We start from the raw sequence: 70,047 nt of genomic DNA, 5'->3' as shown, positions 1-70,047 counted from the left end.
CAATACAAGATTTGGACATTGGCAAACAGTTTCTCGTGCAAATGTCCTGATGAGTCTAAGTAAGTAAAGGTCTACATACATACGCTCAATCTGTAGAGGAGAGTTTGGTCCTCAGTAGCCTCCCGTATCCGTTAATAAGATTTATACTTAATGCTAATGTTTCCATGGAACAAACTCGGCCATTACCGTCCCTGCCTGCCTTCTACAGACTTGCAGAACCGTCATACCATTAACGCTTTTAGGGCCCCCAAGTCCCTCCCACGAGATTCTTCTGTACCACATGGCTCCACTGGACACACACAATGGTATCAAGGTGGCCTCTGGGCTGCTTTTGGAGAGGCTGCTTTTGGATGGCTGCACTTGTGCCTTAGAAAGGCTGTCACCAGAGCACCTGCCCCTGGCCCCTCCAGCGTGCTGGTCTCAGGGTGGTGAGACTTCTTACCTGGGGCTCGGAGGTGGTGAAGAGAGGGCTCCAAGGGACAGGCTGGGAAAGGTGCTGGTGTCCACAGTCCTGGGCCAGCACTGAGCACAGTGAATCTTTCCTGCTTTTCCACTGCCCATGGTTTCCAGGGGAGGGACATGACTCCACCTCTCTGCGGGAGATTGGACACTAAGGCAAGGCCTCAATTCATCCTGGGTCACACTGAGTCAGCCAAGGCCCCCACTGGCCCAGCCAGGGCTCTGATGTACCTCAGGCTGCTCCCTGTCCATGGTGGCCCTAACTGGCCTTGAACTTAATCACTGTGGTCAGTCATTTGTGTCCCCAGCGCAGGACCAGGCAGAGTGGCTCAAACACCCACTGTGGTTCCCGCAGCTACCAAGTGCCCAGGTTGGGACCGCTGGTCCTGGAGGCGGATCTCGTCTGGTGGGAGCCTCACGGCTTCTCCCTGCCCTCGCCAGGCCTGGGTGCGGGCCGGCGGAGTCAGGGCCCACTAGGCCCCGTCCCTCTCTCTCCTGCCGTATCTGGGTTGTAAATATTCAAAGATACTGTAAGGACCATTTCTCTCTCTCTCTCTCTTTTTTTTGGTCACTTTTAATAGCTTTTTAAATATTAGCTAGATTAACCTTCTATCTATGTGCTGCAAATATCGTCTCTGAATTTTTTACTTCTATTTTGACTTGGCTTATGCTGCTTTTGGCCATGTAAAAGGTTTTATTTAATATTTATGTATTAATTTGTCAGTTTGTTCTTTAGAGTACATCAGAATTTTTGAAGCATAATTATAAAAGCCTTCTCAGCCGGGCGCAGGAGCTCACGCCTGTAATCCTAGCACTCTGGGAGGCTGAGGCGGGAGGATTGTTTGAGGTCCAGAGTTCGAAACCAGCCTGAGCAAGAGCAAGACCCTGTCTCTACAAAGAATAGAAAAATTAGCCTAGCATCGGGGCCTGGGTCTGTAGTCCCAGCTACTCAGGAGGCTGAGGCAGGAGGATTGCTGGAGCCCAGGAGTTTGAGGTTGCTGTGAGCTAGGCTGACGCCATGGCACTCACTCTAACCTGGGCAACAGAGTGAGACTCTGTCTCAAAAAAAAAGCCTTCTCTACACCCAGATTTTCACAGAAATACCCATGTGTGCATTTAGTCCTTATATGGTTTCAGTTTCTGCGTTTAAAATCTCTGGTGGATTCAGAGTTTATTCTTGTGTGATGTGTGAAATATGTACTCGATTTCATTGTTTTATTCAAAACAGTCATCTCGTTTTCCCAGCACCATTTATTTTTAAGTCCTTCTTTTTCCCCAGTGATCTGAGATGACATCTTTATCATAGGCTGAATTTCCATACATAGCTGGGATTATTGCCAGACTTTTTATTCTTCCCATAGGTCTATTGGATGATTGCTGTGCTGTGTAACCTGGCTTCAGCAGAGACACTTTCTAGTATATTTTATATCTTGTAAAAATATATATAGATATAGGTTTAGCTGTCCTCACCCCAAATTGCTCTTGTTTTTCAGGATTTTCCTAGCTCCAGCAGGTGGGAGCAACTTAATTTTTTTCAAATGTACTAATTCACTTTAGGGACCCTCCTATCCCTGTAGCTTTATGAGAGCTTCATGTCTTGCAGTAGAAAGGCTTTATTTGCACCTTCTGGAACCTTAGTAAAGATGCTTTGGATTTCTGATCTTTGGATATTTGGCGAAAGAATCATTCCAATGACTTTTATTTGTAGTCAGTGTGAGATTTAAAAGGTTTATGTGCTATAGATCCAGGAAACCCTGAAACAAGGCCTTTTGTAGACTGCACTTAATTTGCACCCAAATCTCTTCTGGCTTCATTTCTTTTCTATGTGAGAAAGGGCTAAAGTGGGGCTGTGATAGGGAAGCCTGGGAGTGGGCCACCGAGCACAGCCGCAATGCACGGGGAGGACTGCGCCTAGAGAAGGCGTCTCGCCAGCCAGACAACGTGACAGGGGCCGCGGGAAGCACCTGCAAGGCAGAGCTCCCTCTCCCGCAGCGGTCTCGGCCTGAAGACCTGGAGGCGGAAACTAATGGCAGGGGTGGGGCTGGGCCTGGGCTGCTCAGCCACCCCATCATGACAGTAGGAATCTCTCAAACCCACTCTTCATTATGCCCTCCCTCGCTCCCACACCTTCAGTGGCTCCCTGCTGCCTGCAGAGGCATGTTACCCAGGACCTCACCAAGAGCCGACTTGGAACCCCCCGGGGTCCTGCTGAACCAGGCCGTTTACACCACACACTCTGAACCTTCCTGGCTCCACCCTCTGCTCCTGTCTCTGTTCCACAGTTCCACCTGCCCAGAGCCTCTCCCTGGTCCGTGGGGATCAGGTTACTCCTGATCTTCCTTTGAATTCTCTCAGAATGACTTTGTGCAGACAAGGCCCCATTTGGTTCTTAACCAAATCCTATCTCCAGCTCCCTGGCATCAGCTTCCTCTCTCGGGTCACAGGCTGGGTGACATTCCTTTGGCTCCATCCTGCTGGTGTCCCCGTAGCAGTCTCAGCCGACTGGTCAGGCCTCTGGGCTGGGGGCTGCAGGATCCTAGACACCCGTTGCATGCTCAGGCGCGGGGCTGGGTGTGCGGGCTGTCGGGTGGGAGGAAGCATCCGACGTGGCCGGGGAGGGGAGGAGCCCTCGAAGGCAAAGGCAGGACAGCCGCTGGTTCTCCTGGAGAGCAGAATCTTAGGGATTCAGGAACTGAGCCCCATGAGTGAGGAGGAGGAAGGCGGACTTCAGCAAGGACAAGCAGAGGAGTGAGGAAGGCGCTGGCCTAACCCTGCAAAGCCTGTCCCTCCTCCTCCACTTCCGAAGTCTCACTCCTCCTTCCACGTCAGCACACACGCCATCTCTAGCAGGTTCCCCAGTAGCATGGTTGACACTGCATCCCACATGGCATGTGTCCCTCATCCTTGCTGTAGCTGCTCTGCTGTCAGGCAGCAGCTTGTAGTGTGTCTCGTGCAATAAATGCCAACTCCATTAGGACAAGTACAGCGTCTTCAAATGTGGGGTGCTCCTCCCTCTCATGCGTGCAGAAAGTCATTCTGCGGCCCTGCAGGACTGTCTGAGTCTGAGGGGAGCCCAGGAGCCTGGGAACTGCTGGGCTGGCGGGGGAGGCCGGGCAAGCAACCATGGTCCAGGCAAGCTGCGGGAGAGCTTTGAGGCTTCTTTGTACATTCTGGATACTAGTCCTTGGCTGGATAGTGGTTGGCAAATATTTTCTCTCAGTCTGTATTTTGTTGTTTCATCCTCTTAAAAGGGTCTTCCGCAGAGCATAAGTTTTCATTGTGATGACTTCCAACTTACCCATTTCTCTTTATGGATCATGTTTTAGGGGTTGCGTCTTCAAATCTCTTTACCTAGCCCTGGATCCCAAACTTTTCTTTTAGTATCCCTAAAGTTACGTTTTGTGTTGAAGGGTGTGAGCCATCCGAGCGGGTGTCTGTCTATGGCGTGAGGCCCGGTGTTCTCTGAGCACTTGCCGGGCGCCTGGCCCTGCGGGATGGGGGGGCCGCCTCTGCCCCCAGGTGTCGCTTCTGCACGTTTGCCGGGGATCAGGTGGCACGTTTGTTTGGCTGTCTCCCCGCCCTGCTGATCAGTGTCTGCCCCTCCTGCCACAGCGCGTGGTCTCGGCCAGCCCTACAGTAAGGATTCAAACACAGGCCACTTGTTCTTGTTTTCCAAAACGCTTTAGCTGCCCTCGTTCCTTTTAGTTCCTTTGTCTGTCCGTGTAAGTTTTGTGGAAGGTAAGTATATCTGCTAGGGTGGAAAGCCCAGCAGATGCTCACAGCACGGGTGGAGAAAAGTTCCTCATGCAGAGATTAGGATATATAAAAGTAAAAATGTTAATTTTATCCTTTTAGAAGGAGAGAGAGAGAGGAAATGCTACCGAAAGCTCGACACTTGTCCTCGAGGCTGCATCAGAAGAATGAGAACAAGTGGTTGAGGAGAAGGAAGGAGAAGTTTATTACTTTGCCAGCAAAGGAGGAAAATGATGGACTCTACCGTCTCAAAACCCGAATTCCTGTCCATAAGCAGAAATACAGATCTCCTAAAGGGAGGGCCTCGGTTCCAGGCTCTCGTCCTTAACTGTTCTAGTCGTCCCGTCTCTGCCCATCCCTGCCATAGACCAGCCCGTGACACCCACCCAGCTGGAGGCTGGCAGGGGCCTGGGATGGCTGGGCCGCCTCCTGCAACACAAAGAAAAAACGACATTCCCCTGCCCCTCCCAACCACCTGCCTGAGGCAAGGATGCAGCCAGGCCACAGCTCCCCAAACAGTGGGGAAGTTCCAAAGAGATAAAAATATTTTTGCTGTTTTTGTTTTCAGGCCACTCCCTCTGTTGCATGTTCCCCACTCTCAATTTCCCGTTCCCGTACCTACGGGCAGAGGGGCAGCCACTCTGTTACAGAAAGAGAGGGGAGCAGGGAGACCGCGTGGTCCCGACGAAAGAGAAGGGGTGCCGGCACTGAGGCCAAGCTGATTTTAAGCAGCGTGAAGAGAAAAAGAATAGCGATGGCTGTCACCAGTGAAACAGTGAAAAACTGTCCCCCGTTTTCAGGTCCCTGAATGCAGGCCCTTGACCAAATTCAAACTTCACAGAACAAATCCCTTTATTAAAAGGACTTGTTCTGTAAAATTTGGATTCAGTCAAAAGGCCACGTGTGGGCCCAAGGCCGCAGGTTCCCCACCCCTGCTGATGGCGGCCTCAGGACTCCCAAACTCTAGTTCCATATTTGGGATATGTAAATTTCCTTGAATAAAATGAAAATCAGAATCTCAGGGCACCCCCCCCCACCCCGAGAAAAACTCATAGTCAAATAAAGCTAAATATGTTTTTTCTTTGCCTGAGAGAGAAAAATCTCCATTCCACTACTCCTAAGCTCAGCTGCCTTTGGAAGGCAGGGCGCATAGTGAAACGCGTGAATTCCACAAGGATTAACCCACTGTCATGCTTCCTTTAGTGCCAGGTGACTTCCCTGATCAGAGTAGCTCTGAGCCGAAGACCATGATGGTGAAGACGTGGCCTGTGTCCCACAGCCGGCACTTCCAGGGACACTCCACGGGCAGGGAAGATAAACCCTTATCCAGAGCAAAGGCCTGTCTGGCAAGACTACTGCGCCGCCCCTTTCCTCCTGGAAGTGAGCTAATGTCAGCAATCTGCCACCAGGGGCCTGGCTGGGCCTCTGGAGAACGGTGCCACACCAGACATTCCCTTGCTTGTGGATGGCCATCCTCTCCCTGGGCTACCTGTGTCTTCACACGGTAGCCCCTCTGTGCATGTCTGTGTCCTGATCTCCTCTTCTTATAAGGACACCAGTCATATCAGGGTCCACCCATACGATGTCACTTCACTTTAGTCACTTCATTAAAGTCCTATCTCCAAATGCAGTCCCATTCTGAGATACTGGGGGCTAGGGCCTCAACGTATGCATTTGGTTGGGGGGACACAATTCAGCCTATGCATTTGGTGGGCTGGCCTGGAAGGAGCTAGGGATGGGAAAGCCCTTTGTTATGTGGGGGATGATTTGGATACAAGGGACAGAAAGCGCAGCCACTCTGTGTTCTGAGGTCATGTAGCCTGGCATGTGACACTGAGGCCTCAGACTCCCATCACTCAGGTCCTCCACGTGACAAGCACTCGAGGCCTGCTGTCCACTGTCCCTCGCTCTTTCTCCTGCCTGTCAGCACCTGTGACCCTGGGTCCTCCACCCCATGGCAAATTCCACTAGCACCCTCCCCCAGCCCCCTGCTCTCAGCTCTTCCTGAGAGAGCCCCACTCCCGGTCTCTTCTAAGCTGGCTTCCTAGTAAGTGGCTTCAACTTATGGGATAAGCTCCCATGAGATTGTAGATCCTGCTACCATGGACGTGGTCTGGCCACGAGTCACCCCCAAGGCTTTGTGGAAACCATCTCTCCATCCATCCATTATAGACAAATTCCATGAGCGCCTGCCTTGTGGTTTAGAATGCATCAGTGCACAAAACAAAGTTGCCTGCTTCTTGGAGCTTACATCAGAGGGTCTCCAAATTCTTTCCATAAATCGTGAGATGTTAAATATTTTAGACTTTGCAGGCTCTATGGTCTCTGTTGCAACTACTCATCTTCTCCATAGTTTCACAAAAGCGGCCGCCGACAATCTGAGAACGAATAAGTATGGTTCTGTTCCAAAGGACATTTAGATTTCATTCCATTTTCATACATCATGAATATTATGCTTCATTAAAAGAGCACAGAGGAGGCTTCCTTTGACCCTAAAGAGCCATGTTATGTGCACATTACAACAGCGGTGACTCCTGTTTGTGTCTTCATTCTCTACCTTCTTTGGTACCCAGCACACTATCAAATAAAGCTTCACTGCCTCTTAGCTCACTGGAACAGGAATACTGCTGTTTTGTAAGTTCCCTCATTTAAAAAGAACCATGCTTGATTTTTTTCATGTATATCAGTCTAGTCCTACTTAATCTGAAGTCTTAAATATTAAGGATATAAGCCAGGCTTGGTGGCTCATGCCTATAATTGCAGCACTTTTGGAGGCTGAGGTGAGAGGATCACTTGAGCCCAGGAGTTCAAGACCAGCCTAGGTAACATGGCAATCCTGTCTCTACAAAAGACAGGAAAAATTAGGCGGTGGTGTGCACCTGCAGTCCCAGCTACTCAGGAGGCTGAAATGGAAGGATGGCTTGAACCCAGGAGTTTGAGGCTGCAGTGAGCTATGATTGTGCCACTGCGCTCCAGCCTGGGGGACAGCGTGAGACTCTGTCTCAAGAAAAAAAAAAATTAAAGATACATTTTAAAAACATATACCTTATTATTTTTGAGATGCAAGTTTTATTTTTGCATGCCAGATACTGAGGAATAGATGTTTAATTGCTGCCAGAGTTGAATGCAGAGGCCGTGTTACAGGCAGTGTTATCAGCTGTGACCAAACACAGTTTGATCATTTATCTTCCAAACGCCATTCTCTTTCATTAGCAAACGTATTTCTGTGAATGCAGAATTAGTGAAAAACGAAACACAAAGAAAAAAAGACACACTTAAAAATTGGCGATCTCAGTAAAATATTCATTCTGGGTTGTTATGCAACTATCTAATTTGACCCATCGGACCTTCTATAAAATAATTTTAAGTAGATTTTTGTTACTTTTCCATCCTGATTTGAATAACTTTGCTGTGTTCTCTGATATCTCATTGCTGAAAAGATACTTGGATGTCTGCATGCCGGTGAAAACAAACTACTTGGCTGCGTTCCTTGCGGATGTACAGACCTGCTACAGACCCCGGAGGAACATTAACCAAACGCACGAGAACCAGAGACGCCAGCGCGGCGTTGGTTCCCTCTCTGTCTGGGACGAGCACAGGTTCCAGCGACTAGTGCTTTTCTGCCCCTACTGACTCCAGTGGGAATCCCTTGTTTGGGTTCCTCCCAGAAAAATGGCTTCAGGTACAATTTCATGAAAGTTTCCCCTTAAATAAAAAACAAGTAAAAATAAAGTAAATAAAAATATGAAAATCTCGATGTGTATATTAGTCAAAGAGCAGAAAGGACTCTGATCCCTCTAAGACTAACATCGCTGGGCCTGTGATGTCATGCGAACGTCGAACCTCCGCGACATTTCCCCCGGAATCTAGGATTCACAATTCAGAGCCGAGCTCAGCGACGACTCCTTTAGGGACACGACCTCCTCTGGGCCACTTTCTGAACTGAGGGTCTCCTATGCTCACAAACCCTTTCCAAAGGCAGGAAAGATGCAACGTGGGCCACAACCAGCATAACTCAAGCTGACAGTGTCTTAATATTCCAAGTGCTTTTTATTTCATTCTGTGTAGGCACCAGGACTTCCACTGCCGAAACCGGGGAATTTTCACCAGTTCAGACAGACACATGCACAAGGGAACACGCACACACAGAGGAACACAGAGAGAGGAAAACACACACAGGGCAGCACATACACACAGGGGGACACACACAAGGACACACACAGAGGAAAACACAGACACACACACACACACACACACACAGAATGGCTTTGGGACCAGCTAACACAAGCTCTCTCAGGACTCAGAGTTACTGAAAGTGGCCTGGGTTCCCCTTTCTCCAGCCGCCTCTTTGACGTATTCTCCCACCTGAGCGTGTTCCTCCCCGGTGGGGGTGGCTAGCGACAGGCGTGCTCACCGCACATCCCTGAGCTTCATTTTCCAGCAATGACCGAGGGGAAGACTCGGGCTGTGAGCCTTTCCTTTTCACAGGCACGTCGCTGCCTCTTGCCTGTGAGAGCTCGCCCAACTGCCCCTGCCTGGGAGCAGAGAGGCTCAGGAAGCGGCTGCCCAGGGGCCTGGAGGGCAGCACTGCTGCGGGCTTGTCTGTTTTATCCAGATACTTGGAAACCAAAATACTCTCTAAGGTAGGAGTTATTGTCAGTTAAAAAAGTTGTCAATAACTCACGCTGTGCATTTTAATGAAAATGCAGTGAGCAGGAGCCCTCACTCCTCGTCCATGCAGATCGAGCTTCCTCGCAGAGGGCTGGAAGTTTCCTGCTTCCCCGCCACCCCCACTGCACTCCCTGCACACACCTGCTCCAGACAGTAACTGAGGCAGGACATCAAAAGCAGTCCTGCTGTGCCTTTGTGAGAGCCCATGCCACCTGGAAAGTTCAGGAAAGGGCCCCCGGGAGGCCACCAGCCCCACTGCCTCCCTGAGTCCATTCCAGGATAGATTTCTGCTGCCACTTCAGCAGCTGTCACCGCCACCCTGAAGGAAGCGTGGGTGGCCACTGGGGATGGGTCCCCTCTGCTGCAAACTCTGACGTTACAGGGCACACAGGTCAATGCCAAAAACAGAGACCCAAGAGCTAGGCGAGCGCTGGAGAAACAATCAGGACCTGCCGCTTGCTCACTCATCAGCTAAGAAGACGCTTGTCTGTCTGTCCTCTGTGTGTCTGTGTGACAAGCTGCCTTGTGCTCCACCTACCCTTCTGTCTTTGTGTCTGTCTGTCCTCCCGCGGCTCAGGGCACCGTCTGTCTGCCACCCTCTTGTGTCTCTGCAGGTCTTTCCGCTGATCTGCGGTCTCATTGTGTCTGTCCCTGCCAATCTTTCTGTCAATTTGTCTCTGTGCTCCCAAGGCCTCCCCCTCCCTCCGGCTCCCTCCCACCCTGTCCCTGGGTCTTTAATGTCTCCTGGCCTTCCGGCTCCACCCACCCTGGGGACTTACACTCCTCCCCTCAACTTCCAGAGCTTCTCTCTCCTGAAATCCGGACACACTGATGGTTCCACACGCCAGCTTTGTTAGCAAATTCTTTTGTTCCCCATTTTTTTAAAATAATTAAGGTATGATTCACCTGTATTCATCCTTCGTTGTGGACAGTCCTGTGAGTATTGACAAAACGCACTTATCCGTGTAACCATCATCGCAATCGAGATAGAGAACATTCCGACAACCCCCAGAACTCCCTCCTGCCCCTTTGTGGTGAGCACCCTCCACGCCCAGCCCCTGGCAACTGCCCCCGCGTCCCCAACACTGTGGTTTTGCTTTTTCCAGAATACCAGGCCCAGCCTTTGGGTCTGGCTTTCACTCGGCCTAATGCCTCCAGGATGCAGCATGCTGTACCGGGCGCTCCGTCCCTGTTCCTTCTCCGTGCTCCGTCGTGTTTGGGGACGGGCCACGGCTCAGTCACCCACTCACCGGGAGAGGGACATCTAGACTGCTTCCTGGTTGGGCAATTATTAATAAAGCTGCTATAAGCATCCACTTATAAGTTGTATGAACATGAGTCTTCGTTTCCCTTGAGTAGCACCTAGTTGTGCAATGGCTGAATCATCTGGCAAAGGTATGTTTAACTTTATTAAATAGAAACTGACAAATCAACCTCCAAACTGGCTGTGCCTTTGTTTGCATTTTAAAATATCCAGAGATGCTGTCACTCCAGCCCAAGCCTCTCCTACCCTGGTCCTCCCCACCCCACGCTGACCCTCCTGTGCCGCTTCCTACAAAGCAGCCAGAGTGATCCTGAGAAGCTGGACATGGCACGGGCCCTTCCTGCTCCCAGCACGCCCAGAGTCAGTGGATCCCAGCCCCAGCCAGGACTATCACTCCTCCCGTTCTGGACCCCGTTCCTGGCTCTCACTGGTCCAGTCCCACAGGCCCTCCTCCTCTCGAGCCCAGGGGGCACTGGCCCAAGTTTGTCCCCCCAGGATTCTTGTCCCCTGGGTAAGGGCCACGAGACAGAGACAGAGGGGCTTGTGCTCAGGCAGCCCCTCTGCACACCAGGCACTGTTCCTCGCACTGTTCCAGGCAGTGGCTCGCCCCTCACTCAATCCTCACCCACTGCTTTGTGATCAGCTCCATTTTATGAGGAGGAAATTGAGGTGGAGAGAAGTTAGCTCGCTGGGGGGTTGCAGGGGCACAGAATCGGGGTGGGGGGGAGCCAGGGTCCTGCCCAGGGAGTGGGTCTCAAGAGTTCTGGGACACACCCTCTGGGTGGCTACAGGGCTGACATGGCTGGCACAAGGATCACCCCCACCAAGAGCCCCTCCGACGGCCTTTGTTCTCTGCCACCCACTTCTCACTTGGGGCCACACGTGGAGGAAGAGCCCTATAAATGGCCACTGGACACAAGCCACGCCTCACTGTCCCTGCCTCCACACAAGCTCAGGGGAGAAGTCATGGCCCCTGGACCCTTCTGGTGCTCTGTGGGGGCCAGCTGGCCGGGCGGACCGAGCGGGAAGCTGTGCCTCTGAGGTTTGGCACAGGCTTCAGGAAATGGCCCCAGCCCAGCCCCTGTGGTCTGAACTCGCTTGGGGTCCAGGGGAAACCCAGGGGCATGTGCACTTGGATGAGAAGCATTCCCACCGCCACGGTGCCTAAGCTCCCCGAGAAATTTGCGTTTTCCTGTTACAGATGGAGGCCACAGGGCAGCCCCGGGCCTGCAGTCCTGTTGCCGCAGAGCGGTGCGTGGCTGGCGCTCCCCAGGACAGCGGGTGCTCACCACCCAGGGGCGCGGTTAGGCCTTGCCTGTCAGCAGGTTAGTGCAGCACGAATGTATTCATTCCTTCACGTTTTGATAACTGCATTCAATAAAATGGGTTTCCTTCGAAACCCTACATATTTTCTTTTACTTTATGCCTTGCAAAATGTTGTGAAAAGAAACCTCACGCAGTGCGGTGAATCCTGGTGGTGGATCCCTGACCCCACGGCCAGGGTCTGCCCATGTGGCTGCCCGGCCAGCACCTCCTGCCCCTCCCATCCCCCACCCAGTCCTGCGCAGGGCCCAGGACACCCCCACCGCCCAGGACGAGCCAGCTGTGCGCTGACCTCTGACTCCCGAGGCCCTTTCCATCTTCTTGGAGCAGCCAGGCATTTACTGAGCACCTACTGGCGCTGGCACCTGCCCTGCTGGATGCCGGGACACAGCCGTGAACAGGGAAGAGCAAAAGCTCTGCCCTTGAGGGGCTGACGTTTGGGGAGGCCGTGGTGCAGGCCTGGGGGGCCAAGCCCGGCGTGGAGTGAGACCCACCTGCACGGGCCCTGCCCCCGCCCGGCCCCGCAGCCTCCTTTTGCTCCCCCACTGAGGGCCCTTCGCTCGAGCCGGCCCCTCTGCCTGGGAGGCTCTTCCCCATGCACCTGGCAAACCCCACGCATCCCTCAGATCTGAGAGGAAGCGCCGCTTCCTTGGGGAGGCGCACCCTGGTCCCCCTGCCACCACCCCCAGCACCCTGCGTGTGTCCCTATAACCGGGTGCTGGTTGCAGTGGTTGTGGCTGGTGCCGCCCCACCCCCTTCCTGGGTGGAGCATCCTGGGTGGACAGGAGCCGCCTAGCCCAGGGGGGTCGCAGGCAGGGACCAACACCGCACTGCTCCCCAGCTCTGCGGAGGGTCAGGCTGGGCAGGGCTTCAGCTGGACCCACATCCCCCTTCAGCCCCTCGCTGCCCACGCTGCTCCCCTCCCCCGTCCATCCTGGGCACCAGAATCCCCACTTCCAGACCCCTGATCAGCATCTGCCCAGGCCCCATGGACAGTGGCAGCTGGGTCTGGCTGGACTCCCACCGGGCCGCACATGCCAGCAGAGGGCGCACAGTAGCGGTTCATAAATACTTGAAGGAATCCATGGAGCTCTCATTTTATATAGGGAAACTGAGGCCCAGCGTTGGCCAGTCATAAACACTTACGGGGCAGAGTCCACATTTCAGGCCTTCCAGGTCCCAGGCCAGCCTTGGTGAGGAGGGCCCTCTTCTGTGTTTTCTTGGCACCAAGGAGGAAAGTGGGTGGGGGACCCAGAACCTTCCTTGGGCTCAAGTGCCCTCCAGTACAAAGGCCTCCCCACTGTGATCCTGGTTCCCAGTCTCAGGTCCCCCCAGGCTGGGCTGCTGTCCCCCCAGTGTGGCTGGTGGCCAGGCTCTGTCCAGGCTGGGTAAGTGGAAAGGGGCTGCAGGTCGGCGACCCGGCATCTGGCCTTCCAAGTACACTTGGAGCACATGCCCTGCTGTCAGCACTGGGCACCTGCAGTGAATGAGAGATGACAGTCCCTGCCCTTGTGGCGCTCACAGCGTGGTGAGGACAGTGGACAGTACACAAGCACAGGGAACCTGCTAGCTGAGGCAGAGGGTCCCACTGTCTCTCTCACACTGGGCCAGGCAAGGCCTAGGCCTGAAGGATGAAGAGCCAGGTTTGCTAAGACCCGAGGGGAAAGTGTGGGGCAGAGGGAACAGCATGTGCAAAGGTCCTGGGGTGGGGGCATATGGGGTGTCCAAGGAACTGAAGGCGTGTGTGCATGCTGGCTGCAGAGGAGCAGAAGGAAGGAGGGAGGGCCGGGCTGGGTGGTGCAGGACTTCCGCTGTGGGGGAAGCAGTTGGGATTTTATTTTCAGTGTTGCAGGAAGCCAGGGAAGATTTCAGGCAGGGGGGTTACAAGGCCTGATTCCGGTTTTGAGAAGACCCCTCCGGTGCTGGGTGAAGATGGGGTGTGTCCTTGGGGGCCCCACCGCTGCCGGGTAGCACATGGGCAGGTCTGACCTTGGCTTGTGAGTCCTCCCGAGTCCTCCCCTCTGCTGCAAGCTGATTTTCAGAGGAACAAACTGGGATGAGCCCAGGGCAGGCTCCCTGGCTGGGCTGTCCCTCCACTGGCCGAGACTCTAGCCCTAGCCCTGGCCACTGGCAGGCAGAGAGGCCCCAAGGGGCCCAGGCCCAGCAGGGTCCGTGGGTGTCTAGGTCAGCTGACCGAACACGGAGGCTGTGGGATGGTGCCGAGGCCTGGCTCCGATCCAGCTGGGGTGACTACCTTACAGCCCTCAGCCAACCTCGTCTGGAACAGGTTAGCAATGCCTCCCGGGCCGCCTGGCAGGGGCTCCCCCAGGATGAAGGGAGGCGTCTCACAGGCCTCAAATTCAAGTTAACAGGTGTCACTGAACACTCATCACCAAACCTCCCCCACCCCCAGTTCTACCTGTTTTAAAGCAGATTCTGAGCTGGGCTCATTTCATCCCTGGGGAGGCAGGAAAGCACACGGGAAGCTGGCCAGCTCAGCGCTCACAGGCCTGGTGTGGGGCCTGGGCTGTGGGTCCCTCATGGTGACCTTGCGTGGGCCACGCTCCCTCTGTGTCCACCAGGGACAGTGGGGAGCAGCAGCACAAAGCACTTGGGCACAGAGCAGGGCACCAAGGAGTGCTCTTGCTAAGCGAAGCCTCTTCTTCCCTCTCCTCAACAACTCTGTGAGCTGGCCAGCACATGAACACCCCTTTCTAGAGATGGGGAAACTGAGGCTGGAGGGGGCAAGCCATTCACTCAAGTGAGCAGCCCGGGGTCTGACCCAGGGCCCTTTGGGGTATTAGCACAGCCAGGATTGGGGGCCCAGAGACTCTGCAGGCAGTATTTATTGGGCACCAACTGGGGCCAGCTCCTCATGCCCTGAGGCCAGTGCCCCTCAGTCAGTGCTGCTCCGGGAACGGCCTGGAGGGGTTGGGGGTTCCGCAGCACTCTGGCTCTGGTTGGCTTAGGTTCTGGTGGCCTCAGGGTCAGGGAGGCCCCCACCAGACCCCCGGCAGGCTTTAGGGTCCTCCCCGCATGGGGGAGTATTGGGAGCAGGGCACCACTTCCGAGAACGCCTGGAAGGCTCCTTATCCAGGGCCGTCTGGAATCCTCACCTAAATCCAGGAGAATGAGGGACACCTCCATCCTTCGCTGACACGGAGTTGTGGAGAACTCCCCACTCGTGGAAATCGTTTGGGCAAAGGGAGGGATTCTGTCCCTGAGGGCCTCTGGCAGAAGACCACGGAGATCCCAGAGTCTGGGCCCCCAGTATAGATGCAAGTCTAGTTCCCAAAAATAGGCTGTGTGCATCCCCCCAGCCCACCCCCGGCTTGTCTTGTCATCTGTCATCTCGGCAGAGACAACACTGACATGCTCTGAAATTCCTCCTTAGCCCTGACCCTGGTTGAAGCAGGGCTTCCGACCCTGGCGAAGGCCTCCTGCATCCGACCGGCATCCGGGAGGGTGCAGTGTGGTGGCAGGATCAGCCAACAGGGGTGCGACGCTGCAGGAATAGGCGCCTGTGTGCCACAGGGAGACCACCTGCAAACCGGCCCTGCTCCCCCAGCTGCCACCGCGCCCCACCTCCAGCCCGGGGAGCCCCACACTGCCCCACCTTCACCGGGGGAGCCCCACCCCCCCACCTTCACCGGGGGAGCCCCACCCCACCCCACCTTCACCTGGGGAGCCCCACCGCCCAGTGCAGAGCGAGGAGGCCCCAGGACTCCCAGCATGCAGCGGAGACGGGCAGGGGACTTTCAGATACACATCTCGACACCGTGGGCCTCAAAGAGATCAAAATGCATTTAATGTGGTCTAGTCTCATCGCCTAAGTCTTTAGATACTGCTATGAATTGAAAATAACATGAAAATTCTCCGGTTTTACCATTTAAAATAGATTTGACATTCTGTGACTCACGCAGGCAGACACCCAGTGCAGGGGCCTCCCGACGGTGGCTCCTCCTTGGCCCCCAGGACCCTCCGTCGGGCGGGGACCCGGCGGCACAGCACCAGCAGTTCGGGGGGCGGCCACCATGCTCTGAGCAGCAAGCCCAAGCTGCACACGGATGCACGCCGCCGGGGCCGCACACACATGCACGTCCATGTGTTCACGCAGACACACACACGGCCTCCTGCACATGACCCGGGCACACGTGTAGGAGGCCAGATGCCTCCCCCTGGGACACAGGCTCCATTCACACACCGACGCGCACAGTCGGGGCTCAGGCTGGGGGGCCGTCAGGCTCAGCCGTGCCGGTGTGTGGGTGGGCGCCCCGCCTCCCAGCCTGGTGAGCATCGAGCCCGCCCCCCACGTAGAAAACACGAACACAGACAAGCCTGTGGGTAGACAGACACACGACGACCTGCACACGCACACGTACACATCACGAGTCTGCGTTACCAGCGCAGGCGCACAGTGGGGAGCTGCGTGTGCACAGACGCGAGGGGCGTGCACGTCCCCCGCACACCGCTCCCCGGGGTCGAGGCTTCCTGTTCGTGGCTCTTCCCATCCGCCCTCCCGCTTCAAGTGCACTAAAGAGGGAGACTATTTTGGTCTTTAGCACAAGCAATAAATAAATAAATAAATAAATACGGGGGAAGGAAAAAAGAGGGCAGAGGAGGTTGAAAACGCAGCATCTGCCTGCCTCTGGCGAGAGGAAAGGCGGCCAGGATGCTCTCCCGCCAGGGCCTGGGAGGCACGTGCACCAGGCGGCTGAGGGCCAGGGAGCCGGCCTGGGGGACCTGAGGCTCTGGGCGGGAGGAGCGGGAGCCTGGCCCACCCGGCCCGCGAGGGCAGTGCGGAGCTCAGGCCTCTACCCGGCACCAGGTGCCCGGGCCGCCCCTCCCTGAGCCCGGCCATCTGGGGGGCGGACGAGCACCGAGCACTGGCGCACCCACTCCGCCCGCAGCGCCCAGGGCTGCGGCAGAGAGAGCCAGCCGGGCTGCCGGCGAGGGCCAGGCCCCGAGCAGGAAAGAGCTGAGGCCCCTCCAGCAGATCCTGAGAGGTGACAGCTGCCTCAAGCTGAATCTTCAAGGCAGAAATGCCAGTGGGGTCTGAGGCTGGAGCAGGGCATGGAGTCAGGCCTACCTCAGGGCATGGGGGTTGGGGTGTCTCAGGGCCCCCGTCCCACCCCGTCTCACCGACAGCCTTGGCAGCCCGCGGCTAGACCCTCCGTGGCCCCACCCTCAGGGTGAGGTCTCCAGCTATGCTGAGGGGAAGAAGAGGGGAGGCCGAGCCCCTCCCTGTCACCCTACCCCACCCACTCACTTTGTGACTTTGTATGTCCCCTTCTGTGTTCTCTGCCTCAGTTTCCCCACTTGGGCCAGAGAGTGCTTGGTGCCTCTTGGTTCTGAGCTGTCTTGGAGGGCACCGGTTAGAGCAGGAGACACGGGCCTTCGCAGGGGGCCCAACTCGGGGAGAATGGGCTTCCTCAGCAGAGGCCTGGCCCCCACCAGCTGCCAAGAACAGGACGGGGCCGACAGAGCCGACAGCCAGGGACACGAACCTCCTCCTGCTTGGGCTGTGCGGGGCGGGGGTGCAGGAAAGGCCATGAAGTCTCAGCAGGAAGGAATTATTTGTCCCATGGCCAGTTTCTCAATTCAGCTTTGAAAGAGGCGGACACTCCCCAGCATCTCAGTTGATGGGCGGGGTGACAATCCCTGTCCTTCCCAAGATCTTTCCTCTGCCACTCAACAGCAGACCGGGGCGGGCTGTGCCCCGCCTGGGCTCCCCTGTCCTGCCGGCTTCCCAAGGCAGACAGCAGGGCTGGCAGGGGCTTCAGCAGTGGAGGTGGGGAGGACGAGAGAGCCCGAAAAGAAGAGGAACAATTCGAGCAGGACAACCCGGAGTCTCTAAGGCACGACTCACGCTGTGGGCCCAGTGGGGACAGGGCTGATCCACTTCCTCTGAGTCTGGGATCCTGACTTCCCTTTCCAAGGAGCCATCCACTCCTTCGGTTCCCAGCCGCCCCCCACGTGGCAGGGGTGGAGGCCCCCGGGCAGAATGGAGAGAGAAGCAAAACAAGAGAATCGGGGTGGGGGTGAACCCTCGACAGCAGGTCCCATACCTGGCCCTGAGACGCACCTCTAAGGTACAAAGTCAAACTCAAAAACCTCAAACCAGTTTCTTCCCAGCCCCCACCCTCCACCCCCGTGACAGTAGAAAGCTTTTATTGTGATCATTAACAGGGTCTTGGATTTTCTATCACAACAGAACCTGGTCTGCCTCGATCAGAAGTGCAGGTCCTCGAGCACCGAGCTTGCCCTGGGGGCTCTGCCCCCACCCAGGGGGAGAGGCCAATTCTGCCTCCGGAACCTTCTGGAGCCTCCAGCCAGTTGCTGCATCCCAGCAGACTCATGGAATTCTAATTGTCCTTTTTGCCCCCCAAGAATTAAAAAAAATTTTTTTCAATCGCATGTTAATTTTTTTTTTTTTTGTAAACAGTCTTACCCAAGCTAAGGTTGAGAAAGCTGAAACCTGGTGCTTCTCCGCAAGGTAAAAACCCGCCAGCCTCCCACAGCAGAGGCTGCGCCCACCGCCCAGCCACCTCCAGGCAGGCTGCAGCTCTGTCTTCAGGCAGAAGCCCGTGGCTCCCGTGACCTGGCCCCCAGGAGGCCACCTCCCGGCCACCTCCCTGCATTGGCCCCTCTGAGGCCAGGGACCACCTGCTCTGGCCGCCCACTCTCCCGCCAACCTTCTGAGGCCATTGCGAAGAAACATAAAACGACTAAAACGCTACTGAGTCTGCAACCTGGGGCACGTGGTCCCCGGTTCTGCTCAAACCCGGGGGCCCCCACCGAGGGGCACCTCGGCCCCTCCTGGGCAGGGGCGGGGGACGCTGCACCTCAGCCACTGGGGGCTCAGATCTCTGACTCCCGCCTGTAGGACCGCTGTTCCAGGGCGCCACCGCCGGCCTGGCGTCTGTCAAAGTTGTGCCTGGCCTGGGGACTGAGCCGGTCTCGGCTGCGGCTGTCCTGGTCTCCGTCGGCCTCCTCCTCCTCGTCGCGGCTCAGGAAGGCCAGCTCATTCTCGTAGCAGAAGGAGTTGGCGCTAGGCAGCAGGAACTTGTTCTCAACCAGGTCCTTGGCGCTGCAGCGGGGCGTGGAGGGCACCTCGTAGGTCTTGTGGAAGTGCGAGTAGTCGATCTTGTACTGGTTCTTCTCCTCGAAGAGCACGGGCTCGAAGCGGTGGCCCCACAAGATCTCGTTGGCCAGGTAGGAGCTGCGGGCCTGGGTGGTCATGGCCGTGGCCTCCACCATGCCCTCCAGTATGACCACGATCTCGAAGTCGTCCGTCTGCAGGTCCTGCCGGCTGATGCCGAACAGCGGGCTGGCCTCGTCGATCTCGTGCAGGATGGTGATGGGCGACACCAGGAAGATGCGGTCCAGGCCCTTGTCGAAGCCCACGTCGATGTCGATCTGGTCCAGCGGGATGTACTCGCCCTCCTCCGTGACCCTGGGCTTGATGAGCTGCGCCCGCACGTGGGCCTCCACGATGTGGCTCTTGCGCAGGTTGCCCACGCGCCACATGAGGCAGAGCTTGCCGTCGCGCAGGGCCACCACGGCATTGTGGCTGAACAGCAGCGTCTGCGCCCGCTTCTTGGGCCGCGCCATTTTGGCCATGATGGCGCCTATCATGAAGGAGTCGATGATGCAGCCCACGATGGACTGTGCCACCACCATGAACACGGCCACCGGGCACTCCTCCGTCACACAGCGCAGCCCGTAGCCGATGGTGGTCTGTGTCTCGATGGAGAAGAGGAAGGCCGCCATGAAGCCGTGGACCTGCATCACACAGGGCGTGCGGCCCCGGCCCTCGGCCGGCTCCAGGTCGCCGTGCGCCACGGCGATGACCCAGAAGATGATGCCGAACAGCAGCCAGGAGGCGAGGAAGGCCAGCGAGAAGATGAGCAGCATGTAGCGCCAGCGGATGTCCACGCAGGTGGTGAACATGTCGGCCAGGTAGCGCTGCGACTTCTCGTCCATGTTGGCGAACTCGATGTTGCACTGGCCGTTCTTCTTGACGAAGCGGTTGCGGCACCTGCGCCTCGTGTGCACCTTGCCGTTGCCGAAGCCGTTGGCGCCCGACATGGTGACCAGGTGCAGCCCGTCCTCCTCCGATGACACGATGCTGTAGGGGTTGGCCCTGCTGGCCGCGGTCATCCCGGGGATGGGGGGACCCCAGCTCGCCCCCAGGCTGTCTCCCGGCGGGGTGGCTCCTGCAACAGAGAGGACAGGGGGTCTGCAACAGAGAGGACAGGGGCCCCGCCACTGCTCCGCCCCCACCCTGGCATCCAGACCTGACCAGGAGACATTTCTGCCCTGGCCGACCCACAAGCGAGCTCTGGTCTGGCCACCTCACTCAAGCCCACGCCACCTTCTCGGGGTGGAGAACAGCCTCTCCACCCTCCCAGCAGCACCAGCCCAAATCCTGGGACCGTCTGAACGCCTCTCACTCCCACTCAGGGCTCTGCCTGCAGAATATATTTAGGATCTGACCCCTTCTCCCACCCTCATGGCCTGAGTCCTCGTCACTGCCTACCTGGACCAGTGCTCGAGCCACCCCAACAGCCCACCCCCAGCCCCCCAGTCCCCAGGGCAGCCATGCAGGGCCTGTGGAAACTGAGTCAGAACCTGTCCCTCCTCTGCTCAAAGCCAGAGTCCCCCCAGGGACACACAGGACTGCACGGGACCTCACCTCCCAGCCTCTCCCGCTCACCCTGCTACAGCCCGTGGCCCCCAGACTTCCCTCAAATCCACGCTGGACGCCTTCCTCCCACATGCCCTCCCGCTGCCTGGCCGCCTGCAGGCCTTGGCTCCAACACTGCCGTCTCCGGAGGCTTTCCTGTGCCTTCCTACGTCCCCAGCACGACCCCTCACAGAACAGTGCCAGCAGCAGGAACAATGAGAACATGAGACCGTCATTCCCTGAGGGCAGCGAGCTCTGTTTTGCTCCCTGCTGTCCCACCCCAGGGCCTGGATTTGAGGGGCCCACCACCTGCGCCGTCTCCCACTTGGGATGCCCCAAGCTAGGTCCTGCCACCCTCCTGACATCCACACGCCCGCTGGGCACCTGCACACCACCCCGCGGCCTCCCCATCTGCAGGGGTGTGGAGGACGGGGGCCACCTACTGCTCAGCCTCTCCTCCCGGGCCCCTGCTTTCCTCAACTCTAAACAAGGACGGCAGGGCCACCACCCTGGCGTGTGGGGAGGATTCAAAAGTGTCACCTATTCCCATCACCGCCGCCGGCCCGCTGTGGAGAGCACTGGCCAGGCCCAGCCTGCCGCGCACGCTCGCGCACACCCCGCCACCCAGAGCAGGCCCCACAGCAGGGCACCCGGGGCAGCCAGAACAAAGCCCACTCTCAGTGGGACACACAGGCCACAGCTGTCCCTCCTCCTGGCCCCACAGGCTCCACACCGCATGCCGGTGCCAGGCTGGGGCGTCTGAGCCTAGCCCTATGACCACTGCCTCCGTCTGGCCCCAGCCTGCCTCGGCTGGGCTGGGCTGGAAGGGGGCAGACCTGGGACTCGCAGAGGTGGGCAGGATGCTGAGCAGCTGGACAAGCCCCTCTCCACCCATGGGGGTCCCTCACACCCCGAATCCCCACCGGTCGCACCATGAGGTCGGAGCCAGACAGAGCCTTGGACCCTCGAGCGCCTGCAGCCACTTTGCCTGGAAGACACTGAGGCCCCAGGGGAGGGTCCCACGGTGGCTGGGCACGCACTGTGGGCCGGGTGCTGTGCAGAGCCAGCTGGGGCCCTCCAGGGAGGGGTGAGTGGGCCACCCCACTTTACAGACAAGGATCTGGAGGCTCACAAACAGGCAGTGACTTGTCCGAGTCCCGCAGGCAGGAGGCAGCCATGCCGGGATTCAGCCCAAGTCTGTGTGGCAGGCTGCTGGCCAAGTCCACACTAGCCAGGGCCTCGGAGAAGCACAACTTCTGACCTGGGCTCCAAACACCTGGGAGACAGGTGAGAGTGGAGCCTGAATGGCCAGCCAGACGGGGGGCACCCCCAGGGTTGGTGTCAGTCGCGGGTGCTGCTGGGGCCCCAGAGCCTGGCAGGGATGAGACACTCACAGCAACTGCTGCCTGAGAGGACTGCCGAGAGAACAGGCGAGGTCCTGGGCACCTCCCAGGGGGCCACACACATCAGCAGTGCTCTCAGGTCTCAGCAGCCTGAAAAGTAGCTACCACCATTACATCGACTCTCTGAACGGAGGAAGAGACCCCTCCAAGCCACACGGCATTAAGCAGGAGAGCTGAGATTCAAAGCACTTCTGCCTAGTGCAAGGTCTCCCTCCACGGGCCCCCAGGCTCCTGGGGGGATGCCTTTCCTCACTCTGCTGTCCTCCCCCAGTGGCTGCTCCAGTGACCACCTCACCGTGGGTCTGAGGAGCTGAGGCCCGAGGCCGTAATGGTGGACGCTGCTTCCGCCTGGGCCAGGAGGCAGGGAGCTGGTGGGGAGGGGGACCCCCAGGGCTGAGCTGGGAAGACGGCTCAGCCCCAGGCTCCCAGGCCCTCCGGCAGGAGGCAGCCAGGACTGGGGCACTCAGACGCCGGCGGGAAGACACCGGATCCCAGGGGGCAGGTTTATGTGGCCCTGGGGCCTTGAGGGACGTCCAGCGGGTCATGGCTGCTCCAGCCGTGCTCCGAGCAGCTTGAGGCCTGCAGGGAACAGAATCACAAGGATCAAAGGCCAGGGAGCGCAGCCTGCACATTGCTCCCGGCGGCTGGCAGCCCACACCTGGCCCGGCACCAGGCAGGTGAGGGCACTGCAGTGGCTCCTGGCATCTCTGCCAGGGCTGGGTGCCTGGGTCCCACCCAGACAGTGTCATACAGGTCTGGGAACCCTCGTTGCTGTTGACATTCCTTCTAAAACCACAGAGAAAGTCAACAAGGTCAAGTTCATACCCCACTCCCCCATTTCTCAGAGCCAGAAACTGACTCAGATCAAATCACTTGTCCAAGGTCCCCCAAAAACTGAGTAGCAGAGACAGAGTTGGAGCCCGGGGTCTTGGTCCTCAGCCTCCCACGGCCTCATCCCGCTGTGAGAGAGAGACCCCAACCGCTAGGGATGGGGGTTCCTCACTGGGCACTCGGGGGACCCAGCAGCACAAAGAAAGACCCGAAAGAGGACACACGAGCAGAAACTGCAGCACCACAGACTTGCCCACGGTCCCAAGGACACTCCTGCACGCGCACAGGTGTGGCGAGATTACACAAGGATTCAATTTAAGAAATACAAGCCAACACCTCCAACCAGGGACACGCAGGCCAGGCTGGCTCTCGCTCAACGGGGTGTGCAGGTGAGATCAGATAAGACTCCGGCTCCCCATTTTATAGATGGGAGAACCGAGGCAGGAAGAGAAAGAGACTTCTCCCAGGTCACACAGCCCAAGACTATAGTTAAAAGCGTCCTCTGAAGACGCCCAGCTTGGCCAGCGGGGGGCCCAGGGTCTCTGGGAGGGGAACAGGAGAGAGACGCTAGGGAGACTACCTGAGCCAGGCGGTTCAACGCGGGAGAACAAGCCGCGGGGAGCGCAGACCCAGCGGACCCTGGGGATGACAGGAGACCCCGAGGGGTGGCAAAGCCAGGCCCCAGCCCTTGGGAGTGCGGTGGTTCCCTGCTGGCCACAAGCCTGGAGATGCAGCCTCCCAGCAGCCAGTCTGCTTGGAGCACTGGCCGGGCCTGGGCTGGCAGCTTATAGAGAGGACGACCGACAGGTGACGGCTGCCACGTGACCCGAGGGTGGGGCCCGGGAGTCACCGGGAGGTGCCTCCGGATGCAGCAGATGCCCCATGCCCATTCCCCTGAGGCTCTGGGCTCCTCAGGTTTCGGTGACATCCGGAGGAGACCAGGGCAAGGCCTGGGACCACATTCCCAGATGCCAAGAAAGTGCTGACCGGAAGGGACAGTGGAGGCCACACTGCCTGGGGGAAGACGAGGACCAGGGGCAGGCAGCCCCCACCCCCAGGGCCTTTCAGCTCGTGGGGACGCCTCCGAGGCCCAAGCACAGTAATGGACACCTACGGAGCACTCATTACCTGCCAGGTGCTGCTGCAAGAGCTCTGCTAAAGTAACTCACTTAATCCCTACAGTAACACTGTGACCACCAGCCCCGCTTTCCCAACGAGCGAACCGAAGCTCAGAAAGACCGAGTCACTTGCAAAGGGTCACACATCCTTTAAGAAGTGCAGCTTCCAGTCTGGGGGGTGGGGGCGAGACCAGGGCCCTCACACCCCGTGCTCCTCTCAGGCCTCAAGCCCCCGCAATCCCATTTGGTGACGAGACACGCAAACTGCCCCACTGGCACTCCAAAGTGCACCTTTAAGGGCCCTCACCGGCACCCCTGACCTGTGGCCTCTCACCCTTGCTTGGAACGTCCAGGGAGGCGGCGCTCACTACCTTGCCACCAAGCCGCACCATCGAAGACCCCTCGGAGAGCGCTCGTGCCAGGGAGGCCAGTGTGTGAGTCTGCGTGTGTGTGTGTGCGTGGCCTGCCTCCACCTCCCCTCCAGCCCACACCCACAGCAGACATCCCTTATCAGTCTGCGCCAGGACAGCCTCAGCGTCTTTCCTAATCCAGTCACCATCGGCAACTTCACAGCAGGGCCTGAGAAACCAACGCTCGCTCAGCAGATGGGGAGAACAAGGCTCCGAGACAGCTAAGAGGCAGGCCAGGCTGCAGCCGCGGGGTCGTCTCTCGTGCCAGGCCCTGCCCACAGCGTGGGACCACGGCGAGGCTGGGCTGGGCGTGTGGGGCATCGAGGAGGGGCACTCCCGGCGGGCGGCCGGCCAGGGCAGGAGCCAAAGGCGAGGACGAGCTGGGCACCCCCAGGGCAGTGGGGGGGCTGCAGCCGGGTCAGTGAGAGCCAGGTGCCCGTGTGGAGGGGAGAGGGAGAGCCGCGGGCCGGCACCCCTGCTCCTCACAATGTGGGAGGAAGACGAACTCTCCTGCCCGACCGCCTCTCCAGGCCGAACTCCCCCACCAGAGGCTCAGACAGCCTCGCTGCGGCCCACGGCCTGCAAACACTCAGGACCGACGCGGTGCAGGATCTCGCTGCCAAGCTCGGGCTCCGCCGAGGGAGAGAAGCCGCAGCGACATGCTGGTATGTGTGGGGGACGGGTGGTCGGTGCCAACTCGTACCCTGGCCCTCACTAGCGGCCCCAATTCCCGCAGCCAACACCACTGTCTTCTGCCCCAAAGCTTTCTCTGGCCACTGGAGCACGCCCTGCCCGTGCAGAGGGCAGGCTGGGGAGCTGATGCCAGAGCAGCCTTCGGTCAGTGACAGACAGGAGCAGGTGGGTAAACAACTGGCAAACTGCCCCTCTAACAGATGACGCCAAGGGCAGGGCGGTTCCGCGCCATCTCCCCAGCGGGACGGGGCTCCAGCCGCCCCAGCAGTAGCCGTCCCAACGACCCGCCCCTTATGGGCTCCCTCTCCTCCCCGCCCCACCCCCTCACTCCTGGGATCTCCTCCCACTAAGCGCCTTGCACTGGAACCTTTCTCCCCTGGGCCCTCCTCAAGGGGCCAAGGCCCTGAAACCCAGCTTCCCCTCCTGGAGGCCCCACGACACCATGCTCCTTCTCCCCCTCCTCCTGCTCCTCCTCTTCCAGGAAGCCCTTTAGGATTCTCTAGCCCTGGGCTTCCCCTGCTAGGGCCAGAAGCTGCTTTCTAACCTGTATTAGAGTTGATCTTGTCCAGGCCCCATCTCTGACCGACCTCAGAGGCCCAGAGAGGCTGGAGTTGGCCCTGGCAAAGAAGGGACCCCCAGGAAATGCTCCCTGGCCAGATAAAAGGATGAAAGACGAGGCAGCTGAGTAGAGGATGGATGGAACAACGAATGAGCAGACAGACATGTGCACAGGTGGGTGGTCGAGCAGATGGACGGATAAATCGGGCTGAGAGATGGGTGGGTGGGTGGATGGGGGTGACCAGATAGATGGACGGGTTAGGTGGGTGGGGGGCAGGTGGACGGATGGCTGAGCAGATGAAGGGGTGGAGGGGATGGCTAACGAGTGGCTGGGATGGGCGCTGGACATAGGTGGATGGGCGGATGCGTGGGTGGGCGGACGGGTGGTGTGTGGCCGAGTGTTTGGTGGGACGGATGATTGGAGGCACAGGTGCACATCAGTGACTTTAATCTTACCTCTTGAATTCTATCTTCTAAGTAATGGTGCTGAGTGGGCAAGTGACAGTCTTCAAGGCTGAATTAGCAGTGGCTGCTATTTCCCAGGCACCAGCTGGGGAGGATCCAGACACTAGAACATCCTAAAGTTAACAGAGCGAAGCCACGTTACTGCAGACGGTGCTGCTCACTTCCCCCACCCCGCGGGAGGTGGCGCGGCCTCCAGCCTGCACCTCTGATGCCCCACACCTTTGTAGCCTCCAAGTCCTGTCCAGAACAACCATCCAGAACCAGGGAAGGGCAGAACAGGATGGGTCTTCAGAGAAAATAACAGCTGACAATTATCAAGTGTCTGTTGCATGACAGATACTATCATAGGTGTTTTACATATGTCATCTCAGGTAACCCTCACAAGGCCACAAGATTAGAGCTGTTACTATTCCCATTTCAGAGAGGTAGATAAGGTGGTAATTCTCCTAGGGTCACAAGAACTCAGGCCCTCAGCCTATGCTCTTAGCCACCACCTTCAGAGCCTTCCCAATGCCAACCCTGGAGCCAGCTGTGGACAGCTGGGTGGATGGACGGGTGGGTGGGTGGATGGACAGGTGGGTGGATGGGTGAGTGGAAGGATGGATGGATGAGTGGGTGGGTGGATGGATGAATGGGTGGATGGATGGACGAATGGGTGGATGGGTGAGTGGAAGGATGGATGGATGAGTGGGTGGGTGGATGGATGAATGGGTGGGTGGGTGAGTGGAAGGATGAACGGGTGGATGGATGGACAAATGGGTGGACGGATGAGTGGAAGGATGGATGGATGGATGGATGGATGGTTGGGTGGGGAATGAGTGGGTGAACGGATGGATGAGTGGATGGACAGACGGATGAGTGGATGGACAGATGGATGGACAGGTGGATGGATGGGTGGGTGAATGGATGGATGGATGGATGGATGTAGGGAGGGATGGATGAATGGGTATGAGGGTAGATGAGTAGATGGAGGATGGAAGGAGGGATGAGTGAATCGGTGGATGAATGGCTAGAGGGAAAGAGGGATGGATGATGAGTAGCTGGATGGATGGAGTGTTTGGGTGAATGGGACAGATGACTCGAGAGATGAGTGGGTATGCACATGCTAACTATATGGATGGGTACACATCAGTAATTTGCCAGAGATTTGCCTTGGGTGCACATACATCCTACAATGACCCTGTGATCCTCAAGATTCAATTTTCCCATCTGTCAGAGGCCCCCTGCCATCCTCCCCAGCGTGCTGTGAGGATCAGGGGAGAGGACAGTGGGAAGGGGCTCTGAGACCCTCCAGATGTGAGCTGCCTTGAGATTCTTCTCCCCCTCCCCACCACCCAGCCACTGAGTGCACGGGCCCCGCCCTTCGTGGGGTTACAGCCAAGGCAGGTTTTCCACACCGGCTTTTCTGGCTGGGACTAAGGAAACTTGGTGAGTCATCCCCACATCATAAGCCTGCTAGGGCAGGCGACAGTGGTTTAGGGGCACACAGATCTGGGTTCAAGTCCCAGCTCTACCTTTCACAAGCTGTGTGGCCTTGGGTGAGTCACTTCCCCTCTCTGGGCTTACTCTGTACGGGGATCCCATCTGTTCTCCAGTGGCTTCAGGCCCTCTCCACCCTCCACCCGCAGTGCCCAGTGCCCCATCGTTCTCTGAGCAGCTGCCCGGGCCAGCGCTTTGCCTGTCTCAGTCCTTTCACTCTCAGAACTGAAGGCAAACGGCGGCTCAGGGAGGTCCAACCACAAACTGCCACACAGCTGGGAATCTCCACGGCAGAGACGTGAGCCCGGGCCCTGCCCGAGTGAGATGCTCAGCAGCTGCTGGCACCGCCTTCACAGCCCTGCTCACCTGGGGCTGGAGCTCTGGGCAGATGAGATGGGATGTTGCCACAGGGCTCTGTGGAGCCAGGAGCGGGCAGGGCAGAGGGGAGGCCATCAGCCCCTCCCACTGTCTGTTCGTCACCTCTCCCAACCCCGACCCTCCCAACCCCGACCCTCACCACCTGTTTCCCGGAGGGCCTTTCCCCAGACCCGCAGGTCCAGCCGGTTTGTTCTCACCTATGAGGGAGGCAAAATCAGCTCCACTGTACACAGGGGAAACTGAGACTCGGAGCAGAGAAGTGACTTGCCCAGGGTCCTGGGGCCAGTGGGTGGCAGCCAGGAGGTCAGAGCCCAGGTTTCTGGATGCCCTGTCCATACTCCTCCTGCCACCTGTAGTGGCCACAGCAGCCTGCAGTGTGGACTCACCCCTTCCAAGTCCACCAATCGCTTCCCTGGTGGTGGTCACAGTTCTGGACAGGGTGGCAGGGTGTGCGGGGCAGTGCTTCCATGTGACAGAGGGGCCCAACAGCATGGGCTGACCCACAGCCTCCAGCAAGGGTGGGAAGGACCTGGGCCAACCCCTTCACTTCCCCGGTGCCAAACCTGTTGGACAAGGCTGGGGCTGAGACTGCCCAGGGGACAGGGCAAGGCACTGCCCCTTCCCAAGGCTCAGCTTCCTCTGAAAAATGTGGTTGGTGACACCCACCTGGCCTCCCAGAGCGAGTGCCATGAAACTGAACGTGGTGACAGGAGGTGTGGGCGGGGCAGCAGGGCCTGGCCCCAGCAGGGCTCCAGGGAGGTGGCAGCTGACATCCTCAATGTCAGCCCTCCCTAGAGGGGCCTGGCCACCCTGTAGCTCACTGGGGGCCCTTCCCTGGGCCTTAGACTCCCCATCCGCAAAATAGGAAGACCCCACACACCTCAGGAGACTGTCCTGCAGGTAAACTAAGTCCTGTCCCTGGCGCTGGCACACAAGGCCACGCAGTACTGTGGGTCCTCCCTCGCATCCTCCATCAGAGGCTTTCAGGCTCTGAAACCCACGTGGGCAGCTGACAGCAGTGGCTGGGCCACCCGCGGGCCGGTGGGGTCCCCAGAAGCTGCCCTGGCAGGCCACGGCCCTGGGGAAGCTTGAGCTCCCCAGGGCAGGGACTTGGCTGCCTCGCTCCTCTGTGCCCGGGACGTGCCAGTCCCGCAGGGTGTGCTCAGAAAGTGGTGGCTGGAAGCACTGACCCCAGGAGTCTGCACCAAGTGGCCAGAAGAGACACACGTCCACCCTGTGAGCCCCAAGGTGAGGCCAGGTCAGGAGCTTCTGGCCCATCGGGGTGGAAAACAGTCACACCAAACACCGGGGAATGTTTCTGGTGGTATTTTTATCTCGAGAACATCCTTTGCAGAGGGCGGGGGTTGGGGGGAGACAGGGTGTCCTTGGCCCGAGGTCCCAGGGAGCAGCAGAGAACAGGAGCCCCTTGGTGGCCACTGCAGACACTGCCCCATCCCTAGGCTCGCCTGAGTCCCAGGAGCAAGCGGGACCTGCGGGGTCTTGAGGGCTTCATGGAGCTTCTGGTTCTGCTCCAACTTGCTGTGTGACCTGGGCCAGGTGTCCGTCCTTCTCTGGGCCCCCTGCAGTCCACCTTTCCTGCGGGCCACTCAATGCCAGGCTCCGCACTGGGCACCAAGGACCTGAAGAGGAAGCCGCGGGCGCCTGGCTGCGTGGGGCGCCCTGCCTCACAGGGCAGACAGCGAGGAAGTCCGCGGTCACAGCACGCTGGACCAAAGCCACCAGCGCCTCAGGAGCCCAGGGGAGGCGTCCAACACAGTGGAGGGGCGAGGGGCGTCCTTCCGGCCGGCGGGAGAGCAAGCAGGCGCAGACAGCCCGCCCGAGGCCCACGCACACACTGGAAGAGCCCAGGGCCGCGCGTGGCCGGGGCTGTGAGGCACTCAGAGTCCCTCCTGTTGGCGCACAGATGTCTGCTCCTCGCACCGCGCGGAGGGCTCTCCCTGCCTCCGCACGGCCGCTCCTGTCCGAAAACCAGGAGGCTGGCCCGGCTGCCCCACAGGGGCCCTTCCAGCCCCAGCATCCGGATCCTAAGGGGTCTGGGGCTTGCGGGAAAGGCAGGGGCACACCCTCGCCACCCTAATAGCACGGGCAGCGCTGGGGCCCAGGCAGTACGTGGGCAGATGAAGGAACCGAGGCCGTGGCTGTCATACTAATGAGCTTAAACTGGATCCCAAGGGCCAAAAGAGGGTTTGAAAGTTTAAGAGTTCTGGGGCAATAGGGCCCTTCCTGTGTGGCCTTGGGCAAGCCGCATAACCTCTCTGAGCACCAGTTTTCTCACCTGTAAAATGGGACTAGTCATAGTACTTATCTTACGGAGTTGTGATGGGGTTTTGCTGAGTTAATATGCAGAGGTTGCCCAGCTGGGAACTTCCTGTTCCCCCAAGTCCCCTCATCCAGCTCTGAGCCCTGCCTCACCCTGGGGAGTCACGGGCCCCCTTAGGGCCTCACTGGACCCCTCCAGGTGGGCAGGAATGAACAGGTAGATATGGCCGGGAGGAGCCTGGGGAGCAAAGGCACCACGGCTTCTATTTTCCCTACATCTGCACGTTTTTCAAGCTTCAACTGAACTTGAGTCTCAGACGTTTCCCGAGCAGTGGCACGTGCACAGGAGGGAGAGGCGGCAGCCTGGGGCCAGAAGGACCACCAAAGAAAAGGCTGGCAAATTTGCCAATGTGAAAATATCTATGATGTCATTCATCAAAACCCAACAGAAGTAAAATAAAAGGTAAATAATAGATATTTGTTATAAAAGGATTGATGTGGCTAATATATAAAGAGTTCTTATAAATCAACAAAGAAGGACACAGTAGGAATGAACAGAGGGCTAGGCTTGTGTTCCCAATGTGCCCGAAATGTCCACACCTCAGAGCCTCAGCGTGGAATGCCTTCCTCTAACTTCCAGAACTCATCGCATCTGTCAAACTCAAGGGATGCCTCCTCCATGAAGCCTTCTAAGATTTCCCTGGGGCCCCCTCCTGCTGCGCCCTGAGTGCCCCCTGAGTGCTTCTTGGGCCCCTGGAACTGAGTGCTTGGCTTCTGCTCATTTCATCAGAGTGTCCCAGGTGAGGAGGCCCAAACTTCTTTGACAGAGGAGGAAATGAGGCACAGAGTGGAGCTGTGCCCAAGGTCCCCAGTCTGGGAGACACAGAGCTGGCCTAGCACCCGGGTGTCCTGCCTCCGGTCTCTGCTCCAGCACCACTGCCCCGTGAGCTGGCCAGGCCCACCTCGCTCCAGCCTGGGGTCCAGGTCTGCCTTTCCCCATAACGGGCTGGGCCAACGCGAGGCCTGAGCCGGCGGGCCAGGACGAGGGCTGCAGCCCCGTAACCTGGCTGCCCTCTGCAGGGAAGCATGCCACCGTTGCTTTCTCGGCTTCGTTTTCCTTCCCCATTTTGTAAATCTGGCCTTATTTCAGACAATCCCCTGGGAGGGCCTGACAGACCTCCGAGGGCTCTGGGGTTCGCCTGGCACAGGCAGGAGGCTGAGCTAGGAGAGGAAGAGTCCAGGAAGGCAGGGTGGGCTTGCCGAGGGCTCATCGCTCCACCCCAGGGCCCCTCGACTGTGCAGATCTGAGGGCCCACCAAGGCCCAGGAAGGCCCCGGGCCCCGCCTGGCTCTGCTGCCTGGGACGGCACGAGGGGCCGGGGCTACCCGCTCACTCAGCAGCACCCACCGAGCCTCTGCTGTGAGCAGACCCTGTGCTGGGGCCACCTTCCAGGGGGGCGGCACACAGGCGAAAACCCGAGCAATTCCAGAGACGGGTGCAACTGCTCTAGAGGTCAGCGACCGTGTCTCTGAGGCGCTGACACTGGATCCGAGCCCCACTGAGGCGAGAGCGTGGGAAGAGCGTATTCCCGGAAGTGGGAACGGCAAGGACCAAGGCCTGAGACCGGGATGCTGCTCTGCGTGTTCAAGGAACAGAGGAGGGTGGCGGGGCTGGGGCCGAGGGTGCCGGGAGAGCAGGGCGGAGGGAGGCAGAGGCAGCAGGCAGATGGCGGGAGAGGCTGGCAGCTTAGAAAGGCAGAGGACCTGGCCGAGGACACTCAGCCAGCGGCACAGACGGGAGTGCCTGGGCCTCCTCTTTCTCACCCACCGGGGTGGTGACGACCCTTGCTCCAGAGCCGCGGTCAGAGGAAACACTCCCCACGCCTGCCCTGGCCACAGCCAGACACCTTCCCAAAGGCCCTTCTCCCCGTTTTCCTTCAAACTCCTACGTACCCTGCAACACCCGTTGCCAAGGCCCCTCCTCCTATGCTTGCCCGTCCTGGACAAACCATGTGGGTGTGGTTACCTACCCCCCACCGAGTCTCCCCGACAGTCCAGGGGCCCCTGAGGGTGGGGGCCGGGTCTGACTGCCCGAGGGAGCCAGGGCCAGGTTCCTGGGGGAACCAGGACTCTGCCCCCCGTGCCCTGAGAGTGCCCCTGAGGCATGCATCACAAGATAGCAGGCAGGGCCTCAGCTCACCGTGGGAACTCACCCTGTCATCACCCCTTCTGGGCCTCAGTTTCCATTTGTTAAGTGAGAGGCCAGGCTGCTGAGGCTCCTGTTCACCTTGTCTGAGAAGGCCATGGCTGGGGGCAGCGGCCCCCCCACCTGCCTCCCTGATTAACCGCTCACAGCAGGGGGGCATCAGGCGGGGCCCACAGGGCAAGAAGTGTCAACTTTCTCCAGGCCAAGTCTGGGGGTGATGGGGAGGACCCCACAGAGACTCACTCCAGCCAGGTGGGGGCCTGGGGCACAGCTGACCCCTGACCCCTTCTCCCCAGGGCTGGGAATCTAAGCGCACCAGGCCTGGTCCCCAGGCCCCCGGCAGCGGCAGCAGCAGGCACTGCGGTCCCTGCCACATGGAGCGCAGTCCAGGAGGTCCTGCCGGGGCCCAGGGATGGAACCCAGGCCCTGCCCTCCCCCAGCCCCTCCGTGAAACGAGTGGAGACAGCAAGGCCCAGCGTGGGGCCCGCAGAGGGGGCTCCCCCAGCGCCCCAGGACGCAGACCCCCCTGCCCCTCCCAGAGCCTCTGCAAGCGTGGACAGCTGAGGCTCTCACAGGGCCGTAGCACGCGAACTGCGGCACCACTCGTTTCAAAATGCTCTTTTGCTAAGTATTCCAACATTCCTGGCTTCCTCTGTCGCCTATGTGGGTTCTCTCGTGCATTCAAACATGTTATTCTGAGAAAGTGGATGGCAAAGGTGTCCCCGGCACAGGACCAGCTCGGCATGCCGGTTCAGAGGAAGGAAGGCTGGACACAGGGACCAGGGCAGCCTGGGCCCTCCATCCAGCGTCCATCCATTCTTGCATTCGTCCGTTCGTCTGTCCATTCTGCAAACAAGTCTTTCCTGAGCACCGGCTCTGGCTAAGGCAGGGCGCACGCAGCGCAGAGGCTAGAAAGCCTTGCTCCTGTCCCCAGCATACGGAGGGAGGCGGACATTCCGGGAGAGAAGGGACAGCTACAGAAGAGCCAGGCTGCAGGAGGTGCTGTCTGACCGCGCAGGAGAGAGCGCAGGCTGGAAGCAGGACGCAGGGCTCGGGGAGGGCTCCGGGGGTGCAGAGCGGGGCTGGGAGGGAGGTGAGGTCTGCGGGCAGCCGGAGGCTAGGGCACCTGCCCCCACGCCAGGCTGCCTCCGGACGGCAGCCCACTGGACCCTCCCGGGTCAAACCCACGGTCACTGGGAATGGGGGTTCCTGGGGCCCGGCCAGGAACATGAACCTGAGGAAGCACCTCCGTGTACAGGGAAGGGCCTGGCCAGCGTCCGCCTTCCCCACATTTTCCTCAGCTACGGCACAGCCACAGTGAGGGGACCGAGGGGCCCCACAGCTAGAGGGTGGTGGGCAGGTCCCCAGCGAGGACATTCTGACCCCACACCGCCTCACGCCAACCTCTTACCGACACGCACGCCTTTCCTACCCTGATAAACTGGGACTGCACACCTGCTGTGCGTCAGGACACCTGACAGTGTGACGCAGGACACTTCCCTTCACACTATTATTCCTTTTGACAGAGGCAAGAAACTGGGGCTCAGAGGGGGCGCACCCTGCCCAGAACCACACAGCAGGCCCACACCAGAGCCGGGCCGGGAATTCAGGACTCCCAGGGCTGTAGGAACAGAGACCGAGGACTTGGCCACACACATGGCCCTATGTCTCCAGGACAAACCACAGCCTCTCCAGGCCTGGCTTGGACCACCTCCCGCAGGAAGCCTTCCCTGACTACGTGACTCCCACCTGCCTCTCCCCCGTCCCTTGGGTGGCAGCTAATTGTTGATGTGGGGAGGTAGAGGGTGCCGGGGCTCAGACTGGAGAGGCAGGGGCCTGCTGTCTGTGTGACCTTGAGCTGTGGCCCCTCTCTGAGTCTGGCCCTAAGAGGATAAGATAGGTTTGGGGCATTTGTGCTGTAGCAGGGGTGTGACCAGCAGGTGTCTGCTCAGAGAGGAGGGGGAACGGCCACTGAGAGACCCTGGAAAAGCTTTCTCCTGCCTGGAGAGGGAAGGAAGGAGCTGCTACCTTCCACTATACGCACCTCTCACCCCTTTGGCACACTGCCTGATACGCTTTTTGCCGCAAGAGCAAGACAGAGGCTCAAAAAGGGAACCCAGTGGCCTGAGCCCACGTGGTCAGCCAGCACCTTGGCCTGGGTGCCCTCGACAGGGCATGTGCACCCAGCCGCTGGGGTGCATGGCCAGAAACTGGGCGTGGGGGATGCCAGCTACGCTCCGCAGGGTCTGAGGTGAATGAGCCAGCCTGGGCAACAGTAAGACTCTGTTTCCGCAAAAACTAAAAAATGAGCCGGGCATGGGGGCAGCCCCTGTAGTCCCAGCTACTCGGGAGGCTGAGGCAGGAGGATCACCTGAGCCCAGGAGTTTGAGGTTGCTGTGAGCTGTGGTGACACCAAGGCACTCTACCCAGGGGACAGAAGGAGACTCTGTCTCAAACACAGAAAATGAACAAGGCTACTTCCCACCTCCACCCTCACATCTGCCGGGGAGGGAGCGGGGGGCCTGGATTTTTCCTACGACTGGTCCCGCCTTCTGTGTGCTCTGGCTCGCCCTCCCTTCACCCCAGCGCACACTTTTATAGGATTAACCCTTGCCTCAGTTTCCATGTCCGTAAAATGGACCTAATCATCTTGCCTCCCTGGCGAGGCTGTCAGGGGATTGACGGTGTCGGTCTGCGCACATGCCCAGGACAGGGTGCGGCACACACTGCCACCCGCTGTGCGCGCTCCTGCCCCGGCCCCGCGCCGACGACAGGTGCATGCCTTTCCCCAGACACAGCCCTTGACTCGGGATTTGGGAACCGGTAGTTTACATGGGAGGCGACCCCAGGAAGCCCTGGGAGGGGACCGGGGACTTGCGATGGGGACACGACAGCAGCCAATAATGGCTGCGTTGATGGGCAGGTCACTACCACAGGTTCCTGGGCTCCAGCCCCTGGGCGTAGGACGTGCCCCAGAATTATCCCCCGAGGGGCACAGAAGCCCCTTCGTGGGACCATCCAAGGTGCTAAGGGCAGTGGGGGCTGCAGGGGTCTAGCCTGGTGTTGGGACGCTGCCAGCCAACCAGGGCTACTGGGTAGGGACGGGTGCACACGCCAGAGGCTCCAGTGGGCAGAGGAGGCACTTGGCAGATCCTAGGGTGCCAACAGGAGTGCTGGGCATGACCAGTGAGCTCCTCGGGTGCACACAAGTGGGTGCATGAGGACACACGGGCCTGTGTCCGTCCTCAGACGGTGGAGCTGTGCCCACCTTCGTGCAGGGCTGCACACCTGGGCGTCTCTGCCTGTCTGTTCTTGTACCTGCGTGTACACAGGCATGGATGCACACTCACCCGTTCCAGGGCTCTGTCCCTTGCCCAACCCTGGCTGTGGCTGTGGGGTGGCAGGGATGGTCTGGTCACCTTGGCAACTGGGTAGGAGATGCTAAGTCTGGGACAGCCTTGATTCAAAAGAAAAAAAAAAACCAAACCACTGAGGACAAAAGGGCTGAAGAAGGAAAGGAAATGGGAGGGACAGAGGGGCGGGGCTCTGCCCCAAGTTCTGCTCACAGCTCTCCACACCCGACCTTAACCGCCACCCCCCGCCCCCATGCCCCCGGCATGCCCCGTCCCTGCCCCAGCTGAGGCTGCTAGAGCCCGGGCACCGGTCTGAGACCCCGTGTCAGGCCTGGCTGGCTGAGCCCCATGCATGGGGTCCTTTCCAAGGCCTGGGGAGCCCACCTCAGGGGCCGCCCAGCAGGGGAAACCAGTGTGGATCTGCGGGCCGAGGGGACGGGGGCAGGCACTCTGCAGAGCAGGGGAGACTGGACCACACCCCCACAAAAGTCACCCTCTCTGGACAATTAACACACTAATTGCACAAGCCGCCGTGGCCGGTGCATTAGCCCAGATCGTGCAATGATTTATTCACGAGCTCCCATCTCCTGCTCGTCCCCACGGCCGGCTCGTCAGCCTTAGCCAGGCGGGGAGGGTGACCCACAGACGCCTCCCTGAGCTTGCTGGAAAACATCGCATGCTATTTATATTTCATCAGACAAGAGCGCACGGGGATGGAACCGCTGCTGATCCGCGCCCCGCAGGCGGCCGGGAGCTGACGCCCTCACGGCAGCATTCTCGGGCAGGAGAAGCTGAGGTTGGCTGTGTTCTTTGGGGTGGCCCTTGTTGGAGGGCCTGTGGCAGGAACTCTGATCACGGTTACGGGGACGTTACCTTGACTGCCTCCCTGTGCCCTGAGAAAACCCTACAGGGAAGATTCTGCTATTGTCCCCATTGGATAGGAGAGGAAACTGAGGTTCAGAGAGATGAAGTGACTTACCCAAGGCCCCACAGCCTGTAGGATGCAGAGCTGGGGAACAAGCCCAGGCAGGCGGCTGCAGAGCCCGTGCCTTTAATGCCAAGCATGTGGCCTCCCTAATTCAGTCCCCAAGTATGAGGTGGACACTGATACGATCCCGGTGGGATAGATAAGGAAACTGAGGCTCAGAGAGCTAAAGAGACTTGCCCAGAGTCACACAGCCAGGAATGGAAGCCAGACATGTGACCTTGACAGACAGTGTGCTCCAATCCGGTCCCTGGGGGACCCCCCCCGAACTATGACCCCTGGACAGAGCCTCCCAAACACCTGCTTGTGTCCAGGGAGCGGCCCTGGGAGGCGTGAGAATGGCCTTGTGCAGTCAGTCCCCACGGCTGCCTGAAGCCACATCCAGGTGGGGTCCTTGTACCTAACACCCAGCTCCCCTTCCCCGGACTCCAAGTGGAGGCTCAGCTTGGCCTCAAGTGACTCCAGGGGCCTGGCTGTGAGGACAGCGACTGGGAAAGGGCTGAATCCCAGTGCTGACCTGCCATCCCCTCCCAGAGAAGCAGCCCCCGCCCGGGCGCAGGCCGGGCCCTCCCACACCAACTCTGGGCTGAGGGCTCCTGCAGGTCCCTGCCTCGCCCCAGGCTGTCCCACAGCCACTGGCTTCTCCTGAGACTGGGGGGAACCCGGCTGGCTGGAACTCCGGTCTTGCACAGGCAGGCCTCCCTCTGGGCTCAGTGTGCCCACGCGTAAGAAGGGCAGCTGGCAGCCCCCGAGGGCTGAAGGGGCACGCTGGGACGCCCGCCCCACGCGGATCTGCATGCAGTGATCGCCCAGCAGGTAGCCGCTGTGTCTGTGTCGTCACTCACGTCATCTGCAGAACAGGAAGTAGGGCGCGTGCTCAATCACAGAACTGGCGGGCTTTGCAGCAGGCTGGCTCGGAGACTCCCTGGCTGTGTCCTCTCAGGACCCCGGCTGCCCCTCTCTGAGCCTCAGTTTCTCTGCCTGTTAGTTGAGGATTTCTTACAGGGCTGTGGACGGAGCAAGGAGCCAGGTGTGTGCAGGACTCAGGTCCTGCCTCAGCAAGCACTTGAGAGCTGAGCCAGCCCCTGCCCCCATTCCAACCCCAAGGCCAGGCAGCTGGCACCCCTGAGCGACCCCCAGCCGCAGTCTGCCCTCCAAGGGCCCAGAGCAGCCGTGGTACCAGGCCCGGCAGGGGCCCAGCTGAGAAGCCAGAGGGCAGCCTAGGCTGGCTGCAGAGGCCCGGGGCCCAGAGAGGGTGTGCTGTGCCTGAGCTGCACACCGGGAAGGAGCCCTGACCCAGCAGACGGGCTCCAGCCACCCCTTGCCCTTCCCCTCTCTGCAGGCCATGGTGCAGCCCCTGCCGTCCTGTCACGGCAAGATCTTGGGCAGGTCATTTCACCTCTCTGTCTCAGTTTCTCCATCTATAACGCGGGGGCAGTAAGATGTGATTGTTGGGAGGATTAATAAGTTCCTAAAGAGCAGCAGTGCCTGGCATAGAGAAATGTCATTATCACTGTCCCTGTGATCACCTTTGTCATCATTTCTGGGCCAAGCCCTGGTAGCGTAGATAGATTCTGAGAAATGCATCCTCGGGCAACACTACCATGCAGACATCACAGAGCGCATGGACAGAACCTCGACGGCACAGCCTGCTGCACACCTGGGCTCCACACCTGGGCTCCACACCTGGGCTGAGTGCTGTAGGCAACTGGGGCACAGCGGTAAGCGTTTGTGATTATCTATACATAGCTAAACATAGAAGGTAAGGAACGAATACAAGATAAAACAATAAAAGATAAAAAACGGTACACCTGTTTCGGGCAGCTTCATTACAGTCATACGGGACCACCATCATACACGTGGTCTGTCACTGACCAAAACATCATCATGCAGCAATGACCACACTTGTTCTCTCATTTAAGCCTCATGAAAGCCCTATGACATACATGTTATAATTTTACAGATGAGGAAACTGAGGCACAGGGAGGTGGCCTTCAAACACTGGAGACTTAGAGGGGCCACAGCCCGTCTCGGCTCCAACCTGTCCTCTTTTGCCTGGGCCCTGTGAGTCGGGCAGGAGAGGCCAGGACTAGGGACCAGCAGTGTCTCACAGTGGGGGGGGTGGCCTCAGCCCTGAGTGGAGCCCCCGTCTGCAAGCTTGGAGAAGCCACGTTCTCCATGGTCCCAAAAGAGTGGCCCTGAGAGGATGTTCCCAGCCCCAGGCCACAGGCCGGGTGTCTGCCCCACTGCTCAGTGTTGGGTCCCAGCTGCTGCAGGATGGGGGCATGGGGACTGGTGTCAGACCCATGGGATCAAATTGTGCACTCAAGGCCTCTGTGGCCTCATCTGTAAAATGGGCTATGGGGTGGCCAGGTGAGACAAGCCCAGCGCCTGGCACAGAATGGGTCCTCAGCAACTGCTAATCGTTGTGGAACAGGACGGAGGGGCCCTCAGGGCCCAGGGCCTGCCCTGCGTCTGCCCTCAGGCCTCCACCCCTGCCTGCAGGCCAGCCCAGATGTGGTCTGAGGTGCCCAGAGGGTCATCGCAGGGCCCGGACTGGATGGACGGCCACCACACAGTGCTGCCCCACGAGCAAGACAGGAAAAGCGCCGAGGCAGAGGGAGGAGGCGGGGTGCAGAGGCTGTGTGCCGCGGGTGGAGGTGTGCAGCCAGCCCCGGGTGCATCCAGCCCCGGGTGCATCCAGCCCCGGGTGCAGCCAGCCCCGGGTGCAGCCAGCCCCGGGTGCAGCCAGCCCCGGGTGCAGGCTGTTCGGGCCTGAAGCTGGGCCTCTGAGTGCGACCCTGCCAGCCAGAGCCAGACCCTTGGGCTGTGGTTCGCAGGAGCGCTGGGGCCCCTCAAAATCCCTTCAACCTCTCTGAGCCTCAGCAGCGTCTCCCACAAAACAGGGACAACAAGAGCACCGGCACCTCCAGGGCCGTCTCGTGAAAGCGATGAGTCAAAACCCAGGAAACCCCCAAGCAACACAAGCTTCTGATCAATGTCCTTGCCAGACCCAGGAGCCTGCACTTTCCTGCCAGCCAGGCTCGGGGCGCGAAGGCGAGTGGACCTGGGAGTTGGGGAGAGCGGGTGTGGTGGCCACCCGGGGATGTCTCGGGAGACGACAGAGGACACGTGGACTTAACATGCCAGCCTGGGCCTGGAAGGAGCCCCGGCGCCCCCCAGAGAGCAGGGGCTGTGCAAGAGGGGTGGAAGCTGCTCAGGGTCACCCCTTGCGTGCCCAGATGCGTGCACCCCGCCCCCCAGCATCTGCGCATCGATACATGACACCCCCCTCGCCGGCCTCCGAAACGCAGACACACCTATACTGCCTGGGCCTTGCCTGGGGTCACAGCAGTCACACCACCACAGCCACCCCACGTGTGCTGCCCGCACCTCCTCAGTCTTTCCACCTGTCTCCACGCTCCGCTCCCATCCACACGGCCCCAGCACTGCAGCCACTGGGCCACAACTGCCTGCCGCTTAGCCAGACCCCGTCTACACAGCCAGCCTCAGGCCCCACCCTCTGAACCCACTTGCCTGGGCTCCATGCCCTGAGGATGCTGGGTAGTGGGCGGGGGGGGCCATGAAACCCCCCTCCCCACGGCACCAGCGCCCCCAGGCTGAGAGGAGCCAGGTGGCTTGGAGCCCCTCCAAACCCAACCGCTGGGCGCAGCCCTGGGGGGCTCCTGCGGCCCTCAGCACTGACAGGGTGACTGGGGGGGCCTCGCCCCCCAGAGCCTGGAGCAGCTGCAGCCCGCGGGGTGCGGAGGCAGAGGGCCCCTGCCTGCCTGTGCCCCCGCTGTGGCAGCCAGGCCCACCCTTCCTCCGGGCCAGCCTACTGGCCTGGGCACTGCCCATGTCCAGGACCCATAAGTGAGCACATGCTGAGCACCGACTGTGTGCCAGGGCCTCCGGGAACCCCTGCGTTCAAGGCACCACTGGGGCCTCGGGTGGGCAGCTTATTATTCCCACTGACACCTGGGGACGCTGAGGCTCAGACAGGCTCTGGGCCATGCCCTGGGCTGCTTCCCACAGGAGAAGTCACTGCAGCTCAGGAAGAGAGAGGGAGGGAAGCTGCTTCGGAGCCCCCACTAGGCCCCCCTCCCAGCGCTCTGCACAAGTCACCCTGCTTCACCCCGACACAGCTGCAGGTGGGGAGCCCAGTTTTCCTGCAGCCACTTTTCAGACGAGGAGCCCAGACCCCCGGCAGCCGTGACATGGATGCCCCACAGCTGGGGAGCAGCCCTGCCAAAGGCAGGCCCCAGCCTCAGCCCTCTCACCCATGGCCGAGGCAGGCCTGGTGGGGATCCCTCAGCGTGCCCCTTCTTCCAGCGGTGGGAGGCAGGGAGGGGGTGCAGGTTTAGAGAGGGTGGGGGCCCTGGCCCCATAGAGTCCAAGGTGCCCACTGACCCCAGGGGAGACACCACATGGTGGGTGGGGGTGGAAAGGCCTGGGCTGCGGGGGACACAGAGCCGGGTGCGGCCGGTGCGCAGAGCAGAGAGTGTGGACGGGAAGCGGCCTGAGCCCACTGCCACAGGGCAGGCGTCCCAGCAGGGCACGGGACCAGACAGATGGAGGTGATGACTGGGGACCCTGTCCTGACATTTCAGTGATATCACAGGGGACAAGCAGGACAGCAGCGGTGGGACAGCCGTGAGGTCTGTGGTTGGTGGGGCAGAGGCATGAGGCGGGGCTGCAGGGGTCCCAGGGGGGGGGGCGCGCTCCAGAGCAGGGAGACAGCTTTCAAAGATAACAGCCCCCCCCCCAAAATGAAGGAGCTACTGCAGCCCCGCAACTGCACTCCCAGGCACGTGGAGAGAACCGGAAACAGTGTCCGCGCAACACCAGGCATCCCCGTGTCCACAGAGGCCCTGCTCACAGCCACCAAAGGCAGGGACGGCCCCAGTGGCCCCGACTGAGGCCTGGGGGAACGGAGCTGGTCCACAGGACGGACAGCCATCACCCGGCCACAGCAGCAGGGAGTGCCGTCTGTTCCGGGGCACAAGCGGAGGCACCTGGCCCTGACGCTGACTGAGAGCAGGAGGCCAGGCCCAGAAGGCCACGTGGTGCAGGGCCCCACTCACCCGTCCAGACTGGATACCGCAGAGCCAGGAAGCAGCATGGTGCTGGGGGCGGGGGGAGGCGGGGAGGATGATGCTGGTGGGGACCTGCTTCCTTTTGGGGTGATGAAAACATTCTGGAAGTTGACAGAGGCAGGTGCACAGCACTGTGAACGCACTAAATGCCACTGGATTGCTCACTTTAAAATGGTTAAGTTTATGTCATGTGCATTTCACCTCAAAGAAAAAATTTTTTTGAGGAGTCACATGAAGGAGATTTGAACCCAGCCTGACAGATCCAAGCCCGAGTCCTCCCAGCCAGAGCCACGGCCAGCTCGCCTGGGGAGCAGGGAAGAGATGCTTGTTTTTAGGGGAAAGAAAGAAATCATACCAGAAATGCTGCGTTGGCCTCCAGGCCCTGCAGCTGCCCCCTCCCCACCCCCTTGCCCTGCCCCTTCTCCAAGTCCCCACCGTGCACCCCTCCGAGCCCGGCCTGCTTCCCTCTGGCCTCCTGCCGGCTCCCCCCTGATCCACCAGCACTGGTCTCAGCCCCTCTCCGGGAGCCCGGCCCTCTCCCATGGAGTCCTTCGCCAGTCGTCCATTGGCACGGGAGCTCTGAGGGCTGGGGCTTAGTTTTGTCCCCTGAAGTGTCCTGGGGCCTGGGCGCAGTGTCCCATGGTGGGCCCCAGTGATCAGCTTCGGAGGGAATCATTCTCAGCCAAGGTGCAGAGAGGGTCCAGGGGAGAGAGGAGCCTGGTGACAGCAGGGGCTTCCGGTGGGCAAGAGGGCCAGGGCCTGTGGACCAGGGGGATGCCACCCCGCCCGGTGCAGACGGGCCCCGGTGGGGTAGCTTGGCGGGCAGGGGTGGAAGTTCCCCTTCGATCTTCTCAGTGAAAGAGGTGGTCACACTGCTGGCAGAGGGCCTGGGACCTTCGAGGGGGAAGGCTGGGCACGGGTGAGGGGCTGGCAAGCAAGAGGAGGAGGGTCCAGGGCCAGCACCCCAAGCCTGGAAGCAGAATCTGCAGGGAGAAAGGGTCCAGAGGCCGACGGGCCACCCCAGAAGCAAAGACTGCAACTGGACTTGGGGCTCATGTCCTTTAAGTTTTGTTCCTTGCAAGTCCGGGAGGCTCAGGAGGCAGGTACCTCGGGACCTCTCTGCCTGGGGCCCCACGGATGGTTCTGAAAGGCTCTCTAAGGGCTCCCCTGGGCTGAACACGCATCCTGGGGGACACGCGGGCCACATCAGCACCCCCCTGCCCCATGGGGCTGGGATCCAGAGACTCTTCCCCCAGGAGCTGTCCCTGCTCTACCACCCTGTGGCACCCCAGGGTGCCCCAGCCTTCTGCAGAGATCTCTGCTCAGCACAGCTCCTTCCCCCAGAGGACTGGGGAGCCCCAGAGTTAAATGAACGAGTAAGTCAGCCATCAAAAACTCAGTGGCCTCCCCAAGCAGCAAAGCTGCTGGCATCCCACCCTGGGGCACCACCACATTCGTGGAAAGCCTGGCATCCATGGAGTCTCCAGGCGGGGGCCCCTGGGACACAGGGCAGCTGGAGGGGAGTGAGCCTCTCTCTGTCTAAGACACAGGTACAGGGGTGGGACCCCCAGCCCCCGAGATCGTCTGCAGGGCCCTGGCCTCACCCTCTCCCCCAGGAGCCCAGCACACAGCACACTCTCAGGCAATGTCTGTCTCCAGCCCGGTCCGAGGGGCGAGAATGAGGTAGAATGGAGCTAGCTGCCCATGCCCTATGGCTGAGGTCACTCAGGGTGGCTGTCGGCCCTGCCAGTCCTCCTCTTCTCTGGGCCTCAGTTTCGTCACCTATAAAATGGCAGGCTCAGACACTGTGTCATCTAAAATTCTGAAACAGTCCAACATCTGGCCAGGTATGCTCCCGGCACAATCACAGTTTAAACAGGGTAGATTTGGCCCCATTTCTAAGAGTAAGGAAGTCAGGCTCAGAGAGGAGACGCTGCTTGCCTCAAGTCACACAGCAAATGGGGGTGGGAGAGCAGCCCCGCTTAAATCCAGTCCCACAGTCCCATGCCACTGCAAGCCAGAGATGTGTCACGGACAAGACATCTCCCAGACACCCATCCTGATGGCCTGGTGTCTCCCTGGGGGCGGACCCAGAGGGCCTGTGGCCTTCTGCAGAGAACTGAGGCCTCCTCGTGATGCCTCCGATCTGGGTGCAAATCCAGCTTGGACACCTGCCTTCCTCGGCGGCCTCATCTCTCAAGCCCCACTGCTTACCCAGCCGGGACACTTTGAGAATTAAATGAGATAATGTTCGGGAATGCACAGAGCACAGCGCCTGGCACCAGCAGATGCTGGTAAACAGTCATTTTCATTATTATCTTTGGGTGCCAAGTCTTGGCAAGACGTCACACCGCTTCCTGAGTCCTGAGAAATAAAGACACCTGGTGACACCACAGGCTGCTGACTTCACCATCAGGCTGTACATGTTGCTGGAGCCCCCAAATATACTGACAGAGCCACAGCAGGGGGCGGAGGACACAGACTCCCTCGGCCACGGGGCATCACCGTAAGTCACAGATACGCGGGCCTCCAGAGGGACACGGGGCCACAAAGACACAGGGGCCAGGCCCTGGAGCCAGCAGGAACGAAAGCCAACCTCTCCATGCCTCCCTCAGCAGTGGGAACCCCACCCTAGGGCTCCGGGCACAGACAGGATGGCTGCTGCGGGGCCTCCCCAAGCCTCGGCTTTGGCATCTGTGAAATGGGGCAGGTGCTCTCTGTCCCTAGGGTCAGCTGTGAAGACCCAGTGGCATGAGAAAGGAACGGCACTCGGCAGGGGCATCCCACCAACTCCAAGGTCTCAATCCACCGGGAAGGATGAAGTCAGGAAAATGCCCTCCCTGCAGGAGCTGGCAGCTGCCAGAAACGAAGCTACAACACGGTGCTTTAACGTGAAAAGACGCCCCAGCCCTCAAGCGAGAGGCCCGCCAAGGGAGGCTGGGGCGGAGGCCCACTCTTCATCGCCAGGACTAGGGCCTCCGTGGGTGGGGGCCGAGGGGGATGTAAACCAGCACAACTCAGCGGGGACAGCTCTCAAAGCCACCTCTGCCCAGGCAGGGCCATTTCCAGAACGTTCTGTAGGACGGCCTGGCCAGGGGACCCAGGCATGCGGGCACTGCGGCAGCTTTATGTCCGTGCCAGCCGCGGGCTGGATGGAGAGCTGGGGGCGAGGGCACCGCGTGAGGCGCGTTAACGCAGCGGGAACAGCCTCTTGCAGGAAACACAGTCCACGGCCACGGCGCTGGGGGACGGATGCTGAAAGGCGACACCTCCCACACCTCCCACCGAGAGGGGCCTTCGCGTCTCCATGTCCCAGACAGGAGTCGCAGGCACGGAGGAGCTGGGAAAGCTGCCCAGGGCTGCGCTCCCCACAGGGCGTGGCTAAAAGGAGCCTTTTCCTTAAAAGAAAAAAAGTCAAGCTGCAGGGCAGTGTACCCGGGCTGACCACGTGTCCTGGGTCGATGGTGCCCCCACGAAAGATGTGTCCACCCAGAGCCTGTGAGTGTGGTCGCATTTGGACGGAGTCTTTGCAAATGCAATTGAGATAAGGGTCTGGAGACGAGGCCATCCCGGAAGAGAGTGGGCCCACAATGCCTCACAAGTGTCCCCAGAAGTGAAGGGGACTCAGGCAGTGAAGGCTGGGGAAGGCGGGCTGAGACGAGCAGCCCTGCCAGTGCCCGGAGCCCGGAGCCCGGAGCCAGGGAGAGGCCAGCGGAGTCTCCCTCAGAGCCCGGCCTGCCCAAACCCCGCCTGCAGCACGAGCCTCCGGGACTGGGTGGGTCTCGGGCTGCCCACTGTGTGGCCATCTGCTATGGCGGCAGCAGGGGACCACCACGGGGTCCGACGTGCTTCCACCTCCCCAACCCTCCACCTCGGTCGTCGCGGCTGCTGCTTCTTCCTCTGAACCTGGGGCTGCTCCGGCCCCAGTGCTCCTTCCACACCCCAGCCACAACGGCAGGAGTGTGCATTCACTCAGCCGTCTTCTCTGGTGTTCCCACTTCACAGGGGACGACGCTGAGGCCCCCAGGGCTCCTGCTCCAAGCCACTCTGCTCCTCCTCTCCCCGCTGTCCACCTGCACTTGACCTGGGGCATCCCCATTCAGCCGCAGCTGGTCCCGAGGCCACCAGGAGGGCAGTGGGGTCAGGCCGGGGCCCAAAGCCTGGTCATGGGCCCTCGAGCTGCAGGGCCAGGGCATCTGCTGTGGGATCCAGGCCAGGACCCATGGATGGCCCGGAGGCAGTGCTGGCAGGGCCCAAGCCAGCCTCATCCCTGGCAGAGGAGGGTGGGAGGGCAGTGGGGCCTCCTCTATCGTACAGCCCCAGGGAGCACCTGGGCCATTCTGTGGCTGTCCCAGGGCTCCCAGGGGCACGCCCTGCGGTGGTCCCCAAATCTCCCAGGGACCGGGGCGGGATCTGGCTGCTCCGGCTGGGCAGGTGCTACTGACAGCTTGAGGCCCAGCAGGTCAAGGTGATGGCAGGGCTGCGCCTCCGGCCCGCACGGCAGAGGGGGGAGCAGGGAGGACAGGAAGCTAAGCTGCCCTGCCCTGCCTGCAGAGCCGAAGCCCAGAGGGGAGGAGAAAACAGATGCCCAGACAGGGAAACGAAGCCCATGCCCATTTCATGAATGGGGAAACTGAGGCTTAAAGAGACAGCCACCAGGAATCATTAACACCCTTTCCAGAATGCACATCGGATCCTTTCAAAACAGGCCCTCGGCAGTACAAGGCGGACTGATTCGTCTGACACCGGCTTACAGGAAGGACGGGGTGGCCCTCAGGTGGTGGGCACCGAGAGGCAGAGGCTCAGAGACGAGTGGGGAGTGATCGGCCCCCAGTCTGAAGGCTGTGAAGGACCAGACAATCCTGCCCCTGGGGGGCCAGGGAAAATGGAGCCAGAGAGGCCAGGACCCCACCTGGACAAGAAGCGAGTGCCTCCCCTTCCGTGCTCAAGGGGGACTCTCGCCTTTCACCCGTCTACTCTGCCCTGCGGGGGAGCTGGATCCGCCCAGGGGTCCCGAGGGCCCGAGGGATGGGACCTGCCCTGTGGGCTGGGGGCTTGGCTGTGGCAGGGGCTGGGCTATCGGAGGAGGTTAAAAACTGCAGACTCCAGGGCCCGCCAGACTCTCCAAGCCAGAATCCTGGAGATGGAGCCCAGGGAGCTGGATTACCTACACTCCAGAGGGATCTGAGGAAGGAGGTACCCAGGTGAGGATTCAGGGCCTCTCCTGGCACTAAGAGGTACCAATTGTGCCATTCCAGGTTCTGCATCTCAAAGTGGCTAAAACTTTAGACTCAAAGAACTGCTGACTCGGGAACTTGAGTGCTGCACATTCAGACTCCAGACCAGGACTCTAGGGCACTGGGGCTCTGAGGCTCAGCCTGCAAGCCACGCCCAAAGGAGACAGGAGGAGACCCCCGGGCCCAGCAGGCAGCACACAGCGGCACACACGGTGCAGGGGCCACCACGACACATGGTAGCATGTTTACATGCCCACATTCACATAGTCACATGTTTGCATGAGCACTGAGAACATGGGGAAGGTTCCCCAATGACAGACAGCTCCAGGGTGCAAAGCTTTGGGGCCAGGGGGACAGGATCTGAGAAGGAGTCACTTTCTATCTTTGCAACTGTTTACTGCTTTACGATGAACATGGAGCACTCTTTTAATTAAACACTATTATAATTATTAAAATAACAAAAGAATGTGAGAAAGTCCATGATTACATTTGTGTTTGTTTACTTGTTGACTGGGCCATGCCCCTAGCCTCCACGTGGGACATGCTCAACAGCTAAAATCCTGACATCCTCAGGGCCTATGTCACTCACATTTGACAAGTCAAGACCTCTAGGATTCTCTGAGAAGGGAAGGGAGGGGTCCAAAGGCAAAGAGACGCCCAGGAGCCGGGCTGGCAGGTGGCATGTAGCGGGCAGTCCCCAGGACAAAGCGGGTGGCCAGGACCCCCTGAGCTTGCGATGCCCGGGCCCTGTGCAGGCAGGCAGAGGCCCCGGCCTCCAGGAAGCCCCACTTTTGAGCACCTGCCCAGAGCCCCAGGTGTCCATCCTGCCTCTGCCCTCCCCATGACCCCACCAGGGGCGGCCCCCCTTGGGGACATGCCAAGGTCCCCTCAGCCCTCCCCAGCCCCCACAGGCCTGAGTGGAGGCCTGGCCTTGGCCTGGAACCAGGAGCTCAGAGGCGGAGGGTCGGGGCAGGGGGTGGCGCGGCTGCTACCACCCGGAACGCCAGCTGCTGGCAGCAATTTATTTTTGCTTTAAGTGCTGGAGAATTGCAGGGCTGGAGCCGCCAGCTCGGGGCCCAGGCTGCAGCTGGAAGGAGGCAGGCAGGCAGGGGTGAGGGCACGCCTGCAGCTGCCGGACCACACAGCCCTCCTTGACCTCTCCTTCCCGGCCCCCCACGCTCCTTCATCCCAGCCCCCACTCTGCAAGCCTCCAAACAGGCATCCTCGGCCTTGGGGCTGCACCTCTGAAGAGCTACATGCCCTTGGGCCTCTCCAGCCCCGGCTGCCCACTCCCACAATGGGGACATCACGTCACACTCGCACCCCCTTGCGGTGGGACAGGGAGGGCTGCAAAGGGCTCCAGTCGTCACCCAGGGGAGCCTCAGGAGACAGTGCCCCGCCCCAGCACACCTGGCCCTAGGCCCAGCCTGGAACCTCTCTGCTCCCCACAAAGGGGCCACCAGTCCTGTCTTTTCAGAGACAATGGGGACATCCATGGGAGGAGGGAACGGCCATGCTCAGCCAACCAGAAAGCATGCTGGTTCTCTTTACAACTGGGACGTTGCTAAAGCTAATAATGGCAAATTTTAAAAATTTCTCTAAATTTTAAAACCTGGGTGTCATCTTCAAAAAAGAGACTGGAGAGGGGAGGTGAAACACACTGACGATGGTGTACGTCATGGCTGTGGGAGTCTGGGACGCTTAGCTGGGCAAGAAACGAAGACACCGCCCCTCCCGCCAGCCCGGCTTCTCCCGCGGTGCCTCCTGCCTCCAGACACCCACTGGCTCCCAGAGGTCAGCTGAGTCTGGCAGGCCGCACTCCTGGGCCTCCGTTGGCCCCATCTACAAGGGGAACTGCTTCCCCCCAGAGACGGCAGGGGTCTCCTGAGCCAGAAGCAGGCCCAGGCCACGGACACGGCAAGGTCTGGAGCTTGAAGCAGGTGAGGGCACGATATAAAGAGCTCCACCCAAGTAGGAGCCGGAAATAAACCCCACCTCCTTCAGCAAGACAGACATTAGGCCAAAGGCTCAGAGAAAAGGTCTGAAGCCAGCTCTGCCCCCGACAAGCGCCACAGTTCTGGGACAGTGACATCACCTCTCTGGGGCTCAGTTTTCTCATCTGCAGAATGGGAAGATCATTCTGGCAACCACTGCTACTGCGCGCTCACGTGTCAGGCACCATCCAGCCCCACCTGCTTGCCAGGCACCTGCTGCCTCCTGGCCCAGCCGCGGTAGAAGAGGTCCAGAAAGAGAAGTTTATACTCCAAGAGAGAGACAGACAGTAAACAAGATAAACAAATAAAATCTATTTGGCAGACGGCATTAAGTTCTACAGAGAAAAATAAAGCAGGAGAGAGGATGTGGGAGAAAGTATTCAGCAATGTCACACTGGAAGTCAGGGAGGCTCAGGGAGAAGCTGGCATCTGGGCAAGTCCTGAAGACGCTGAGGGAAGGGGTGCGCGGAGCTCGGGGAAGAGCAGTCCAGGCAGAGGGAACGGCACGTGCAAGGGCCCTGAGGCAGGAGCGGGCCTGGTCTTCTGGAGACACAGCAAGGAGGGCAGGTGGGTGGCCAGGGGATGGAGCAAGTGCTGGCGCTGAGGCCAGACCGCGCAGGGCCCTGCGGTCCCGGTGAGGAATCTGGCTGGACCCGAGGGAGGGCCCTGACACGCAGGACATGCCAGGTATGGAGCAGGCGCTCACCCAACAGCAGCCGGGGTGCCCCTGGTGGAAACCACCACTTCGTAAGCTTTATTTTGTATTCCCCGGCCCTTCTCCAATCCCGAGCCCTTCAATGAGGTCCAGCCCACAGGTGAGGGGAGGAGGAGGTGGCTTCAGCTGCCCCAGGAGATGGGAGGGCTCAGGCCAGGCAGGTGGGAGCCGGGCAAGATCCAGGAAGCTGTGCCCGCCCACTTGAGGGGCAACACTAACACACAGTCAGGGTAGAACTGCTCCCAGGGCCGCTGAGAAGGGGGCTCCGATGCCTGTCTGGCCGTGCACATGGAACCACATCCAGCGCTGCAGGGCTGAAGGCTAACGGGGGGCTGGGCAGGGGTCCCCAAGGTCCCCACAGCCTCACACTGCCACTTCAGCAGCCTGGCGGGAAGTCTGGGCTTTGGAGCACTAGTGGGGGTGGGGGTTGGAGGGGGATATGGGAAGGACACCAGGAAGCAGGACGCCTGCATCTGGGCCACCAGCGCAGCAAACTGCCACCCTCCTGGGCCCGTTCTCCACACATCCAGGGAAAGGCTGGATGGACACGACAGCTTCCCAAGGCTCCGGCACCACGAATGCTCACAGCCCTCCTCCTCGGCCCCCTTCCACACACCCATTTCTGTTGAGACCGGGCCCTGCCCTCTCTACCTCTCAGGGGCACACGCCAAGGCTCAGCTTTCCACTGCCCTGTCCTGACACTCTCAGGAGCCTCCCTGTTCGCTTGGGGCTTTGGTCCCACTTCACAGATGATAAACTGAGGCCAGGAGAAGTGACCTAGTACCAGTGGCACCCCCTGCCTCTCTCGCCCCACACGTCTGCCCTCCAGTCTCCTCCCAGACGGTGATGTCCTCAAGGGCAGGGGCCAGGTCTCCACTCATGCAACACCCATTTATTAAGCACTTTTGTGAGCTGCACACTGTACCAGGGGCCGAAGCCGAGCAGTGGGGCCCAGGGTCTGCAGCCCCAGAGCTCGTGGCCCCTATAGCTGCCACCAGTACATGGAGGCAGGAGCTGTCACTGAGGTCTCCGTGGCCAGAGGAAGCACAGACTCATCGGACATTTGCTAAGCACCTACTGCATGCCAGGCCTTCTCTAGGTCCTAGGGATGCAGCCCCCTAGGAGTGGGGGTGGCAGGCAGCCCCACGGCCTTGTGGGACCTGCCTGCGGGACAGGGGGTCGAAGCCAGGCTGGCACGAGTGTCCCCGGACAAGGTGTCATGGAACCAGGAAAGGTGCAGTTCTGTCCCCAGGAGAGCATGCACAGGCCAGTCCCTCCAGCACCTCCAGTCCCTGTCTACGCAACGGAGCCATCGCCACCCTCTGCACTGGCAGGCCATTAGGAAATTAAGTGAGCTGGCAGAGTGCTGAGCCTGGGCCAGTGCCCGGCAGGGCCTCCAGTCCTGCCCTGGTCCCAGCTCCTCTGGAAAACCCACCTGCCCCAACCCAGCCCCCAGACCTCACCCCTACAGCGCCTCTGAAGACATCAGCCACCCTGTACACGGCCCAGTTTCAGGCCAGCTCTCTTTCATCTTCAGCCTAGCCCTGCTGCCGGCCCCATCACACTGCCAGTTCCCCGAGCAGCCATCCCGTGGGGCTGAGCCCATGCCCACCACACCTTCCTTGTGGCCGGCCCGGCCTCCACCTTTCCAGCCCAGAAGCTGCCCCATCTGACCGTTCCTCCATGCCAGCCCACAGCAGAGCTCCAGCAGCAGGCCCAGGGGAGGGCCAGGTGTGCCCACATCGCTCACAGTGGAGCCCTGGCCAGGGCCCAGCCACAAGCACCAGCTGCACCTGTCAGAGGAAGGGCCAGCTCACAGCCATGCCTGGGAGCAGGGGGCCTGAGGGTGGCCGTTGGTGGGCACCAAGGGTACACCCCAGGCAGTCTCTCGCCTGGGGGCCTGGCAAGGGCCACAGAGGCTGCCAGGAGTGACAATGCAGTCACCTCCGTCACAACTGTGTGCCAAGGCCTCCTCCGGGTGCCATGCTTGGTGTTGCCAACTGCGGCCCAGAGCACTGGAGGCCAGGCCAGAGAAGGCTGCCCGTGGCGGCACGGGCCCCAGTGCTGCGTCGCTGCAGGGTGCTGCTGGTACTGTTATTACTATCGTCACTGCTGTCATTACTATTTCACGGCCGCAGGGCAAGCCAGCATTACCTTGTCCTGCTTCGGGCAGACCTGGGGAGGACACCGTGGCCCGGGACAGGAATGCTGGCAGGGGCAGTCCCCTGGCCTGGGGAGAGCTACATGGAAGCTTCTGCTCAAACCCAACTCGCTTCGTGGCTTTGGGCAAAACCCTCTCTGGGCACCTCATCCTCTCAGCTCAGCTGAGGCACATACCTGGAGGGGTCCCTACGGGGGTCTGATGTGGGAGTTGCCACGGGAGGGTCCCCGAGATGGACTCCCGGCCCAGGCCATGCCCCCGCCCCAAGAGAAGGCTCATGCCCTCAGCGCTGAGCAGGGCGCTCAGCCATGCCCTCACCCAGCGAGGAGAATGAGGGGCCAGTCAGGGACTTGAAGCTCATACCTGCCAGGTCTGCATCAACACCAGCATTTACAGAGTGCCTGCTGTATGCACACAGCAGTGCTCCAGCGGAGAAGAGGCACCTTCCCTGTTGCCCAGCACGTTGGAGCCGCCCTCCTTCTCCCCAAGTGTTGTCAAGCCAGCCCCTCCCCCTCACTTTCTGCTCTCTCAAGGGGCCTGGCCCCACTGAACAGCAGCCCTCCCACAGTCCCCCTCCTAGAGTGGCCAACCTCAGGTCCCCTGGCTGGTTGGAGGGGCCACCAGAAAACTGAGGGGCAGACTTTGCTGAAGACTCTCTTGGGGAGTCCGCAGCGACACTGAGGCTGTCTCGGAACACAGGAGGGGACAGGCCAAACAGACTGTAAGCCTCTGGCGCACCCAGGGCTGAGAGCTAGCCCCCTCCCTGACCCTCTCCTCCAGGAAGGAGCTGCGCGAGGAGCCGCGCCTGCCACCTAGCAAACTTGGGGCTGGGGTCCGAGAGGGCGGACAGGGGCTGCATTCCTCTTGCACCTGGGGGTGGGGGGTTGAAGAGTAGGCTAACACCTCTTGCGTTGCACCTTCTTGGAGGCGGCTGCCGATTTCCGATTTCCGAGGCGGGTAGGCGCCTCGGCACTCTCTAGGGAGACAGAGCCTTAGAACCAGGGCTGGGGGCACGGACATGGGGAGCAGGCGGTCCCCAGCGCTTTATTGTAGGACTCCAGCCTGGGCACAAGGGAGTGAAGAAGAAACTAGAAATGGGCACAGGCAGCGCTGAGCTCCCGCGTGGGTACGCCCCTTGGGGAACCAGGAGAGGGCTGGCCCCAGGTCCAGGCAAGCCCAGACTGTGGGGAGGCAGGAGAACCTCCCAGAACCGAAGGCTATCCCCAAAGAAACACTTTCCTGTGACCGCCATTCCCAACGCAGGTTTTAAGATATTCACAGGCGCGCCGGGTCAGACCCCAGGCACAGACCCGGGCTTGGGCTTCAACTCTTCTCCGAACACCCCCCCAGGAGTTCCCCACCCAGCTGCCATTTCCCACGAGCCCCAGATTCCCCACCCTGCTCCCCCAGGACATGCAGAGCAGATGTGCGCACGCAGCGGGGACCCAGGCCCTGAAACCCCAGGGGCTTCTCGGCGGAGGGGCCATCCCCTTGGAGATCAAGGCCGACTTCTAAAAGCAAAAAGGAGCCGCTGGACTTGTAGGCTGGCTCGCTGGCAGAGAACCATTTCCAGAATATTTTTACTCCATTGGAGCATGGGAGGTGGGAAAGAGAAACGAATTAAAGGACCCGCAGGTCTCGGGGCGGGGGCATTCTCCGGGCTGCCCTATAGCCCGAGCACCCCCCTCCGTGCCCCCACTTTGATCGCTGGGTCTCGGGGAAGGTCACGCGGAGGACCCATGCCGCGCGCGAAAGTGCCTCCGCACGCTCTCTGCCGAGCCCCTCGTGCAAACCGCCCAGGGGTGCCGAGGGCTCCTCAAAGTTTCCGGGAGCGCCCCGGGGACGAAGGTTAGCTAGGAGCAAAGTTCCCTGGTGGCGGCAGCAGGAGACATAGCAGGGGAAGAAAAGCTCGCAGTCAGCATTTCCTCCGATGGCTCACCAAGGGAGGAAAAATGAAAACGAGGAGACGAAGAAAACACCCTCCCGCCCCACCTTCCCTGTGGCTGCACCACCCCGTGCTCGCCCCGGTCAGGGGGCGCGGGGCGGCCTGGAGGGAAGTGGGGCCGGGCCCCGGGGCTCCGCGTGCCCGCGGCCGCGCACTTACCTCGGTCAGCAGCCGGGGCGCGGCGCGCCCCGTGTCCTCCGAGCTTCGGGCGGCCGCTCCTGGCCGCGGCAGCCGCCGCGCTGGCTGCATCGCCGCCGCCGCCGCCACCGCCTCAGGGCAGCCCCGGTGGGCGCTCCATGCCGAGGGGCGCGTCGGTCCCGGGCGCGGATCGCCCGGGTCCAGCCACCGGTGGGGCGCGCGCCTGGACGGCGCCCCCGGCCGCTCGGTCGGGCCGGGGCGGCCGGCGTCCGTCCCTCGGTCGGCTGTGAGCGTGGCCGGCCCACCCCCTCCCCCTCCGGCTGTTATCTGATCTCGGGCAGGGCCGGGCGCGCTGCCCTACGCCCCGGCGCCCCGCACCTCCCCGCGGGCTCCGGCCGCGCCAGTCCCCTCCCCCGGCGACCGTTCCCAGGGAGGCGGCGGCGGCGGCGGCGTGGCCCGGAGAAGACGGGGAACGAGGAATGGAGGGCGAGGAGGCGGCGGGAGGCAGCAGCTCGGCGCGCACGCAGCCCCGCGCCCCGCTGCCACCGGAGCCCAGCTCGGCAACTCCTCCAACTCTCCGCCGAGAGCACGCCCGCCCCGCGCCGCCCCGCCGCTGCCCCCGCCTACCACGGCCCTGGCCTGGCCCCGCGCCCCTCCTCGCCCGGCTGCCCCTCGCACACACCGCCAGTCACTTGCGCACCGGGACGCGCGCGCGCGCGCGTACACACACACACACACACACACACACACACACACACACACACAGGCACGTCCTCCCGGGGACACGCGCGCACACACAGGTGCCTGGCTAGCACACACACAGGCAAGGGAATCTTGAACACGGGTGCACACAGTTGGATACACAAGCTCAGGCTCCCCATCCACGCATGGAAAATACACGTGCTGATATGCATGATGGTCGCAGGTGCACACACACTCTTACGTGCACATGCAGGGTGGTATCTGCACATGTGCACATGTGTATACAATATACGCTAGTGCACGCCCAGGCATGCACACCGGTATACACACACCGTCCCCCTCTCCCCAGCATCCCTCTCCATGTGCTGCTGGGCTCCTGCTTTCTCCTCTGTGCTCCTCCCTCTCTGCCAACTTGACCCCCATGTGACCCTCTTCTTTTGCCCACCCCTGTCTCTGGAGGCTCAGGCTTTCTCCCCAGCCTGTTGCCACCCACCCTGCCCTCCCAGCCTCCTGGGGCCTATTGTCTGGGCCTCATATCTCCTGCCTCCTGCAAGGCCCAGGCCTTTCATCCTGGCAGACAGACCTGCCCAGCTGGGCCCTAACCCAGGGAAACCCCGTTTTATCACTGGCCTGATCCCCAGCTCAGCTCTGGGGCCACAGAATTGGGCTGAAGAGGCAGATCTGTGCCCAGAGCATAAGCCTCAAAAGGCTCCCCGGCCCCCTCGGCCTCCAGCTTCCCCTTTAATGTGAAATATAATTATGTGTCTGCACAGCCGGGAGACTGGCTGCAGGATTCTAACCAAGGAGGATGGCTCTCTGGCCAGCGCCCAGATTGCTGGCGGCTCAGAGCAGAGTGATCTGCAGGCCCCACCAGCCACAGGCTCTGGGCCCTAGGCAGCCGGTAAGCACAGCCCAGCCCAGCCCAGCACTCACCGACCTCAGGCTGTCGTCTCACCTCCTCTACTGACCAGCTGTGGAGACAGGTCACTTCACCACGTGGTGCCTCAGTTTCCCCATCAACAATGGAGCTCACTAAACTCATTGGGCTGTAGTGAGGATTAAATGAGATGAGTATACCTAAAGTGCTTAGCACAACTCCTGGTTGAGTAAAACAGCTGACGTTTATCCAGCACTCAGTACGTGCTGGCCTCTGTGCCAATGACCCAGCTAGAACTGTGTCGTTAACACTAGGACCCTCTGGGGTACATGAGCTCGTTGGCCCTATTTTACAAATAAAGGGACTGAAGCACAGAGAGGGCTGGTCGCTTGCCGAGTCACAGAGCTACTGAATGATAGAGCCAGGCCTCAAAACCAGGTATGTCCCCAAGATGACAGCCCTGCCTCCCTGCCTGACAGCTGCTTAGGGCCACAGTGGAGAGCCAAGGGGCCTCCCAGGGGACTCCAGCCCCTACCTGCCCTGCCTGGCACACAGTGTCCTGGTTTCCTCCTCCTCTTTCTCCTCCTGGGAGACCAGCCTCCCAGGGGACAAAAAGCTCACAGGAAACTTTTCCTCCTCCGTCCAAGAGACCAAGGAGGGAAATGACTCAGCTCCCCACTGGCCCCTGCCCCGTTTCCCAGAAGACAGGGAAGCCAAAGCCAGTGGCAAAGGAAGCAGCACCTGGTCCCTCTTCCCCATCCTCAGAGCCTGCTCAGCTGTCCCAGGAGGCCCCACTTGGGTGCCCAAAGGAGCCAGTGGCATCTCTTCAGCTGGGGGACAACGGAATGCACAGGAAATATCTCAAGGCTCCTCCAGAATCCTGACAGCTCCTGGGACAAGGGGGTGAGGCCAGGGCATCCTCGAGCCTGGAACATCCGTCACACGAGCCCCACCCCTCTGCTCCCGAGACAGCCAGTGCGAGGCAGACTGAGTCTGCTCCCCGGGCCCAGCCTCCCCCCAGCTATCTATCATCAGACCCATTCCACAGAGACAGCAAGTGTCTTACCCAAGCTCGCCCAGCAGAGGTCCCAGCAGAGAAGCAAGCCTGACTCCCTGGGCCTCTGTCCTTCAGGCTCCACATCCCACCCTCCCAACACACTTGCAGGGTGGGGGTTCAATTCCTAATCATAATCACACCCCGTGCCAGCTGTTACGGGCCCTCCATGCACTGCCCTCTCTGGGAACACGCCCCCGCTCCAGCTGCCGGCCAAGGTACAGTAGAGAGGTGACATGGGTGGATCTCTCTCTAGCCAGCTCACGCATCTGCCCCAGAGCTCCCCGTGTGGGCAGAGGGGCTCATGCCCCCCCAGGGTGCCACCCACAGCCAGAGGGGAACATGGCGCCTCCCTCCACTGTTGAGGGACAATGTTGAGGGGAGTGGCTCAGTGGGACCAAATAGACCAAGCCCCAGCACTGCTGCTCCCAGGCAGGCGGAGCTCGGACACATCCCTCACTGAGGCTCCACTTCCTTCTCTGTACAATGGGGGCGATAACAGCCACAGCCATGAGACAACCCCCTGCTTGCACGGCTGTGGAGAAGCCATGAGAAGAACAGGAGCTGGGCGTCTTGCTATGCCTGCATCTTCCTGGCACCTCGTGCCAGGCACCTCGTGCCAGGTGCCCTGCACCTGCCTTCCGTAATCTGAAATTCTCCCTTTCTTCCCCTCCAGGGTGGGAGTTTCCCCAAGACAAGGATGAGGATGAGGCTGAGGCTTGTCTGGGGCCTAGTCCCTCCCAGCTTTGGGCTGGGCACATAGGCACTGTTCGAGAAATATTTGCAGATCTGAGAGTGCTCAGACCCACAGGTTGGGGAGCCCAGGGGAGCCCTCGGCTCATTCAGAATCTCAGAATCTCCCTTCGTTTTGGGAAGAGCAAGGCCCAGAGTGGAGAGGTTGCCCCCAAGACCACAAAGCCATCCAAGGAGGGTGCCCCATGCTCCAAAGTCCAGCATTTGCTGGTCCAGTGGACAGGAGGCTCAGAGCTGCGGCCTCTCTACAACAGCAGCTGCTGCTCTTGTAATAATCACGGCTTAATGCCACGGCGCCGCTGCGCATACTGTAGGCATAAATCAGGCATCGGTTAAGATATGAAAACCAGACGCCATCTCCAGGGTCTTTGCCTGGGCAGCTGTCCCGATTCTCCCGACACTCAACCCAGCATCTCATCCCCTCCAGAATGCCTCCTCCCGAGAGCCCACTGGGATTCCCCTGCACCCTAGATCTTGGCCCAACTTCCACCCTCAGAGCCTCCCACCCTCACAATGCAAAATGGGCCCTCCTAGGGGTGGTAGCCAAAGTCCCTGAGGCCCCAGCCACACCCCAGGGGCACCCACTCCCAGACACACTGACTGGCCACCCAGGCCCTCGGACCCCAGTGCTGGCTGAGCCTCCGTCGGCACCACCGTCTCCCCGAGCTGCTCTTCCTTCAGGGTCCGCTGAGACAGACCCTCCAGAAGAGGCCGCCTCGACCCCCAGGACTCACCTCGCAGGCCCTGTTTTGCTTTCTGCTCAAGCTGGCCACTCTCTGAGGTGTCTGGTTCCCCGTCGCCCCCCCTGCCAGCGTCTGCTCCGTGAGGGAAGCCCCAGGGCCCGGCACGCGTGGCGGTGCAGTGAGCGTCTGCAGAATGGGAGCTCACCCATGGGGGGGTCCTCCTGCCCTGCTGTGCTCGGCTCCTACAGCCACACCTGACTCCACGCGCGCCGTCACGGAGCCGCGCCAGCCCGTGCAGCCATAGGCCAGCCGGCAGCACAAGTGTTGCTTCCTCCTCCAGGCAGGTGGCCAGGGTCCAGGCTCACCCTGCCTCTCACTGCCACCCCCGTAAGACAGTCGGATAGACCTGACCGCTGGGTGCAGGAGGTGCATTTCCGGTGGGGTTGCCTTCCACCCGGGTGGGCCAAGGTGGAAAGAGGCCCTGTCCTGCAGGCAGTGACCACAGAACAGGGACCAGGCCCGGGAGTCCTGCTTTCAGCCCAGTCTCTTTCCTCAGCACCATTTGTCCCAAGACAGCCTTTCATGAAAATACGGATAAAAGCAATGGCAATAATGGCCAATGCCAACCGTGCACTGGGCGTGTCCCAGGCTCTGAGCTGGATGCCCATCCGCATGCACCACAGGTGCTAGGCAGGTAGATGTTGCCACAGTTGGTGGAAGGAGAACGATGCCCAGACAGGTGGAAGGGATTGCCCAGGGAGGACACGGGCTGCCCATCCCCAGAGGTGTGAGGGGCAGGCATAGTGCAGTGGCCTTCGTCAGGGATGCTCGGGGACATGACTCGGACCTGGGCATGCACATGCGCCCCTCCCCCTGCCCAGGCGCCCGGCCGACCCTGCAGCATCGATCTGAGGCACGTGGAACTTCAGGAATGGTTGGCGGCCCTGGAAACAGGACACTGAGTCCCTCCCACCCTGTCAGGAAGGGGCATCGGTCAGCCCCGTCTAGAGCTGCTGGCCGCCTTCTCTCCCTTGTGCAGGAGCCAGCACTCCAGGCCCTGCCCTTGGCCCTCCCCCACTCAGCTGCAGCCCTGAGGAGGACGCTGTGCTCCATCCAGCATTTCCTGGGCACCAGGTGGGCCCTGATTGCAGGGTTTCTGTCCAGTTGTGTGATTTTAGGAAGCTTGCTGGTCCCAGTCCTCCGATTCTGCAGGTCCCTCTTCTGAGAGCTTTGCTCTTCGGGGCTCCCCACCCCTACTCCATACCTCTAACACGTGTCTGTGGGCCTGGGCAGAACAGAAGACCCAGGCCTGGCTATGAGCATTACAGCGATTGGCTGAGGGATGGGCATGTGATCTAAGCCAGCCTATGAGAATCAGCCCTGGGACTTTCGCTGGATCTGCGGGAAAAGCGGGGGCTCTATTTCCCAGGGCAGCTGGGTTGGCAGGAGGAACCACCAGGGACACCTTTGCCCTCACATGGGGCAAGCCCACCTCAAATGACACCCACCCAGAGGAAAGCAGAGCTGAGATATTGAGGGAAATAAGATTCTGGACAGATCTTTTGAGTCCCTTAGACCCACCCCCGGACTTCTGATTATAGCCAAAACCATCCCTTTTATAATTTAAGAAATTTCTGATGGCCTCAAGGGGCTGCTGATGAAGGCCGAAGATGTAAGAAGACCAGCAAGGCCTCCAAAACGTCCCTTAAACTTCCCAAAGCTCTTTCTTCCTTTAAAGCAGGGCACGAGAGAGCCCTGCCCAGCAGAACCATGTGGAGGTCGCACTCCCTGGTATGTGCGGTGGTGTGTCCCTTCCTCTAAAGTGACAGAGCTTCCGGGAAGCTGGGCCAGGCCTGCAGAAATAAAGGCAATAAAGAGGGAGGGAAGGAGCTGCGGTGTCTCTCAGAGTTAAAAATAGCTTTCCCCCAGGAGGCCTCCCCGCTGGGATAATCTGGCCAATTATTAGCCCCTCTTCACCCCCTGGGCACTGCCTGCCTCCTCCCATGCCACCCTCCTCACTCCTCACTGTCCCCAGGTGAGGCCATCACCCCACCCATGGGGCCTCTGCCCCACCGCCTGCCCATGGCCCTCCTCCCTGGGCGAGGGCAGGGCTCCAGCCCCTGAGGGCTCCTCTGAGTTAGGCCTGACTCTGAAATAGAAGGAGGTCCATCTGTGAGTCCTGACAATGGAGCATGAGTTGTGCAAGACACACTGCACCCCCAAAACAGAATCAAGGGGCAGACAGGGTCAACTACAGGTATGTTTGCATCAGCAAAGAGAAAACTCTGGAAGTTCGGAAACAAAACTGTTGGTGGTCAGGTCCCCTGGGAAGGGACCTTTTCCTCATTCACTTCCACATGGAGGAAGATGTCCAGACCCGCTCCTGGAGAGCTTCTGGGCTCGGCACACCTGGGGACATCCCCAGCCCTCCGATGGCCGGTGAGAGAACTGGGCAGCCTCTGCTCGGTCATGAGGAACGAGAGTCATTTGCTCTCGCCTGGCTTACGGGCACATCGTACATCTTCAGGGCTGTTTTGTTCAAATTTTATACAGAAAGCATTTATTGCTTCAGCAGTTTTTTTTTTAAGTCAAGTTATTTTATAAATGGAATAAAGCCTGATGACCAGGTATTAGGAGTGGGCAAGACTTCCTGGCAGCTGGGAAGGCACAAAGCCAGCCTCGTGGCCCTGCCTCAGCCCCCCACCCTGTCTCTGTTCCTCAACCTGCCCCGTGGTCAGGCAGACTCAGAGTGCCTTGAGCACCTGCTAGCTGGGCCCTCCTGGTGAATTTGCAGTCCTGGTGGGGAGACAGAGGGGGGGCTTGGTGGCAGCATGCCTGGACCCCTTCACTCTCGCTGAGCCAACTCGGGGAGTGGCCCTCCGGGGCCCCATTCTTCCTGTCCGTCAAACAGGCCTGTGTTTCCGAGGGCTCCTGCCAGCCCGGGGCCTCTGTGCCACCCTCGGTGGACCAGGGTCTGGTCTTCCAAGGCGGATGTGTCAGGGGCCCGGCTTGGGCTGGAGATCAGCCAGGGCCAAGCCCAGGCCAGGCACCCAAGCCATCTGGTCCCAGAAGGCGCAGAGCCACAGGAACAGTGCTGGGAAGCTTGTCAGGCCAGAGCAGACGTAGGGGGAGCCCAGCCTCTGGCATCTGGCCCTGAGGGGCAGGGCTAAAGGGCTGGCCTAGTCTGGTCACCTGAAGTCCATCCCCAGGAATTGGTTGGGGCCAGAAGCTCCTATTTATGGGAGCACCCACGGCCTGGGCAGCTCTCAGGGATGGGGGCCGGGAAGGACGGAGACTGGATTTCTGGGACCCAAGCCTTTCCCTTCTCCCTCAAAGCCTCAGTTTCCTCAGCTGTAGAATGGGCGTGATTCTTCTCCTCAAAGGGTCCTGCTTCACCCCCAGTGCTGTAGTACAGTGCCCCATGCCTGGTGGCACTCAGATCACTCACCGGATGAGTGAAGTGACAAGAGAGCTCTCCCGGGAGAGAGCACGCAGGAGGTGCCCAGTGCAAGGGTGGGCACACAGGGCGCTCGGTGGAAAGGCTCCTCCTGCAGCTGCCCTGGAGGCGCCACCCTCCCAGACCCGGTCACTGGCCGTCTCTGGGCACCCGCACCTCTCCGGAGACATTGCACCTCTGCAGTTCTGCCTCTCCCTCATACTGGGGGCGCCTCGAGGACAAAGGGGCTTCTCCGCTCTCCTCCCCAGCCATGTCCCACCTCTGGCCCCTGTGCCTTCCTCTCCACCCACATCTGTACCAGCTTCAGCCTGGTCACCGGGGACACCAGCCCGGGGCACCCCCGCTCACAACTACACCTTGATGTTCCAAAATCTAGTAACAGCTGATCAAACTGAGAAGACACATCCAGGAATTTATGCCACGATATGCATGGTGCCCGCTGTACTAGCACCCCCTGCACGGCACGGGGCACGCAGGAACAGCACCCAGCTCGAAGTGGGCACGTCTGGCCTTATGAGAGTAGTGAGCAGAACTTAGTAGGTGCTTAAGAAATTTTTGGTGGGTTTTTTTTCTTTTTCTTCCAAAATCTCTTCTGGAAAAGAAATATTTGTTGAATGAATCTCATAGGAAAAGCTCTTTAAGACAGAGTTAAAGGCACGGTGCAGAAGAGAGAGTGTTGGAGGCCGTCACTGAAATGTTTTTAAGAGTATTGTATGTATTGTATGTACACACACACACACACACACACACACACACACACACAGTATGTTCGGTAGAATATTCTGGAAGGAGATGCCAGACACTGGCTACCGGGAGGGGAGTTGGGAGGTTAGGGGAGCAGAAGGGGAGGAGCTGTTTCGTTGTAGTTCATTGTACCTTTAGAACATGTTCAAGGATTCCACGTGTCCCCCAAATTAATTAACTTCTTTAAAATACAGCCTGAGGCCAAGGGAAGAGGGAGAGTCCCCTCCCGTGGGAGGCTAGGCCAGACGCCCCTCTGTCTGCCCTGGCCCTGCCTCCGAGTCTGCCTCCCCGCTCCCTCCCGCTCCCCGCTCCCCGCAGGGCCTCAGTCTGTGGGATTAACACGCACCCTGGAGGGCCTGGATCTCGCAGAAACTCCAGGGAGCCAGGCGTCCTCTCCAGGGTACAGCCTGGCCCCTTGACCCTGGACCAGGAAGACTCGGACACACTCAGGGGTCCCCCCCGCCCCGTAGGTCTCTGGACCCCATGACCACGCCTTCACCCACTGGGTCCCTTGCCCAGAGCGCCCTCCTACCCCAGGCTTGGCCTATTTAAGTCCTCAGCATAGGTCCCACAGGTTCATGGGGGTCCATGCTGAGGACTGTGGTCCCAGAGCTGCAGGAAGCCCAGGCTGGCGCATCCACAGGACGGGGGCAGCTAGTATTTACCCATCTAGAATCCATTACCCTGCCTAGGAATGGGGATGATAAATATAGAATCCATTGTAAATCCTCAGAGCCCAGCTCAGCCCCAGGGAATGTCCCTCCGTGAACACACCGGATTCAGCAATGACCCTTTAAATAGGTCAAACATCTATTAAACCCCACTTGTGTGCCAGGCATTTTGAATGCCAGGCATTCTGGGGGGTGGGGGCCAAGACTGCACAAGCTCCAGGGTCAGGCTTGGGTTCAAATCCTGCCTTTCCTGAGCTTGTGCCCGTGGGCAAGTCCCCAGTGATTCCCAGCCCTTTCTCTGTGCAGCGGGGGTAACACTGGGCCTGCCCGGCAGGGCTGTGGCGAAGATGGGATGAGGGAAGCGCTGGCCCAGTGTCTGGTGCAGAGCGAGCCCTCCAGGGAGAACGCAACTGTTGTTTTGTCACTGTCACGTATTGCTGCTGCTGCTGCTGCTATTCCTGGCAGGAAGCTCTAGAGCAGGGGAAAAGTCTGGGAAGGAAGTCAGGGGTCCTTGTGTTTGAATGGGGAGAAATAGCAGCCCCCCTCCAACCGCAATGCAGCCTTCGCTTCCACCAATGCAAGTCGCAGATGTGTCCACATCCCCCTCTGGGCTGGCAGACCTCTCCAGACGTCCTTCACCTCCATCTCTGGGTACCAGTTACAGCTGGGCTTCACCCCAGTTCAGTCTTACATCAGTGCTCCAGCGAAGGGGCGCATATTTTACCAGATCACAAATGTGCTCTCTAACCATTTTGATAACTAGCTTCCTTTGGGAGCCCGTGTGTCAGCTGATGCACAGAGAGCAGGGTTCTGAAAAGGGGTCCTCGGCACAGGAAGGCGCCAGACCCCTTCAGAGGGATGGCGGCAGGGTGGTGCTGACCATGAGCCACAGTCCCCTCCAGCAAGACCCGTGGACTCTAGTCCTGCCTGGCCATGTCACTGTGGGCTGGGGCCTCTGAGCCCCCTTCCTCTCACTGGGCCCTGCACAGCCATCCGCACGAACTCCAGCATCTCTGCAACCCTCGGGGAGGTCAGACCACAGGGTATGTCTGAGCCCAGGATGGGGGGCATGTTGTGGTTGGGGGCGCCCTAGAAACTCAATGTCCACATCTGCCCAGACAGCCCCCCACAGCTGTGGGTGTTGCTGTCTCCCCGGCACCCTGGCCACCCCAGAATCCCCTCTAAGCCCACTGCCTGCAGTCCCCTGAAACTGGTGCTCAGAAGATGAGGATGGGGAAGAGCCGGCCCATCAGGCTCCCCAGGGCGGGTTGGAGAGGTGAAAGGGCGGGGGGCCGTGGAGAAAGCAGCCCCTGCTCACATGCCCAGAGCTGGCCGCTTGGCTGAACACAAGTCCCAGGACCCTGTCTCTTAGGAGGCCCCAGACCCTCAAGTGTTTCAGCTCAGCCCCGGGCCCAGCACGCTGCATTTCCCAGGGCGCATCTCTACCCAGTTCTCTGTTCTCCCAATTGAGCGTTTTGCCATTGTGCAGAGGAGGGAAACCAGGGCACAGAGACGTTAAGTCCAAGGCCACATAGCCGTGAAGTGGCCGACTGCAGAGATGCTGAGAACCACATCACTGTTCTCCTGCTGGAGGAAAGAAGATTCAGGGGTCAAGCCGCCCCCATCCCCTGGTGTCCAGAGGCCCAGCAGCACAAAAAGGCGCAGAGAGCGTCCTCGGGGTGGGGGAACCGTGAGGATGGAGGCAGGTGAGGAGAACCTGGGGGAAGGTGTGGTTAGTGGAACCAGGGTCTGTCGGAAGCAGAAGCTTGGCCTCTTGCCACCACTGGTGCAGAAGAAAGAGCAACTTTTCCTACCATCCTAGCAGCTCAGAGCCAGGCACAGCTGCCCGGGTGGTAATGGGTGGCCCATCACAAGAGGCGTGCAAGTGGCCAGGATGCTCGGGTGTCTGTGGGGGGGGGGGGGGTCTGGTTGGCTTGCCCTGCACGGGGGAGGTGGGGGATAGATGGCAGAAATCAGCCCCGTCTAGGCGCGGCCACGAGGGCAGTGCCCCGAGTTGGGCAGCATTGTCCTGGGATCCCTCCTGGGCCTTCGGCCAAGTCAGGGCTTAGGCACAAAATGGACGCAGTGAGGGAAGCAGGATGGGGAATTCGGGGCCTGTGTCAGCACATAGCTCCTGCGGGCCCTGCCTGCCCTCCCCAGCCCCCAGCCAGGGGCCCTTCCAGCCTTCCCAGTCTCACCACCCCCCAGCGTCATTTGCGGAGGTCCAAGGGAGGTTGAGAAAGGACTTTTGTCCCTTGCTCTTGAAACAATTTCAGTTTACACCTGGGTGTGCCATGCACATCCTTGGGGGTTCCTGACGCCAGAAAACTTGCACCAGCAAGCTCTTTCCAAAGGGAAATGACGGTTTCTGAGGGCAGCCCGGACAGTTGGCGCGGGCTCGGCTGAGCCACCGGGCGCAGCTGCCTCCTGGCACACGCCTTTGCGTCCATCCTGAAGTCTCCTTGCATTTTGGAGCTAGAGGCCCAGGCTTGGGGGTTCAAGGTCCAGACCAGGGAGAATCTGACTCCCAGCCTGGGCCCCACGTGCTCCAGAATTCCTAATGCCAGTACTGGCCTGGGCCAGTCAGAGAAGCCACCAGCTCCGGGCAGCCTCCACAGAGGGGAAACAGGGGTGGATGGAAGGGGGGAAGGCAGGGCTGAGCTCCCAGAGCGTCCAGGAGAGGGACTGCTCCTTCCTTGCACGTGACAGCCTTGGGGAGACTGCTAAGGTCCTCTGCGCTAAACCCTCCCATGGATCTCAGCTCAACGCAGCCCGGAGGCCCACCACTACCTCAGGATCTAATCCCCTCTCTCTCTCCCTCTCGCATTCCTTGCTGTTCCTGAACACACCAAGTCCTGCCTACCCCAGGGCCTTTGCACTTGCTACTTCCGCTACTGAATGCTCTGCCCCCCGATCTCTGCATAGCTAGCTCACTTTTCTACCAGCCTCAGGTCTCTGTTCAAATGTCTCTTTTCAGGGAGACGCCTTCTCTGAATATCTGACTTAAAATTGTACCCCTCCCCATTCCCTTGTCCCTTCCCCAGCTTTCTTTCTTTTTTTTTTTTTGGTGTCACTTGTCCCCACATGACATGGTGTGTAACTCACTTGTTACATCAGTCATCAGCTCCGCAAGGCAAGAACGCCAGTCTGCTTCATCGGCTGCGGCATCTAGCGCCTGGCACCTGGAACTGTGCCTGGGAAAATAAGTCTTTGTTTAACGAATTGAATCACCGTAATGAAGCTGCAAGGAAGGCGTCTGCTTCCATTCTAAAGAGAAGGAAACTAAGGCTTGGAAAGAAATGACCGGCCTGGGGTCCCACCAAGGCCATGGCAGAGCTGCTCAGAGTCAATGTCAATAGAAGCTGAGCACCTGCTGTGTGGCCAGCACTTTCCACCCATCACCCATGGTACATTCCCAGGTCCCCGTGGGTCCCAGGGCTGGGACCGGTGGGGCATGGGTCTGTAGGGCTGGCCTCCACTCTGCTGGGAGCCATGAGGCCAGCTGGAGTGGGCTCTCTTGGTCTCGAGCGAGTCATGCCAGCCACCCTCCCGCCCACACCCCTTCCCTGTGGAGGACTGTGGCTGCATGGCTCCCCCATCTCACTCCTCTGGGGCCAAATGTGGCTGTAAATATCAAACTGGAGCCAACAGATCTTTCCAAGGCCTCTTCCCCCAGGGGTAACTAGTGGACACTTCAGGGATCCCCACATGGGGAGCCTGACCCAGGGTGTGCCCACGCGTGTGGTGGAGGTCCGTGCTGAAGAACAAGACAGCTAAGGGCTGAGCTTACCTGAGTACAATACCTAAGGCTTATCTGCCTCACTCCTCCTCAGCTGTGAAACTTGGAAAGTCCTTTCATGTTTCTAGACTCAGTTTTTCCATCTGTAAAATGGGGTCAGGAATGGCTCCCTCGTAAGGTTATAATGGGAATTTTAAATGAGATTGATTATGTAAAGTATAGGCAAAGCATACATAAAGTACTTAGTAAATGATTTATTATTATCATCATCATTGTCCTAGCCATCTGTCCACCTATCCAATAATCTATTGATCTATTCACCCATTCATTTGCCCACTCATCATCCAACCCTCCATCCATCCATCCAACCATCCACTCATCCATCCATCCATCTACTCATATATCCATCCACTAATCCATTCATCCACCCATTCACTCATCTACTCTTCATCCATCCATCCACCCATTTACTCATCCATCCACCCACTCATCCATCAACCCATTCATCTGTCCACACATCCATCCATTCAGCCATCCAGCCACTGACCCATTCATCCATCCATCCATCTGTCCAGTCATCCATTCATCTATCCACTCATCCACCCATTTATTCATCAATCCATCCACACAGTCAACCATTCATTCATCCTTACATTTGGCCATCCACCCACTCATCCACACATCAACGCATTCATTCATCCACTTGTCCATCCATTCACTCATCCATCCATCCACTCTTCTGTCTACTCATCTATCCATCCATTGATCCTTTAAATCATCTATCCATCCATCCATTCACCCATCCACACATCCATCCATTTCTTCATTATTTACACCATGAGCTTTCTCACTCATCTCTCACTTCCAGAGATTTTTGCGGTATCTGATCCCAACCTTCCCAGTGCAAAACTCCTCTTTGCCTCTGGCTGCTAACAGAGTCAAACCCAAACTTCACACTTATCTGAGTCTTCTTCTTCTGGGCTGGGCCAGTGGAGGCCTCAGGCCTGGGGAGGGACAATCCAGGCAGAGGGAAGGGCATCGTACAAGGGTCCTGAGGTGCAGCTCCCTGGTGGGTTTCAGGGGAAGCCTACATGGCTGAGCAGAGGGAACAAGCGCAAGAGGATGGGAGCTCGTGTCAGGGGCTCAGGGGGACATCGGGGCCTGGAGAAGCCTTTGCCTTTGGAAAGCAGGGAGCCACAGGACTTAGGTGAAAAAGGGCAGGTAGGAGAGCCCTCTGGGGTCCCCTTGCCCCTGCCCATAGACCCTCAGGTGGCTGCAATTGCGGATTCTCTGGCACAGTCCCTGGAATGTGTCTGCCTCCCCCACCTGACTGCAAGTGCCTAAGGGCAGAGCCCATGTCTGTCCTGTGGGTGGCTGTCCCCAACACTCAGCGTGGTGTCTGGTGTGTGGTAGGGAATGGGGAAAACATTTGCTGAGAGAAAGAAGGGAGGGAAGAACAGATGACATGACAGAATAAATGAGCAAAGCGATGAGTGTGTGAGCCAGTGAGGACAGAGGGCAGGGGTCCCTGCTCCTTCTCCTTTTCCCTGTCCTCTAGGGGCCCCACTGCCCCCACGCCAGGGCCACAAGGCCTCAGGCAGCCTCAGGCTGTAGCCCCCAGCTTTTACAGGCCTCTGGTGGCAGTGCCGGGTTGAGGAAGTCCTTCCTCAGCTCCAGCCACTGCACCCAGACTCCTGATCCCTGAAGCCGGAAGGGACTCTGGGGGCCCCACCCCCACTGAGGCCACTCTCCGCCCCTGCCTCTGCGGTGCAGTGCCGCCCTCCCACCGGGAAGCAGAGGCCCCTGGGCCGGCCCCCGCCCTGCTCCCCTTCCCAGCCACTGTTCCATTCCCAGTCGTAACTGTGAAGGCAAAATCATGTTTTCAAAAATGAGTTTAAAATTTAAAATTTGAAAATTTTTAAGCAGAGAGCTACAGTCTCGTACCACTGCACTGCCCCAGCCTGGCCGACAGAGCCAGACCTTTCTGAATCAATCAGTCAATCAGTACTGTTTTTAATGTAAAAGGAAACAATAATGTCATGTTCTGCTTTGCCTGGCCCCAGGGTCAGGCTCCCTCGGGGGCGAAGCTCTCCCCAGAGCTCCTGGCAGATGGACCTCTGCCCCACTACTGCGGAAACCTTCATTTCAGAATTCCAGAATTTTCCTGTTCCCACTGGAGAGATGAGCTAACTGAGGCCTCAGCAGGGCTGATTTACCCAGAGACGTGCTGAGGACTCCCTGCTGCCAAAGAGCAATGGGCTGCACTGGGCAGGGAAGATCGGAAACAAAGCTGCTCAGGTGTGAGCAAAGCGGCGGGGGTGTTGCAGGCAGCAGCGGGCAGAGGCCGGGCCCAGGGAGGGATGTGGGGTGCGGGGGTCCGCAGGGCAGGCCCCAGAGGTGCCCGGGCCCGGAGCCCTGGGAGGTGTTCAGCTGGGTGGTGGCCTACGTGGCACTGAATGTGGGTCTTTCCCCCAAGTGTGCCCTGGGCCGCTGCCCACACAGCCTGACAACCTGCACCAGCCCTCTCTACCCCGCAAAGAGGAAGAGCCTGGAAGCTTCTGGAATCTTCACCAAAGTGTCCCCTTCCTGGAAGGGCAGTTAAGGCCTGACCTCCTCCTACCAGACAGCGCCTGAAATTCCTCCATGAGGGGGTCCCTGGGGGAGTGACTTGCAGGGTGGGAGGAAATGCCTGGCACAGGCGAGGGCCCGCTCCTCCCTGCAACCAGGACAGAACCTGCACCCCTGCCGCCGCGTCCCCACGGTGGCATGCACACACGCGCACACGCTCTTCAGCGTTGCTAATGTTTGTGGCTGTCTCTGCACACTGGTAGGCTCATTATAAAATAATTGAGCACTTGTAGCACTTTCTCTCCTCAAGGATCCCAATTAAGACATCACTTTATGCTTGTCCTCCCGTGAAGACGTCTTTGGTCCCCTCCCCTCGCACGCAGGGCAGACAGCAGCTAAAAATACCTCGCCAGGCACTGGCTCTTTCCGCCACGCCTGCCCCGCCCCTCCCTGGCCCCCCCTGAGGTCAGGCCCCCGGGGAGGCAGGATCCAGTCCCTCACCCAGTGACATGGGACAGGTGACTCCACCTCTGTGAGCCTTGGTTTCTCCATCTAGAGAATGGGGAGAATAATGGCATTTGTCTCATCAGATCCTCAGGAGGACAAATAAAATCATATGTGAGAAGCACTGAGCTTCAGGGTCAGTCTGGGTTGGCCCTTTACCGCCTGAATGTGCTTGGGGCAGGATAGTCAGTTTCAGGGCACAGCTCAGCTCAGACTGCCAGCCCCCCGCTGAGCTCCCTGCCAGCTTCGAATGCCAGGCTTCTGTGAGGCTTCTAATTCCAATTCTAATTGGGAGAGACTAATTCTAAGATTCATGAGGATTCTCAGATTCTGAGCAGGTCCAAATCCCTCCCCTTCTCACCCCTACCCCTGCCTGGTGGGGGCCTGCCGTGGCTCATCAGGACGCAGGCAGCCCCCGCCCCCCGGCCTCCTGCTGCCCCTTTGCACCCCAGGCACAGCCGGACCAGAGCCAGACCCTGCCCCTCCTGCTCCAAACCGCAGGGCTGTCCTTTGCGTGGCAGTAAGATCCCGCACTCCCTCATGGGTCCTCATGTCACCTCCCGAGGCCACTCCCCCTCTCCCCTCTCTCCCTCCAGCCTCACGGCGTGCTGGCCTCCTCGCCACCTTTGCACATGCTGTTCCATTGCCTGCGACGTTCATCCTTCGTGCTCCACTTAGCGGGCTCAACGGTC

At 59.7% G+C, this 70,047-nt stretch overlaps 1 protein-coding gene across 1 annotated transcript; it reads right to left on the bottom strand.

The window, feature by feature from the left end:
* Positions 1-17,139: 17,139 nt before the first annotated feature.
* On the bottom strand, positions 17,140-54,142 carry KCNJ12 (potassium inwardly rectifying channel subfamily J member 12). The gene is made up of 3 exons (XM_045569418.1): positions 53,625-54,142; positions 25,629-25,750; positions 17,140-19,689 (listed from the first exon to the last, which is right to left on the bottom strand). Exon 3 carries the CDS (start codon positions 19,631-19,633, stop codon positions 18,332-18,334), a length of 1,302 nt encoding a protein of 433 aa, XP_045425374.1. The 5' UTR covers positions 19,634-19,689; positions 25,629-25,750; positions 53,625-54,142; the 3' UTR covers positions 17,140-18,331.
* Between the last annotated feature and the right edge of the window lie 15,905 nt (positions 54,143-70,047).

This window comes from Lemur catta, chromosome 15 (assembly GCF_020740605.2).
Source record: "Lemur catta isolate mLemCat1 chromosome 15, mLemCat1.pri, whole genome shotgun sequence".
Classification (NCBI taxonomy): domain Eukaryota; kingdom Metazoa; phylum Chordata; class Mammalia; order Primates; family Lemuridae; genus Lemur; species Lemur catta.
Note: the sequence above shows the minus strand (reverse complement) of the source record. Positions and strands in the feature narration are given on the sequence as shown.

Coding starts and splice junctions, on each gene's coding strand:
- KCNJ12 (XM_045569418.1), bottom strand. CDS start 19,633: ATGACCGCGGCCAGCAGGGCCAACCCCTACAGCATCGTGTCATCGGAG.